The sequence below is a fragment of the Harpia harpyja genome, chromosome 19 (assembly GCF_026419915.1).
Source record: "Harpia harpyja isolate bHarHar1 chromosome 19, bHarHar1 primary haplotype, whole genome shotgun sequence".
Taxonomy (NCBI): domain Eukaryota; kingdom Metazoa; phylum Chordata; class Aves; order Accipitriformes; family Accipitridae; genus Harpia; species Harpia harpyja.
In genome coordinates, this window is record NC_068958.1 from 17,151,968 (window position 1) to 17,222,559 (window position 70,592).

The 70,592-nt window shown below is 47.1% G+C and overlaps 1 protein-coding gene across 1 annotated transcript; it reads right to left on the reverse strand.

The window, feature by feature from the left end:
- Positions 1-4,552: 4,552 nt before the first annotated feature.
- PKP1 (plakophilin 1) lies at positions 4,553-51,539 on the reverse strand. The gene is made up of 14 exons (XM_052815763.1): positions 51,159-51,539; positions 43,834-43,934; positions 33,794-34,218; positions 24,904-25,048; positions 23,105-23,312; positions 22,212-22,389; positions 19,960-20,074; positions 18,607-18,762; positions 18,328-18,504; positions 16,108-16,261; positions 15,417-15,603; positions 10,454-10,538; positions 9,049-9,149; positions 4,553-7,986 (listed from the first exon to the last, which is right to left on the reverse strand). Exons 1-13 carry the CDS (start codon positions 51,358-51,360, stop codon positions 9,078-9,080), a joined length of 2,205 nt encoding a protein of 734 aa, XP_052671723.1. The 5' UTR covers positions 51,361-51,539; the 3' UTR covers positions 4,553-7,986; positions 9,049-9,077.
- Between the last annotated feature and the right edge of the window lie 19,053 nt (positions 51,540-70,592).

Sequence of the window (70,592 nt, forward strand, 5' to 3'; positions counted from 1 at the left end):
AATATTGACCAAAGTGTTAATCAGGACCAGATCTGCTACCTAAAAATTACTGCCAGCAATTCCACCATCCCAATGTAATCCCCTCGTACCCTACGAAGATTCCTGCAATGCTCTTCCTTGTGCTGAAACGCTCTCTTGCTCATCATCAGCTGTTGGGCTGAGGAGGCTGGGAGCACCAAGGATCTAATTTCTGCCACCGAGAGCATTGCATTCAGCACAGAACGAGTGCACAGGAGGGTGGTAGCAGGGAGGTAATTACTCTTTTGTCAAAGCCTTTCCTGCATGAGGTTATCAAGTTGCAGAGGGCTGTAATGGGAGCTGGAGCTAGAAAACAATTGTTGGGGCTCAGTTGGATGGAAGATGCTCAGTGTAAGCATCCAGGAGTGGATGCCACATCCTGACAAACTGCATACAGAATTTCCTTAATCAGGGAAATGTTGCTCTAGATGTCACTACTCCACCCACCCTGATGGAGAAGAAGATGCTATAAAGGCTCAGGTAGAGCTGCAACTTTTTCCTGCATCCCAGCAGCACAAAGGAGAGACCTCCTGATGTTAGATGAGAGAAAAGGACATGGCCCTGTGTTTGGGATGCTTCATGGGAATCCCTCAAAAGGCTTTTCTGAGACAAAGGCAAGCTTAGAAAACACCAAGAAAGTGGCCAAGTGCAATCTTAGATAGGTAACAACTTCCGTGCTCGGCAAGATTAAATCTGCAAGGACACATAACTGTGGGAAAGATACAAATGAGGGTTATATGATAGAGGAGCACAAAGTCATGCATGTTACAGGGAAGGTAGCTAGGGAATGAGTCACTGTGCCTCACACGGGACTTGTGCTTTCTCGTGACCCAGGCCCCCGGCTCCTGCGGTGGAGATGCCCTGGGGTGTGGGTGCACGAGCACTGTGGGGGCTGTGGGTGCCATGCATATGCTGAAGCTCTTCCGCATATGCCTTGCTTTTATGGGGCAGGGCTTTCTGGTATGGGCTGCCACGTGTCCTCCAGCAGCGTGCCGTGTGGGACCATGGCACTCCTAAGGCATCTGACTGTGGGGTCGGGATGCCACAGCAGTGCCTCTGCTTGGGGTGATCTCACCCAGTGTGTGGGAAACTGAGATAGAGAAACTTTGTTGAGCGAGTATGTCCCAGCAGGAGATGTTGGTACTGTGGGGTTGCTGGTGCTGTTGCGGTGTGTGGCTTGGGCTTGGTGTTTCCGAGGCATGCCCTGCGCAGTGCAATGTGGTCTCTGTGCCATGAAATTGGGAACTGCTCTTGGCTGGGAAGTGATGATCCTCTGGGGTGTGGCCTGGGGAAGTTGAGTATTTCTGGGCATGCCTGGGATCTGTGGGGAAGGTATCCCATGGACCTGAAAATGGAGAGTGGGGTCTGCTCTGAAAGCATCATGGGCAGTGATAAAGGACTCAAAAGTTGCACTGTGGGATGGGAGAGGGCGGCTATATTGGGGGCTACTTTGCTGGTGGGATAAGGCTTTTCTGGTGGAGTCCCATGTATTATTTGAGATCCCATGAGCTGTAGGACCTGTAAGGTTTCCGAGAACTTCTTAGTCCTCGCTCTATTTTGGAGGAGGAGTGCTCTGTGGGTACTCTGCATGTTGCAGCATCCATTTTCTTCCCTTGAATCCTGCTGCAATACCAATGCATTTGAGCTAAATCAATGCATCCGTGACTGTCTTCCCCCACAGAATTCTCTGGTCTCTGACCTAGGCTCTAGAGGGGATGCATTTTTCATTGCATCTGAATCACACGAGGAGCGCCTTGGTTGTCTTTTTCTTGCAAACTGCCCTGTGGTCTTTGTGTGTGTCTACAGACTGCCCTGTCCAAAAATGGGCTTTTCTTATATCTTCATACCTAGGATACAGATCCCAAAATAAAAAGACATACTAGTTTCTTGGTATTCATTTTACATGCTGCAAATGGATAGAGGGAGATCCAAGCACGTAGTTGTGTATTGGCTTCGTTGCTGAGCAACTCTTAATTTCCAAATTGGAAGCATGCGCTGAGAGCCACAATAACATGTCCTGCCCTTCTTCAGTGTCCAGAGAACCTGCTCAAGAATATAGAGGTAGGACTCATCTGCATTACTTTTAGACACTCTGCATCTATGCTAGACTCTGTAAAAGACAACTTGCTCTTCTAGCCTATGATTTATATGACCTTTCTTAGATGTGCCTTCAGATGTGATTTGTGCCTGAAGAAGCTGCAGAATGGACATCACCAGTATGAATGTGATATCAACATTTAATCCTTCCAAGGAGTTCTGGATGCACTACTCCTTAATAAGACAATTACTTAGGTACTACATTCAAAACCAATTGCAAATATGCCTGCTGCACTGTGGCCTAGAACCAGCTTAAGTAAGGAATGACAATGGTTGCCAATGCAATTTAAGTTTCGAAGTACTGCTGTATAAGTTCCACCCAAAACTGGTCAAGACACTTGGGTTTGGATGCTTTGCCTTTGTGCTTAATCCTTTAGTGCTTGCCCACCTTTCCAAAATCGCAGGAGAGCAGCAAAGGGTGCTCCTGGAAAGGAGCTCTGAGTAATGTGGCGTGGGGTGACGTCTGTCTCTTTTCCCATGCATGGATTTACAGGCTGTGCCAAGCCTGTCTGATAGGCTGTGAATCCTCTTTTCATACGATACTTCTCAGTGGTAAGGATTATTCCTCAGCCTTGCGTTGAGTAAATGAGCTAAACACACCTTGTACCCGAGATCACATTCCCCTTTGCCAGGTTTGTTCTTTGAAGAACTTTCTTCTGAAGGAGATCAAGAGGATGCTGCTTCCTTATTTCTTTTGTAAGGCTGCTGCCAGTGTTTATACACTACAGTGTTGCCCAGTACTGGAAGTACAAAGTCTTTTGTGCATCCTGCATTTCAGCTATCCCTGTGTAGACTGGGCTTAAGTTACTGCAGGATGTGATGCAGAGGCCAAATTCTTAGATGCTGTCGACAGCAATTTCATGGAGCAGGCTGGGAAGTCCCCAAAGCAGATGCAGCCTTAAATTTGGTCCCGATTAGCATGAAAAGTCTGGCCTCAGATCTTACATTTATAGAGCTGCCCCATACCATCAACATCTGGATCAACAAAAGCCTAAATATCCACAACTGTGTACTCATCTTCCAAAAGGGGAACTTAAAGGATGATGCTTCTTAAGGGAAAATAAAAGGGAGAATTAAACTTTACAGACAATGTGGACTGTGCTTATCATATTGAAGCACAATCCCAGTACATCCCACCAGTTAAGAAAACCTTGAGGAAGGGCAGAAGGGAACTGGCCTGGTTAAGCAGTAGGAGAGGGAGATTATCAGAAGGTGTCTTTCAAATAGCTGAAGACAAAAATAGGAAAGACTTCATAACCTCTGTCAGGTTAAACATAAACCATACTAAAAATGCCAAAAAGGAGTTGAAGGAACAACTAGCTGAAGTCAGAAGAATAAGCCATAAATAGTAAGAGCATCTTCAAATATATGAGGGCCCGTCATGGAGACTGGAGGACCAATAAGTATTAAGGGTGAAAGGAATACTCAGAAAGCAGAAGAGCAGGAAAGATTGTGTATTTACTTTTTCTAATTTGTGATGCCTGTGAGAAATGGGGAAGATTTCTATGACATGCTATACCTGATACAGGGAAACCAACATCATTGCATATCTGAGGACTGAAGGTCATGCCTGTATATAAAGTTTTGGGGAACTATAGACCAACAAGGTAAGGGTGATAAATGACAGACAAACATCAGCATAGAGGAATGTTAAGTGATACACATGGGGTGAAATAATCTTATTTTCACATGTAAATGATGGGCTTGGAGATGACCATGACCAACTTTATGATGTACAGCCCATCCCAGTGACAGCTCAACGCACAACAGAGCTGCAGAAAACAAGGTGAATGTCAGGAATTGTTAGGGAAGAAGAGAACAGAAAGGTGGCTGTGATGTCTCTACATAAATCCATGGCTTACTCACCCTTTGCATACTGCATGCTGTTCTGGTCTCCTCATCTCAGAAAGGAAATAGTTTAATTGGGAAAGGTTCAGAGAAGGTCACTGCATGTGACAAGCTAATGGGTCTGTCTGAGGAACTGGTTTGTGTCCTGGGACTTTCCAGACTGGACCAAAGAGAAACTCGTCACACTTTTTAAATGTAAGACCTAGAAAGCTTCAAACACAGCTCATATGAGCCAGGTTCAGAAGAAACTAAGGTGTGGGTTTTTTCCCCACAACAAGCTTTGAAACCATACAGCAGTGACACAAAAGATGCTATCGATAATTAAATTTTTCATGGATTGAAGTGGTGACTGTAAAAACTCATGGGAGAGAAACTCACTGAGGCTTGCTAAGGATGTAATGGTGGAGGAAACGGGATTTACAGCTTCGTTACTCGTATTGGCATAAGACAGGGTAGTCCAGACTGATCACTGCTGCAGGGTAACAGGCTTTTACGAACATTTCAAACAGATGCTTTATTCTTTCCTAACACTGGCAAGACAACCAAAATAAAACCATCCAAAATTGGAAGCTTGAAGAAATTTCAGCAATTTTTATTGATTTCAGCTTTTCCAGTGAAGCAAATACATACAGTACAGCCAAAACAAAACTCTGATACATTATTCTCACATACCTATATCTTACAGAATACACTGTATAGCTATGGACTGGTAGGCTAAGTTGGTCTCAAACTGGTGTGGGGTCAGAGAGGAATAAAACTGCCTACTGTCTTCTACTCGTCCATGAGGCTTCTGAAATGCTGGGGTGGGTTGGATTGTACATACACAAAACAAACAAAGCATTTATGAGAAAATAGACCAAAAAAAGCTCTGCTAAGTCCAGGACAAACAAGTATGGTATTTATTTACATGGTTGTGTGTCCTGTGCACAAATCAGGCCCCAACTGCTCTTACTTCTGCTGCTGGCAGAGCTAACAGTGCTGCTAGTTATGGTCCTTCCCTCCTCAGTAATTCTCCATCACTATGACCCAGGGCATGTGCTACGTGCTGTAGACCTGCCCTCATCCCTATCGTTGGGGGTATGGCCTACCTTGGCTCTTAAATAAGCAAGAAACAGGAAACCAGCTCATTGAAGAAGATGTCACAGTTAAAAACATGCCTTTAAGAAACAATACCTCCCTAGAATGAAAAAAAATTTTGTTGGAGATGAAAACAGCATCCATTTATGATGGAGGAGACCTCACTGAGTTCCTGAAACTGCTGGTTATGAACAATGCCAGTTACCCTGATAAGTCTGATTTTCCTTTCTCTTCTCACAGTTGGGCATCAGTATCACTTCAGTGACTTGGGTGGAGTCTGTAGTCCAGATTTTAAAAAGAGAGACTGAGAGGAAAATAGAGTTGAGCATCAGAGAATTTCCTGGGGAAGAAATAGCTGCAAAATAGGCCTGGGATGGCAGAGCGGTTACAATTCACACAGCCTGCTGCTCTCTTGAGTTAGCTATTTTTTGAGGTATGAAAGCAGTAACATACAGCATCATAAAAAAAATTAGATTGGAAGGAACCTCTCTGGTCTGCCCAGCTCAAAGCAGGGATAACGTCAAAGCTAGATGAGATTGCTCAGGGCTGTGCCCAGTCATGTTTTGAAGATCTCTGAGGATGGAGACAGATTTTATTTCTATCACTTTATTAGCTTTGGAAAAAACAACTTTGCTGTACTTAATAAAATTTATGTGAATGATGTATCTGTCTCATTGAGTCTAACACTTAATAACGAAATCTCCAGTACTTGTAAATTTAATTGTGAGATGATGATCATATAGCTACAGCTCTTTGTGCCTTATACAGCCATTCAGCAAACTGCATTACCAGTGAAAGCAGCAGCAGTGTTTTAAAATAAAGCCTAAATAACAGTCAATTAGAATGAGTTTCCTCAATATTCCATCATTACATTTTGTAGTTAGGTTTCCCCAATTAATTTTATGGAGAAAAACATTAGCTCCCAGGACTTCTGTCGAACATGTAATTACAGGAACAAATCCGAATGCAAAATTGCATGCAACATACTTTTACACCAAAACTGTAACAATCCTGCCTGTGGATGCTGCAACCATTTTGGACATCCGTAGTCTTGGGTCCTGCTGAAAACATTTTGAACCGTGCATCTGAGAATATACATCCAGCTAGGGAAGAGTTGGAAGGTATGGCAAGGGCATGCCCACGGGCTGGGGCTCCTTTGCTGCTGTTTAAATGCTCCTGAAACTGTCCTACCGGATTCGCCTGGTTCTAGCTCTCCACTTCAAAGGTGCTTTTTTTCTCTCTCATTTGGCTGGGAGCTCGGCACAGAAAGCTCTGGACTGAACGTGGGTGAAGGCAAGCAAATAGTTGCTGCTCATTAAAGTGCACAAGATTAAGCCACCCTTTGTAGTTCAAGAGAAAAACCAGCTGGAAAATGATCTCCCTCTGTGGACATGCACTCCCTATGGTCTAAATGGGGGACAAACAAGCAGACCGCATTTCTTAGCTCTAGAGCTGTGTCAGAGCAAATCTGGACTTCATGGACGGTTCTTTAGCGGGCATAAATCACCCCATTTCTGTGAAGTGAACGGGGACGTGCTAATTTCCACCAATTTAGGAGTCTGACACTTGCAAAAAATGAGACTGTTTTTCCCTTTCCAGGCTCATAATTCATCCTTCCCAAGCACCTCCTGCACCCCTGATATTTGCAAAATGGGATCCTGTGCCCCTGCACTGTTTGACGAAGCAATAACCATGTGTGTGGGACAGCCAGCAAATGCATCCTCAGCTGGTCCTTTCCCTGTGGATCTGAGCTGCAACCCCTCTGGGGACAGGTAGAGGATATTTTTCTTCTGGACAGAGGAAGATCAGCCTCTTTCATCACATGGTTCCTGTCATAAGAAGTGGGTTGCCCTGAAATGAGCTCAGCAGTCCTCTATCACAGCCTTAGCATCACAGGGTGATTCATGTAATTAAAGATCACAAGAAATAAAATATTTCCAAACCTGACTTCACACAAGTGCTTACATTCCTTTGCATATTAATACTATTTCTTTACATTGATCAGTAAAACCAATATGTGATTAAAAAGGCCACATCCCTCACTTTTTTCAGTCCTGTGTGGTGGTCAGTGATCCCAGGGGAAAAACACTTTGCCTGTCTCCAGCTCAGCTTCTCAAATGCCACATTTGTCCAGGTACAGTCACGAGATTGAGTTGTTCTGGCGCTCAAAATGGTTCGGGACCCAGTAATATTCATGCTCTGCAGATGTGTTGCAATTGTCCCCTCACATACAGCTTCTGAGAAGGGTTACTGAGACCCGGCAGAGAGTTTGCAGATGTCAATTTGCTTCTTGAGATAAAGAGTTCACGTGACAGGAAAGAAAATACTAATAACTAGAAGAGCTCATTGGAGAAAAATTCATAAGCAGAAAAGAAGCTTGTGTTTATAAATGTTAGGAATAATCAGCCTTTGTAAAGAAGAGTATTGTTGTGTGTATCTGTTTATAATGGCCATATGCAATGGGGGACCTAAAACTGGCAATTTTTATACTTGTGGGTAAAAATAGGTTGTGACGTTTTTAGTGTGGCAGTATTTGGTGCATGGATCAGGTGGAATTGGACAAAACTCTGCAAGGGGGTTAAACTGCACAACTCACACCGACTTTCGGTGGAAGACAGGGGACTAAGCCTGGAGGGAGATCCTACTCACCATGTGTGCGCATGTATGTTGCCTGCATGCACACATACACAGCGACATGTACATAGTTACACAGACACACTCTTTGCAAAAAAAAATAATTATTGACATCAAGAAAGTATAACCTCAATAGAAGTCCCTTCTCCCCCTAAAAAGAAGAAAATGCTTAAAAATATCAGTATCATCCACATGAAATCCATATGTTTAGTTTGCTTTACAGTTGAGTTAAACTCAGAAACACTCTACATCTTTAACATCCTAAGTAAATGTGAAAGGGTTGTCTTCCTGGACATGAACCAATTCCAAATTCTGAAATGGAGAAAAACAAACAAAAACCAAAAGCCCAGGTAATTAGAGCATTCAAGAAATCTTTTCATTACATTCAAAACCAACTTTTAATCTTTTTCTTGTCCTGTACCCAGTTTCTGTACTCCCCATAGCTTTTCACCCTAGACTTCCATGCTCCTCTGAGTCTCAGTGGAAACATCCCAACAGAGCAAGAAGTGAAATCCGCACCTGGGCAGAGGAAAGCAATGGGCTTTTGCACCATTTCCTCTTACCTGAGGACTGTGCTTAGTTTGATCACAAAGAGCATGTTGGGGAAGGGAGCAAATAATTCATTTTGGATAATCTCAATCCCCATCATAGAGACATCAGATATTTGAAAAATGCTTAAAGCTTTTCCCTTCAGTGGGAATTATGAATCAAAAGTACCTTACAGATTCAATCCTCATTTCACACTGAAGAAAAAACCATAATGATGCCCTGAAAAGTCTGCCCACGATTTCTCTAATCTGGTTTCTCTACTGGGATTTTTCAGATGACAGCATGTAGTTCCAAATTTTGATGTGAGGCTTACAGGCGGATTATTAAGTGCTCAAAAAATCCCTAGGGTTGATGGTTAATGCCATAGCATGTGCTGGAATTAACTGCATGTTACTGACACTATCTGGATAACATTATTCAAAATTCAGGAATGAAAGTACTGTCAGAGAGATTCCTGCGAAAAGCCCCACCTGAGAGGATTTGGCAAAATGCAATTAATCAGTTATTGCTTGGCAAAGTAAGTAAGGAAGACACATGGAGCCTAGTTAAGTCCAGCAGGTTTGTCCTATGGCATCTGTGCTGAGCATGTCTAAAATACACAGCTGCATAATGTGGGCAACATCTGCACTAAACCCAGGAACTGCACAATTTATGACCTTTCATCGAAACAAACACTTTGCAGTTTGGGATGATAAGATTTGGGATTAAAATCTCACAAACCCACTTCAGGGGAGATTAAAAACAGCAAAGAGCTCATGGGGTTCACACACCACTCGTTTGCCCCCAGAACCACCCCTTCCCCATGCATAAGGGCCCCATTCTCACCTGCAGCCTGAACGTGTGTGGAGAGGCTCCTAAAATCTGGAGGAGAGGGTCCTGAATGTTGTTCCAGCTAAAGATCCCATCATGTTCTTATCAAATCCTTGCTGAAAAAGCAGATGTATATGAAGTGCAGTGAGTGCATATCAATTTCAAAACTGATAGCTATCTATTGCTGTGAGAGAGAGCCTCCTGCCCCACTTCAACAGCTATCCTCCACTTAAAAAGTGTGCTTCATTCTCAGACAACCTCCTCTGTCCTCCCTCTGTGTGCCTTCAACACGTCACCCTTATTGATGGACTTCATCTTCTTTGCATTGTTTTCCGTCCACCAAGAGCTGGACTTCTCCAGCTTCACTGGAGGAAACCTTTACTTAATTCTTCACTGAATATTATTTCATCTTATTCCTCATCCTGGAAAAAACAGCAAAGATATATGCATGATGCATATATCCTTGCAGACTCCCATCCTTCTCGTCTGATGTGTACCTATGCAATGAACATCTGTGTGAACACAGGAGTGACTCAGTCACATCAAAATGAGTTGGCACAGGCTCCTGAGCAGAGCCTGGCGCAAAGCTACACAAGCTCCTATGGAGAAAGTAAGTCCCTAACCGTTAATATAAGAACGGTATTTAGGTACTCTCTACCTTCCTGCCCCCAGGGTACTCCCCTTTGTGGATGTTACTCCTTCTCTTTAATTTGGCCCTTTACTCTCTGCAGGTGCTGCTGCTGTTGAGTTGGAAAAACCCAGCTTGTTCAAAGAAAGCCACTGGGAGCTGGAAGCTGGCTCGGTGCCCCGTCTGGCTCTGCACTTTCACAGTTTCTGTTGCAGGGAGAAAACAAATCCTAAATACTCCTCTTCTTGGTTTAAAAGATTACCCTGACTGTAGGGGTGATGTAACCACAGGGTAGGATTATGGACACAGAAGAAAATGGGGGGAAAGAGAGAAGGAACCTTGCCAGGGACCTGTTGGAACACGCTGGATCCTACACGATGGACTGCAATTGAAGGGAATCTCCCAAGCTAGTGCAAAACGACCAGGTCTGTTCTCAGCACAGAGCAATGCCATGCACACAGGACAGCGTCAACTCCAGGAGCATCGTGGAAGAGCCCACCTAAGCTAGCATCCTCCCCAGGGTGCAAGCTGCCTGACACAGACACGCTGCTGTTCACTTGGTCCCTAAAGTCAGTCCCGGCAGCTGCGGTTGTGACTCGCTGCCTCTTGCTTGGATCTTAGGTGGGTGCCCGTGTGCTGAGAGCATCGTGGTCCTCCCAGTGCCCCGGGCTCCTCCCAGCCACTGCCCGTACTCGCTGCTGAATCACGGCCTTTGCAAACTCACCGTCTTCAGCGAGTGAGTCAAGACCAGGGTTGTTCTTGTCAGCCGAAAAGCAGAAGCGTTTTCCTTACCTGCTTGAGCACACTCTGGAGCTCCCTGTTCGACCAAAGATCTGTCAGGAGGAGGCGAGCAGCTTCGGCTGCTTTTGGACAGGAGCTGGGAAGATGAAAGCAGCCCTGGTGAATTATGGCAGGCCACAGAGCAGCAACCCACATGCATTACCGACAGCCTTTAAATAAGCCCATCTCCAGCTGGGAGGCTGGCTAGACTTGACGGAGGACTGTCAATAAAACCTTCCTTGCCCTTTCAGCAATGTTATGTGACAACAACCTCTGGGACCAGAACAGGACAAATGAAAAAGAGGGGAGGATTTGAGTGGAAAAATGAGCATTAAACTGAGCTGAAGGAGTGTTTCTGGAGTGTGAAATTTGGGAGAGTGAAAGACAAGGGAAATGGTGCCAATCCTTGCCTGGAGTCTGTAGGGACAGTGTGGGCGAATCTCTCAGGAGAGCAGCAGAGGAACGGGCTCTGTGCTGCCTGGTGAGGATGAAGGAGATGGGAGCATTTGTAATAACAACATCTGCAACCATAAGTCCTTACTCAGCACAAGTTAATAGATACTTGCTCACGTAACAGCTCCGAAACCATGAGTCATAGCAGTACCTTTTATAATTTTGGAACATTTCATACAACAACCTAGATATAAACCTCCTTGCTGGTTCTTATCACTGCTCCTGATCTCCTGGACCTCGTCCTGTCTGTGGGAGACTCCTGACCTGGGTTCAGTGCAACAGCCCCAGCCTGTCTTGGCCAGGGTGAAGGAGAGGTATGAGACCAGACTCAGGCCCCTCCCTGTATGATACAGCTTCACAACACATTGTGTCCTCAAAACAGTCCTCATCAGGCTACGAGAAATGCGACTGACAGTGGTCATCAAGAATCTGGGACCTGCAAGCACTGTACTCTGAGTGTGAAAGGACAGGAATGTAACTGCATTCAGTGAATTTAGGGGTATTTCTCTAACATAAACAGCAGTTGTTACCAAAGAAATGAGCAAGTTTAACTTGGTCATAAATTCCAAAGGGATTGTGCAGCTCATACACTTTGGTATCGTGTGAAGGAGTGGGGGAGCTGCAGACAATCAGAAATTCTTGAGCAAAGTTTTGGGACAGGAGAACTAGGTTTTATTGCAAAATCACTTCTCTGGTTATAACCATCCTATGCCCTGTCACCAGAATGATGACGTTTAAAAAAAATTTTGTGGCTGAAATGTTGTTTGTGGCTGAAAAGCCATTAAAAAACAATAAACCCAAATGTATCTATGATTAGATGGTCAGTACATGTCCTGGACACTCTTTCAAGGATACGTCGTTTCATGTTGTTTCTCCTAAGCTAGAGTAATTTTCTTTTTTTTTTATAATTTGCTTCTAATGATGCCAAATACATACTTTTTGCCATTATGTCTTCAGAGCACACCTCAAAAGATTTTTTCTTTTCAAACCAAAGTTACTGGCATCTGGTATCTGAGCCATCTACAAATTCAGACAAAAGAATTTCTCCACTCTTAATTTGAAGGATTGATACTGATTCTGTTTCATAGAGCATTTACTGCTAATATTTAGGTATAAAAAGATTAAACATGAAGTGATGGAGCTGTGATAACAATTTCATTATGTAAAGCAGCATATCCCAAACAAAAGTGCTGGGAATAGTGTGACTACAGCAGTGTATAACATGGAGCAGAATATCAAGGACAGATGATTTGGGGAAAAACTTTCTTAAAAACAAGTTGCCAGAAAATCAAATTTGATTTTAAGGACAGCCTGTTTTTTACAAATAGAATTACTTGTAAAAATTTGTTGAAAGACAGCAAGGAAGGTGTCCACTGGTGGCAGTGGTAGCAGTCATCAGAAAAACTATTGACTCAGCGAAACACAAACAAGAACCTGATCAGAAGGAGATGGTGGGGCAGGGAGGTAAGCATGAGGGCAGCAAAAAAGACAAAGATTTTGTACATGCATATCCAATAATGGGGGAAGATAATGTTTCCTCAAAGGACAAAAGTATCAAGAACCTTATGTATGTCACAGGACAATTCCAAGGAAATCCTGGAAGAAGGATTTCTTCAGGATGTCTTAAATTTATAAAATTGATATCAGGGTGCAATCTTTGGAAGAAACATGAAATTGGATATGTGTGGATGAGAAGAACCCTCTTCCACAGAAAAGAATCAATGAAAGACCTGAGTTGCGTGAAAGATGAATTTTGGTAAAATGTTATAGTAAAATTAAACTGCAGAATTAAATTGTACAATAGAAAAGGTGTGAAAAGTGAATGAACAAAGAGAAACTGAAACAAATCAGTGATAAAGGGATTGTGAGATGAACTGCAAATCTGATGCTCTAAAGTACAGAAAGAGATTTTGGAGAAAAGCTTTTAGTGCAGCCAGTAGAATTATTGGGAAAAAATGATAATTTTATTAGTGAAATACTGTCCCTTGAAAATGAGCAGAAGAATATTTTTCAGACAGTTGGAGAGCAAAGATGAAAAGGACATCAGAAATCACAATAAATTAGGAAGAGTAGATTGATTTTCAGACACACCAACAAAAAGAGAAGGTAATATTCAATATTTTGGCAACTTGGATTAAACATAACAAAGAGTGAACGAACACCATCACCACTATGACGCCCGTGTCATAGATGAGGTAATATGCAGGAGATGGAGACAATTATTTAATTGGGATGCTCCAGGAAGGAGAAGAAACCACAGCTATCAGATAAACTGCTGAACCATTTATGCCTTTCACTCAGAATACAGCTACAAGAAACATCAAGAAAAAGAAACCTCAGCTTTGAGGAGTACTGGCTGGCATTTGAGAAGAACACGGGAAAGGAAAATTTCCATAACTTACTTGTCTGTAACCTGGAAGCTCTTACTAAAATATGAATATAAAATTGTTTGAGCATGTTAAACTAATGATTTACAGCTTCAAATGCAATGAGAGACCGGTTCAGAAATATAGGTAAAGATTTGTTGGGTGGCAGAAGAAACATGTGCCAGGGAGGCACTATGCAGACACACCAACCAAACCAACACCAGTGCTGGAGGTGAAGGAGGCATGTCCACAGGGAAACCGAGGCAGATTAACAGAGAAAACTCTGCAAAATACTAACAAGGTGCAACATGGCATGGTGTTCTCCATGGTGATTTGGTCACTACTGAGACCTCGTCTGTTCTCTATTTCTGCTGGCTGTGGTGCTGGGATGGAGGAGGTTGATAGCGTGGGACTCACCACATTCAGCATCAGTGTGGGGAGCATGGGGTCTGCATCCAACCTAGGTAACAGCCCCCAGTAGAGATGTTGGATCTAGTTATTACCATCAGGGAGTGGGTGAGGCTCTTTCTGATGTAGGACTGGACAAATCCCACCCTAAAATTTCTTGTTTATCTTCACAGGCTACACAGGAAAGTGGGAAAAGTTAGATAACGTGTGAACTAGCAAGTGTCCGATTCACTAGAGGGGAGGTCTCTTTCACATGTGCTCCATGGGAACAGCCTGAAATGATATGGCTCGAATAAGTTAAGATTAGTCCTGGGTGTAAATTGTCATTTATTCTTAAAAATTGAGAGCATAAAAACCTTTGGGGACAGAAATGATTAATGGAGGAAAAGGAACAATTCAGGTTTTGGACATTGTAAGAACTGGGGAGTTTCTCAGAAGGAATTTGTGATACAGACAGAAGGAACACACTGAACACATCCCCAGAGTTTAGTAACTCCTCACAGTTTAGTGAGTCATTGCAAACAAAGCTCATCACACAAAGCAGTCAAGACAATTAAGGTACACACAACCCCAGTTGTGCAACACTTTGCTGAAGTAGTAAATTAGCTGACAACTGGTCTGAGGGATCCAAAGCGGGACTATAGGCAGAAGTAAATACCATTCAAAACAATGAAGACTTAGAAGAGGGATGGGTTTCATGTTAATTGGGCTTGTTGTAGAAGTGGAAGCATATAAAAGCAGCAAACTGACCGATGTTCATTGGCTGAGATTCAACCTAAACAAGGAAGACACTTCTAATGACTGAGTCCCTCTGCTGCCATGAAACAAGTGATGGATTGTAAGTGGTTTATCAAAGGATGATGGAAAAGGCATGCAAATGTCTTTTCACAACAGAAAACAATAGGTTACTTGTATAAGGTATTTTAAAACAAGGACATGATAGGAAAGATGAAAGTCTAGGAAGGAGAATACATGGTCAAAGATCATGTAAATTTAACACCAGTTTGGCCAGAAATGAACATACAGGTGGGCAAAGGTTGACAAGCTTTTGCACAGGGCTGTAGGGAGTATGGATAACAAGCAGGACAGAATTACTACCACCAAAACTCAAACCAAGTCCTAAAAGAGAAAGTGGTAAAATACATAGAGATTGCTCAGTTGTTCTAAAATATATGTGAGTAGACCAGGGGAGGTACATATATATATGTATCATCACAGCTGCATCTTTGCCACTTGAGGTGGATGTTTCAACAGAAAGATGAACAAATCTGAACATTAAAGCTAAGCACAACCCCAATGTATCAGCAGTGCTTGAATCTCAGACCTCACCTTCATGATAAGGTTTGCGGGAAGCTGTGAGTGGGAAGCCCAGGTGCTAGGCAGTCAGGCTGCGTACTAATATCTCCTGTTTTGAGGGCTGGGATTTTTAAAACGGTTTAAGATGTTGGTGCTTCAGTTCTTTTTAGGATTTCTTAAAATTCAACCAGCAAATTTCCTGAGGCCCCTTTACAAACCCCACCCTGGATGGCTCATGCCTGTTTCCAAGAAACCAGCGCTGAGGATTTCTATCTACCAACATGCTTGAATTTTTTTGGCTCTCAATTTACAAGCACAGGAAAAGAATAATGCTTTACTATGGCTCTGAAGGGTGTGGAGAAGGCTCTGGGGTTAATCTGGCTTTGCACAGAGTATATGGGCTCAAAAACGTCTATGCATGACACTCTCCGTGCCTTCTGCCCCAAACTCACCCATTTCGGCACAGGCTTACTACATTATTTAGCATGTTGCTTGTCAAGTAAGACTTTCCCAGGTGTGGGTTGGACATGATGAGGTTCCTCAGAGTGTAACAAGCTGATGTCATGATCTCGCCATAGCTGTTGGTATTTCCAGACTGGAATGACAGGAGACGTGATACATCTGGGAGCACCTGGTGAGCTAAAGAGGTGGAATGTTCCAATCAACATTTAAATAAAACCTAGCACAAGTGAATGATACTATTTGTGTTAGCACTATTCAATGCAAGAATGCAGTGTTATCTCTGGAAGGAGACACTAATAATGTTGGACAGTAGTGGCATAATAGCAATCACTTGATTTTCAGAGACAAAATAAGTGCTGCAGGCCTCTGGAAGGGCAATGATGTTGGTCACGGGTAGTCAAGTCCAACTCAGTTCCCAAAACACTATCATCCTTATGATCCTGCAGATTTGTCATTGTCTATAAAGCATATCACATGCTTGTAGAGACTTTGAGATAGGACACATTTTGTTAATTAAGCCTGCAGATATCACCTGTAATCGTCCTTTTGACCACAACAAATGACACTGCTTTGCACCAATTTTGGAGTCCTATTATGGGGTTTACAAAGCAAGATGGGCAGATATTAGAGAGTTGGAAACTAGACATTGTTCTGGAATCCACTGTGGTGGAAATTACTTACCCATGGTTTTGTGGAGAACAGGATGCCGGGACATGTTGCTCAGCAAAGAAGCCCCAGACCGGACAACTTCAGAGCTGTTGGACTGGAGGAGCCGTGCTATGCGAGGCAAACCTTTTTCCTTCAAACCAATCAATTGGCTCATTGCATTGGACATCTAGGAGACAGAACAGAGATGTCTCATGACTTCTGTAGCCAGGAGGATACAACTGGAATGATGCACGGGGCCAGACAAACACGACTACACTATAAAATAAGCATCTGTATAATACCTTCTTCTGCTACCATAGTCCCACTTACTTTGTCATTTTCCCCTCTTCACAGACATTTGCAAAGTCAGCCTCTCATCTTCTGTGATACAACTGGTACTTCTGTCCTCTTTCTGGAGCCTGAGTGGGGACAGATGCTTACCCAACCGATATTCCCAAAAGCTGAAGTTTCACCCCCATGTCCACGTTTCCCTTGCCCTTCACAACACCCTTGCAGCTCCCTGCCATGCTACAAGTAATAGGCTGTGGTGGAATAGGAACAGCTAATGGATACCTTTAAAAAAACAATCTGAAAACCAATATTATTCTTCTTGGATCCTGATCTCATGTTTGCTTATGTAAATATAGAAGATCTCAGGATGTAGCCAATACAGATGAGTGTTCATGGACATTGAAGCACATACCCTTAATAAATTGCCCTCTTATTGATAGAGTTTAAACTGAACTTCTCAGCTACTGCCCCACCAGAAAGGCTGCTGGAGATTGTCGCACCATCAGTGTCCATCAACAGTGACATGGGAATGGAGGGAATGGGCTGGAAGACAACCCTCTTCCAGTGGGATGAGACCCAATTTCCCTCCCATGCTCCAGGAGGCACATGTGCCAGCCATGTTACAGATTCACACCAGCAGGACTGGGATGTGTAAAGTGGAGTCTGAGAAGAGATTTGGAGCCATCCTCTATAAGCTAAAAGATTACAGTAAGCTTTGTAAGCTTGTCCCCTGCTTCCCTTTCCTTCAGGTGACAGCAAACCCAGCAACCCACCACAACTCTAGCTCTGAGATGGAATAAGACCCTTGAAAGGAGAAGCCACTTCTGCACATCCAGGCAAATTCCAACCAGAAGGCTGAAATAAGTTACTTCAACACTGTCAGAGCTGTTTTTTGTTTGTTTGTTTTCTTCCCCCATTCCCAAAAGACATTCTTGTGTAATGATGTTGATTGCTGAAAGGCTTTTTATTTCCATGGAGCACATAACTCCAGCCCCATTTCTCTGATCAGCTCTACCCATACTGTGACAGTCTCTCTCCTCCTTGCTGTTAGTGGCACTGCTTAGTTAAACGGCCAAAAAAAAGTTCCCAAAGTATTTCACGTTGACAGACTCGTAACAAAAGCTCCCAGCAGATCAGAGCTGGCAGGTTAATGCTGTCCTAGCAGCGAAGGCTCCTTTCGTGAGTCACTCCATGTTTCTGGGTGGAACGCTTCGCACACGTGACACGCCTCTCCTACGTATGAAATAATTATCTCTTTATCTCCCTAGCCATCTTATTTAAATTGGAATTGATGAAGTTCGACACAAACAGACAAGTTGAGGTTTGTCCACGTGAACGCAGCCTGCAAGGACATGCCCACAGTAGTGAAACTGGGCACAGCAGAGCTGCTGTCGTGACGTGTCCCTCACCGTGCCCTAGCTCCTGCAATACCCACAGTGTCATGCAGCCCCTGTCACCTCCACACTGCCATACCTATGGGTTAGGACATCTGTCAGAGCTATTTTACAAGCAGCTCTGATGTGAGGACAAGCCACAATCCACAGCACAATCCACCCTGTTATTAGAGCCACCTCCCACTTAAAAAAACACACACAGGTAGTGGTGCATGCACATCCTTTCTCTCTCCTTTAATGACATCTGTCGACATGTGCACATCTGGGCACATCCTCACTGGTGTCCTGGGTGGCGGGTGCCAATACCAGTAGATGCTGGTAGTATGACCATCAGACTGGGGAAACCTGGAAACCAAAGTGTACGGATCTGGGATAGACCCTTGGGATACTGATTATAGCCCCCCATGAGACCCTATTTTTGGCATTAATAAATACCTCGGCTGGAACATCCACTGTGGAAAGACTTGCAATAGTGCCCTGAAGTTTAAGGAGGACATTTTCCTTTCTGATTACTGTAAAGTGGTGACACGTTTGGCTGCGCATATGCAGAAGAGAGAGGAGTGCTTACCAGCCCTCGGCTCGCAGTGAGGTTCTGCAGAGCTCCAGCACAAGCTTCCAGGGTGGCATCCTTCTTGCTCTGATCCATCAGGGACAGATAGGTGCGGATGGCATCGGAGTGGTAGAGCCAGCTGGGTCCTTTGGGTTTAAAATCCTCCTCGGGAAGGGGGACACCGTACTCATCATTCTACAAAGAGGTAAGAAACTGGAAGCTCAAATCCTGCTCTTCGCTTGCAGCCCCTGCCTGGGGCTGAATATCACATTTCCAAGCCTCTGCGGCACATCTTACCTCCATTTTACCACTTCTGCTGTTGAAACAGCCTGTGAGAGTTTTGTCCATATAAACGCTCCTGGCCATGTGGTTCAGTTGGGTGTATTTGTTGGGAACTTCAGCATCCAGGCGGTAGGAAAGGTTGTGCAGGATGCAGATGCAATTCTCCACAGACTGAAATCACCCCCAGAATAAAAATGCAAGCATCACATTAGGCAGAAAAATATGGAACAGCACGTGCTATAGCTATAGAGAGCATATATTCCATGCCATAATTAGCTTTTCAGCAGTTATACAACATAAGCTCCTGACCCTGCTTAAGGTAGCAATGGACGGGAAGGTAGAAGGAGGTAGACTAGACATGAATGAAGGCCACGTAGCCCAAATGCTATATTGTGGATCTCAGTGAGCTGACTCAGTGAACCTTGTTAGGTCCCACTGTCATAGACAAGTTGATAAGCAGGAAAAGAGAGTGCAGAGGGTGGTTATAGCAAACGGCCCACTATGAAATGCCAACTCTTGAAGGTCTTCCTCTTGCCATAGTCCACTTCCAATGACTTTATCCAAGTCACAGGTACAGATTAGGGGACACTTTTTATGAAGAACAAGCTTAAAAGGTCTGACTGGAGGTCAGAGTGCCCAATGTAGAGCAAGGGAGAATTTTCACTAGATACCTGTAACCAACACCAAAACATGTGGTTACATTTCCAAAGAGCTGTGTTCAGTATGTGCTGCTGAAACTGATCTCCTTGCAAAAGCTGTCCCCAAAAGAGGATTTGCTCAATCCTGAGCTCATTTGAAATAAATTTGGTACTTTGCTGGGCATTGAGGACTTTAGGGTGTCTGGCTAGTATCACAGGTGTTGAACTCCCAAAAATGTGGCTATAAACACCGTTTTGTCCAAGGTAAGTGCTGTTTACACATAGCAATCAGAGTCACAGTTAGGGGACTGGCAGCTCCTGGCTTCTTGCTGAATGTGATGCCAATCTGGGGTCTATATACTTGAGTCCTGCTGGATGGAGAGATGTGGTGGTGGGAAGAGCAAGAGATGGAGGTTAAGATGCTGGAAGGATACCAAGGTGGGAGGGGAAGGGAGGAAAGCATATTGGGGGCTCAGGAGCCAAAATACTTTGCTGTGTCTCTGTGTTTGGTAAAGGGAAATTGTAAAACCCACCTCTACTTCAGGCCCAGAGCACAGAGGACTTGCAATCCTACAACAGATCACATGGGATCTGGAAGGAAAAGAGCAGCCACAAAGAGTCCAGTCCCCTCCTGTGTTTGTTTGAAAAGGATTTGGAGATATTCCCAAAGTTGCAATTATTAACTATGTGGCTGAACTCTAGCAAACAGCTCGGGGTGAGCATCTGGTACCTTATCATCGGGTCGGTTAGAAGCCACGCAGTTCTGGGCGTAAGTCATGACTGAATCGATCAAGCCAGGGTAATTCCTCATGGTCTGTCGCCCCATGTCTGCAGAACTCAAGTTTCTGAAGAAAGCCATTGCAGAGCATGTCAGGAGAGAAGGAGGAGAGAGTATTAGTTGGGTTCACTTACTAGTCTCTATGGGCTCTACTCTGGCTACTGCTGCAATTGAATTTAAGGATATTTTTGTAGATTCAGCAAGGCTGGTGTACTGCTCTCATTTTGGAGGACTTTTGTAGGACTGCACTGGTGCATAGCTCTCTTGTTGCTCTTTAGGATTGATTTCATCTAGGAAAATGTCCTGTTAAGGAGATCTGCATAGAAGACATCCTCTTAGTGAAAGTAACTATCAATCAGCACTATTTTGCCTTAGAGGCTATGCATGTGACATTACACAGACTCATTGCCTCCTTGGAGGTGTTTCCAAAGAGTAGACTGAATAAAGACCATCTGGGATTATTGTGAAAATCAGGAAGGTGCATATGGTTGTAAGCATGGAGCTATGCAGGGTCAACAGCAACATTTGCATGGGAAACGGAGGCAGAGATGCTGAAGAGCAGCAATCGCTCTGACCAGAGGGACTGACCAGTTTGTAATGTTGTAATGTATTCCTGAGCACTGATTGCTGCCAGGACAGGGGAGTTTTTCCAGTAACAGGAAATGGTTTTTGTTGTTTTGTTGTGTTTTTTTTTCTTCCCTGTTTTATTGCCTTGTAGCTTGCAAATGAAAAACAAAGAGAGGTTGGCAGTCATTGTGAGATATTCACTCCAGGCGTTCCAGAACTGGATTTGATGTTCACTGTGATTTGCAGCCTCCTCATTAACATGAATTCATCTGCAATCCAGAAATGCTTGAGCAGCAATGGCTCGAGCCCAGGGCAAACCCAAGGCTGTTCTCATCTCTGCATTATGATGTGGCAGGGCAGTGAGTCAGAGCAATCCAGGCTCACCCCTCGGAGCAGGGGCTCTGGACCCAACCGCCCTGCTTTCCTTACTTGGCTCGCTCCCCAGTCCTGCTCCCCCCAGCCGTTTGAGCTCCCTTGCTGACCTGCATCTGGCAGTCTTCACTGGGGTTGTTGGATATTACTGTCACAGACTGCGATAAGTCTCAGGAGACAGAGCCTGCCTTGAGTTAAACTCCACGGAGACCTCCTTTCACAAACTATTATCATACCCTTTCTTTCATTTTAATGGGGTATTTTGTGGCATCGGTGCATTGAGATGGTCTTAAAAATGGAGCACCTCATATGCAACATACACTACACATCCCAATGTGCAAGTGCATGGGGAAGGTGTCTTCCAAGACAGGGAAGGGAGCAGCACGCGCTATCTTTCAGACACCGTTCCCAGCCACAGAAGATGATAGTATCATGTCTCAAAAGGCCCCTACCGTATTCACCCATTTCGTTTCATAAGCAGATACAGCTCCTACTAGCTGCATGTCTGGTAAGGGTGTGGTTGGCGCTGTGCTCCCTCAGGGAGAGCTTCAGTTGATGAAAGTACCTAATTATACAGGGTATTTTTTTTCCCCCACTTGTTCCCAGTGAGACAAGGAGCTTGCATCCAAGTGGAGGAGGGTGGTAGGAGAAACAGCAAGTCAGGGCGAATATCCTCTACAAAAGGTCTTTGGCTTTCCTGTGAAAAAAATAAACTACTCTGGGCTCAATCTGCACCTCCTGTTTTGTAGCTGACCCGTCTGATAGAATGAGCCAGGAAAAGTCCAGGGCAACGGGACTGCTCTGTACTAAAACAGTTATTAAAATCAGTGGGAAAATGCTTGTTTTCCCCATGTAGAGGATTCTGTCTTTTTGTCACCTAAAACCAGTTTGTTTTCAAGCAACCAAAATTTTCTTTGGAAGCCTCAAAAATCTAAGGGTGAAAAGTGTCAAGTTTCCTGGTCTGAGCTGAACACTGTCAGGTTTCAGTATTGCAGCTCTCCTGTGACAAAGCAACTTAGATTTTTTTGAGCAGAGACTTAGCAAGAACAAACTTATTTAAAAAAAAAATAAAAAAGCTACCAAGAAAAATATTTTACATGTAATTTTTTCTGCACTTTCCCTTAGTCAGGAAAACTTTCTCAAGGAGAATTTTTTGTTAATACAATTGCAGTAAGCATGTCTTTAGCTTATTGTAAGAGGATTTAGACAGATTCAGCTTTTGTCAACAGATACAAGCTACAGTAAATCCCTGCTTGATTACTCACCTCAAACACCCTGTAGCATTGAAGAATACTTCTGGGTCAATAATTTCTCTTGTCCTATTGCAGCTGCCATCAGACCAGCCAGAGAAAGGGATGATAACACAGTCTGTCAAGACAGGGAGGGCCTCCTGTATCAACTCTTCTTTTAATTCATCGGTGGAGGAGAGGTTCCAGAGCAGTCCTAAGAAGGAGGTGGGAGACAAGCTCAAGCAGAGGGTCACCATGCATTAGAAACTTTCTTTAGGTCAGAGTGAATTCCAGCCCCAAAGTCCTTCTTCACTCCATCCCTCTTTGAACTAACGGTGAAGAGGCTGCCCTAAACCCTAGTCTCTGTCCATCCCTATGGGAGACAGGCAGGATGGGCACCAGGAGCATGGTATCATGTGGAGGTGGGCATCTAAGCATCCTCCCTCCTCCTAAAATTGGTGTTTATTGCCATTAGGTTGCCGGGGGAAGGCATCTCGTAAAGGCTTGCTCACAAGACCTCAGTCACAGCTGAGGGTGACCTGCACCAACAAACTCACGTCAATCCGTCAAGAAAAGGCGAGACACCAGTGAGATAACCTGCTCAACCATACTGGGATTGCCAGCACCCTTGGCCTTCCCTGGGAACTGCACGGGGGCCAGGGGTACAGAAAGGCATGGGAATGACAGGGTGACCACAGCTGTGGGGGGAAACCTGGGGCAGGTGCTTCCCCAGTGGGCACTTATGACGTGAAGAACCCTTACGGGACATCAAAGGGCCAAGACCTCCTCTGCCTTCTGTTTTAGGTTGCCATTTGGTGTGACAGGAGCATAATATACCCCTTTTGTGGTATGGCAGCACCATGGCTACTGGGCCTTTGTGTGCTGGAGGAGCATGATCCTTGCTGAGGGCTGAGCAGTCTGCTGTGTACCTGTCAGTTGTTTCTGAATTTCAGTGTTCCCTGTCCTCCGTAGGAGGCTCACGCACTCCCTTATCCCATTCTGCCGCCGGGTTTCTATCTTGTTGGTTGGATTCTTGAAGACCAAATTTCGGAGGGCTCCAGCTGCTGCCCGCTGTACATTCTGGTTTGTGCTGCGGAGCAGCTCGACGAGCTTGGCGATTCCCCCCAGCCGATAGACCTGTATCAGGAAATACATGCTGCCATCAGGATGGTGTGCAGAGCATTGCTGGGACAGGGACAACGAGAACTGTCACGGCAATGCAAGGAGTCAACATGACACATACTCAGACCTGGCAGTAAAGGATGGCTAGAGCTTGCAGATGGCATGTCTGGTTCAGGCCATAGGTCATGAGCACAAAGGTGCTGGCCTTGAGGTTGGAGCTTAAACTCTAGATGTGGATGTCTATGAGTAATGGCCATGGACCGAATCCTTTGCTGATGTAAATGTGCTTGCTCCCACAAACTTTCACCTACCTCCATTAGTTTGCATCAGGTGAAAATGTTGCTCTGCCTATCTGTAGAGGACACTTGTAGCAATATAATGACATGATATGGTAATTTATCTGCATCCTGAAATCACAGGCTGAGCTTAGAGGGATAGTCACGGTACAGTGTAAACACCCTTGAGGTCAGCCAGGAGCACTGCTGGGCCATATTCCAGCACTCAACAGGGGCAGCACCAGAGAGGGTGTGAACCCTGACCTGCAGGACACCACACACATGCCAGGGAGGTTTGAAGACAGATTCCTCCAGCTGAGCTCTCCAAAATGATGAGGGTTCCCACTCAGGATGTCCTCTGTACCAGGTCTCCCGGGGACACAACCCCACATGGAGCCCATCCTGGCACAAACCAACCCATCAGCTGGAGATTTGCTGACAATAGAAAATGAATAAGCACCTTTTAGAGAGGAAAGAAAACAAGCGTGTGCTCAGATGACTCACATACCTGCTTTGACACATCTTTCTGGGAAGCAATGGGACAGGCCAGTACTCAGAGAGTGTTTTCAACGGTAACAAAGGGTGTGGCCACCCCACAATTTGTGACTGTAATGTGGGCTGGGGTACCTGCACTCAGTTCAGCCACAGCAAGGGCACAGAGGTACATCCCCACACTGTGCCAGCATGTCCAGCTCCACTATTGTGCCAGGAAATGGAAAACCACCTCTATAGGGATGGCATCTTGATAAACCCATGTTTGCATGGCATGCAAACTTGCCAGGGTGGGGATAAACTTTTTTGACAGCAGATCCATCCTTGAGACTGCCTCCTTTGCTGCACGGTGGCATAAATTTAGTAATTGGAGAGTAAGAGCATAAGAAAAATAAGCTGCACTATAAGAAGGGCTTCTGTTTGATCAAATATTTTTGTACATGAGCATTAATTAGCCCATTGGCTTAGATGGCTGAAATGGCTGAAATGTCACTGAGCAATGCACAGTGAAGATCACAGTGGGATTTAGGGCAATTTTGTGTGGCTCTGACACTGCAGGTCTGAGATAGCAAAAGATTCATGTGGAACCAGGTGCAATTGCATCCAGAAGAAGACACTGCATCTGGATGGTTGCTTCCGTATCACTGTTAAGAGAAAGTGGCCACTAATAGTTGAAAAATCTACTTAATTAATTCCTGAGTGTAACTAATGAGGTATAAGGCTCCATCATGAAAATCAAGGGGAGCTATGGATCCTTGGTACTGAGGAAAACCAGTTTCAGCCATCTCATGTGGCATCACATCCAGTGTGACAGCAGAGCTCTGAAGGAGTTTGCTCACCTCTTGCTTGGCAGACTCATCCTGGAAGCAGGTGTGCTGGAGGTAGTAAGCACCCATGGCCTGGTATTTGTCATCAGAGGAGCACAGAAGTTGTATGGCTTTCTGGATGGTCATTGTACCGCCGTCTATCTCATCACCACATATTCTGTGTTAAAAAGAAATACAGCATTGGTTGAGTGCTTGGCCAAAAGGGCTACGTCAGTACTGGGAATTATTAGGAAGGAATCAATTACAAAATGTAAAATATTATCATATTGCCACATAAACTGCATGGTGCACCCCTAGTGCATTTCTCTGTCTCAAAAAAAGAGATGATACAAGTGGAAAATATACAGTGGAGGACACTAAGGCTAATAAATTATGGATCCAGTCTATCCAGAAACAAAGGAGACAGAAAATAAAAGCTCGGTTGAGGTGCTAGATGTCTAATCATGCCTGAAGTGGAAGGTTTAATGAACAGAGAACCAGTATTCATTTTTCCTCAAATAAAAGAATTAGTGGACAAGAGTGAAACCATCCATCAGGTTATTAGGACAATCTAAATTAGGCAGATGCTTTTCCCACAGCATTTGATCCTTTGATGTGAGATGTGGTGGAAGCAAAAATGTGTGGGCAGTTGATGGTCTTCAGAGGCTAGAGTAGATCCCTTATGAAAAGGTGACAGGCATGTCTGGAGTTATGGGATGGACAAATATTGAGTTTATGAAATACTAATAATAGCACTGAGACATCCTGCTTCCAGGGTATGTTTACATTGGTAGTCTCCAAGCTCTTCATAAAAGTTGGCCACTGTCATCATCCCCTGTTATAGGTAAAGAATGTGCCTACAGACTCCAGAGGAAGGGTATGAATACCTCTGTCTTGAAGCAGTACTGAAACCTTGGGGAAAATACAAACACCTGAAGATTTGTCCACTTGTTTAGAAATATGAAGGTCCTGCTCTCTTTGGCTTGTACTTACTTAGCATCGTCTGTGATGTTTTAACCACATAAAATTAGAAAAGTGTACAAACTTTCAGACTGATGAAGGGGCTCTGAACTGCAAAGCTTGTCTGTGTTTCCAATTGTATCAGTTAGTCTAATAAAAGTTACTATCTCTTCTTAGCATCCTTGCATCTTAGGCCTGCAGCTGGCTGCAGCAGGATCTCTGCTCATGGCAGCAGGGTCCACATTAATTTGCATCAGAGTAAATGACCACGTAAAGTTTAGGACTGAGAAGAATCAAAACCCAAACTCCTGTTTGGTTATTACTATTTCAGCAGTGACGGGATACAAATGGGAAAGGCTTTATAAATGGGAAAGGTTTTGTTAACAGTGGATGAAATCAAAAAGCGTGGGGGCTTTGATAGGACAACTAGGTCATCATCGTGCCTGACTGATGTTATTCCCTGTTCAGGATCCAGTTGTGACTGATGGGGAGTTTTACCTGGAGATCGGAGAGATGAGTTCCTGTTTGAACCACATTAATTTGTATACAAGCTCTTGCTCCATGTCATACTAGTGAGTGACTATGTAGAGGGCCTCATCATCTTCAGACAATCCGATAGACTAACAAAACAGAGTGTTTTTTAATAAGGTCTTTAAATGAACCTATTACATTTGAAGTATTAAAAATTACTACACGGGAGAGGCTTCTTCTAGGCATGAGACATGCAGACTCATTTTGATTGTGCCAAAGAAATGTTATGAATAAAGGTCTAGAAAGGACACTGAAGTGTGGTCACCACTGCCAGCAGCTTACAGTAAGATGAAATATTTTGTCCTTAACCATCCAAAGGTTCACCTCCACACAGCATGGACCAGTGAATAATATCCACAATTCTATTGCAAATTTCATACAAAACATCAAAACCCAACAATTATGTTGTGACACTGAAAGACAGCATGAAAGACTGTTTTGTCTCCCCTACCCTCACTGGTATAAAGTTGCACCCAGTTTAAATTACTCATTTAAGCACCTGTGTAGTCAATGGAGAGAAATAGGTGCTTCCAAAGAACAGCTTGCCTTTGTGTCTTAGACATTTTTCCTAAGACAGGAAGACCTGCCCTCTGGACATGCCTCTGCCTCTGTTGGTATACAGGAATGATAGACAACAGTCTTGGATTAGACCTTAAGTGTTCAATGTCTAAGGTTAGATAAAACTCATTCCACTTTTTTTTTCTACACTAACAATAAAACATCACTTCATCATAAGATTTTTCATCAGTTTGAACCTCTATCAAAACTTGGCTCCAAGAAACTTCCATTATGCTTGCAACAAGGAAACACAAAACTGGAAAGACAAAGTTTAAACTAGAAACTATGGAACCTCAGAAATTTTTGGTTTGGATCCAAGATGCTGTGATTTTCTCTTAGTCTTTTTCATGCTCCTGAGACACACATTAGAGCTGGGACACCAATGGATCCAGCATGAGTAGCACCAGAGGGACTTCTCCTTTAAGAGTTTAGACCTGGGCTGGCAGTGTGGGGAGGGAGGCATATTAATAAAAATACTAGGTCATTGTCATGCAGCATATGTAATCATGGTGAATTTTTTTTTTCTTTTTAATTTACCAAATTGAGAAAACCCCTAAAACAGGTGCACTTTTTATGAGAAAGAAGGATGTCCACTTGGCCCAGCTACTCAAGGAGGCAATTTTCTACACATCCACTCCATAAGAGGGCCAAACCCTCCTTCAGCAGGGAAAAACTAGGTATCCAGATCCAGTTCTGTGTGGGAAAAGATGGGGAAGGTTCCATTTCCCCTCCTAGCTCACCAACAGGAGAAGTTCACAAAGGGTGAGCATGGGCTGTCATGCCACCCGAGAAGAAGCAGCGATTTCTCCTAGCTGAAAATGTAATCACTGTGGCAAAGCCCATGCTAATGGGAGATTGTTCATCAGCCAGTCAGGGATATTCCTAACCAGATCTACACCAGGAGAACAACAGCCTGCTCCAAAACAAATTCTTGGACTGCGGCCATCTCCAACCTGGGCCAATGTGCCTGGTAGGAAGAGCTCCAAAGGTTGTTCTTCTTCCACAAGAAAGAGACAATCAGAATGGGGAGAGACCTCAATTAGAAATGATTCAACAGGAGACAAATTAGATGATCAGATTCAGGTGTGGAAGGGAAACAAATACTTAAGAGGATCAGTATCACAGAAAGGCAAATTCCCTCATTTGATGCTAATGCCTTTCGTTCACTTTCTCTTAGCAGATTGGTTTGTATTAATCAGATCTAAATCTCCATCCTAGTTGTTAGGGCTACAAGTCCCAGGAGAGGAGGAAGTCAGAAAACTCTAACAAATTCCATTGTTCATTAAAAAAATCAGAGTGAAGACATGCAAACCAGAGCGTCTAGCACATCCAAGCCTTCCAGTCAGGCCACGCTGGAGCAAACCCAATAGCCATGCTCCACGCCAAGCAGTCATGTCCACCTCTGGGACATGGCACCAAGGTTTTGATGCCACTGAAAGCTCAGCTGGAGCTCCCCCTTGGGCTTTGCTTGGTGGCTAGGTACCAGGGAAGATGGGCACAGATTGACAATGAACTGGGGAGAAGGAGATCCTCAGCATGTGCAATGATATGAACCCTGCCAGGACAGCATCACACACAGATCCACAGCAATTGCTTTGGGTGCAAATGCACAGTGCAGACAAGTTCACGTCACAAGAAGCCAGCACTGTGAAACAGTAATTTTTAGAGGCAGTTTACCCCAAATAAGAACAAAGCAAAATGAAGGTGCCAATCATCATACTTGGTTCTGCTTTCATTGCGTGGCATAGCTCTGGAGAATTTATGTTTTGATACTGATCACCTTTATTTATCCCCAAAGAGAGGAAAACACTCTCAGTACCTTTTCTGACTCTTTCAATAACTTTTGTGTGTTTTCACTGTTTATAGTATTTCCAGAGAGACTGAGCTCCGGCCTGGGAAGGAATGGTTATGAGACACACATTTACTATCCCTGAACTTTAGCCACAGTTCACAGAGGCTGCTGCAGCTCGGCTGGGGCCAAGTCAGCATCACCATAGAGGAATATGACCATATGGAAAATCCAAAGGGTTGCCCCAGCCTTTACTGCCTTCTCCATAGCTGCCAGCCAGGGTATTCAAGGCCTTTAACAGAGTAGCACTAAGATATTATGTATTTCCAGGTGCCTTGAGAGACACTTGCTTTCACATGATCTCTAATAAGGTGTTTTAGTCTCTTTCTCCTATATACAGAGAACACCAAAGGGAAATGCATCCACATCTTAAAATGATGCCAAAGGTGCATGTGGTATTATGGAAGACAACACATACTGTAGGTGTCCATTAATGGCTCCTGATCCATATCAGCAACCCTCAAGCTGGGGAATGTCTGCAGACACCCCAGCTCACCTCTTCATCTTCACAAATGAGAACCCCCTAAATCCTTCACAAGGGGTGAGATTAACCTGGCCTCTCAGTAATGTCTCCAGCTCAGACACTGGGGTTTCCCCTGAAGTCAACCAAGAGGCACTGACTTTGTTAGGGGGTAACTCACTGACCTACCTCAGATTTCAGCTCCATTGGCCACTGACTGCATCTCTGCAAGGGCAACAGGAGCACCAAGCTTAGATGCAGGCATCTTCTAAAGAAGTGATATGTACTTAACCAGCTGACTTCTGCACAGACTATTGCAGAGCCACAACCACCACGTATCACGATCTAGTCTGGCCCTGGGCTGTCAGTCCCATGTGCATGTGGTATCTGAGGCACTACATGCAATACGTCTGCAAGCAGCACCAATACAATGTCAGCCAGTGGTAGCCACAGTTTTCTTGTACCTCAAGTTCCAGCTGTGGGGGGACAAAGACTCAAAGTTTTCTAGGATGCATTAAACATCACATCCTTTATTACTGCTTCTCATTATCGCTGCCTGATGACCAAGGAGGATGTAGAAACTTTTTTTCCTGACTGGGCTGAATTGCCACATGTTATTTAGCTGAAAGCTGGCTAGCTCAAGATGGCACACCATCACTTGGAGCATGTTGCAAGTACCACCCATCAGAGGAAATGGTTAAAAGCAGGCAAATATGCATAGTCTTCACCAGCTGCTGAAACCACTATTGCTGCCAGTTTCCAGGATGAAAGGCTGCAGATCTGCAGGATGTCATGAGACCCCAAAAAGGAGAAGGATTCCAGGGAGAAGAGGGACTCCTGGACACCCAAAAGACTCCCTCCAGCTCTATCAGGTAGAAGGACTCACTCCAGAGAGCTGTATTGTGGCAAAATGTGAGTGCTGCTCATTGAGAACTGCTTTTGGGCAGGAGCCACCAGAATAACCCATGAAATTCTGAGCCCAGGAGAGATATAGTGAGCTTGGAAATGTTGTTCCAGATATGACATAATGTTTACAAAGGCTTAAGCTCCTGAGTGGTTATAGAGAAGTATGTCTGGAAGGGACATCCAATGAGGCAGGATCATAACGACAGGGGTGGTGGAAGACAATATAGTTCGGGAGGAGGTTTTTCAAAGCAAGTCAGTACTGTTTCACCTCCTGATCTGAACAAACAGTGCAAACCTCAGATTTCATTACCAGAACCAATGCTATGGGGTGAGTAAAACCCTACATCACAGTTTAGTGTATCATAGAATCATAGAATGTTTTTTCAAAAAAAACATTTAGGTGTTAAACTACTCATCAGCTAACTGGAGGAAAGGTGCTTTCATCAACTAGAGTTGCTTCTGTAAGAGGAAGGACTCTTTTGACAGATAGTTATTAAAGAGACAGCTCTTCTAAGTCTTACACAGCCAAAGACAGTTCAATAAATGGAAACAATCACACAATCAAGAATAATTCCAGAAATTAAATAACTTTGTGACCAAATGCAGAAGAACTGTTCAGTACAGACAGTTTGACAGTTCTTGCATTTTGATACTTTCACTACCTGAGAACACACAACGACCCCTTTTTCATCTTACACCATCCAAGGAGATCAGATCTGTAGCACAGGACACCTGAGAAGCACCACTCTTGGACCAATACTGACACTGTCCACAGTCACTGAATTACAGAGCAGTTTTGTATCACAGACAGACCCAGGGGATCATAGGTCCCACCGTAATCACTCTCACAGCAATGGAAATCACCCCACTGGATCAACTCTGAAAGCCTGGAAACTATCTAGCCCTTCCCTTGCTCATAGAGATGGTTTGCTAACCTGCAGACAAGATAGCCACCCACACAGGAGATGTACAGCATGAAAACTGAACACAAAATTATCCTTGTTATAAAGGCAAAAACTCTACCTGAAGAACTACTAGAATAGGAAGAGCAGAGCCCCAAACAGGGAACTACCAGCAGCTATTACCCAGCTAAGCCCTCTTCCTGCATGCAGAGGTTAATAATGGGATGCCTGCAAGCAAACCTCTCCCTGCTCAAAGATGAGGCTACTCAAATGAAGATCAAGCTCTCCAAGCGTGGAATCCTCCAACCAGAAACAGTCCTACACAGCAAAGAGAACCCAGATATGGTCCTAACCCATCTCTGAAAGCCCCTTCCCAACAAAAACACACTACAGACCAAGGCTAACAGTGACCTGCCAGACACTTTATAAGGGCTAAAGGCCTTCCAAATAAGTAATTTTTTCAAAGACAACAACTCCTTAGTATGTTTCCAAAACTTTAAGGACAACTGCTGCCAACCTCATCTCCTCTGAGTCAAGAGCAGAAGCGCTTGTACAAACTGCCCACCAAACTAATCTAGTTTTGCAGTCAGTTTCATGCGAAGCAGGGGAGTGTACCCCAGCCAAATCAGATTTACTCAGGGGACACAGCCCCAGCTGAGCCTACAACTTGAAGCCCGACGTTTCCACATCAGAACCAGTTCTGCCAGATGAGCTATGCCCCAAGTCAGGAGAAGTGTATAAATGGAACCACTCCCTAACCAAAGGGCATCCAGTGCTGGAAAGTATTCCTCTCACAACAGCAGTTCTCCTTCTCTTCAGAAAATGCCATTAATCTTCAAGTGACCTTTCCAAAGAAATGACCAAGTCTATAACTGTGAGCGCTGCGCAGTGCAGAGCAGGGCTTGCTTTGGAGAGAGCCTGCCTGCCTGGGACTAACTTCTCAAAAGCAGTATTTTCCCTAGGCAGAAGCTGGCTGTAGTCCCATATTTAATCATTCTGCCATCCCTCCCACTACACTTTTATGCTCTTTAGTCAGAAATTCCCTAGAACAAGTTACTTCCAGTTTATGTAACTTCTCTGTTTCCTATTCCAGAGGAATTACTAAGCTTCTGAAAGTATCAAGCCACTGGTGCTCCAGGTTGGCCAGGGCTAATTTTGCATGTGTTAAACGTGAAATAACTGGGCACATGGGAAGTTAAGGTTTCATGACAACATGCTAACGGGTGAGTGACGTTTCTTGGCATACACACTCTGGGACATACTTCTACTCAATACAAAATGAGGGAGGCTGAGCAGAGAAATCTGGAAATCAACATTCAGATGTTTAAAAAGGGCATGATTTGGCTCACACTGCTGACTGGGGGTGGGGGGGCACAGTTCTTAATATCTACATCACACCTTGGGTCAACGGCTCAACAATCTCAGGCCTTTGGTGTGAGTTATGACAAAGGCTATGAGCCCTATTAATTAGTATCATGCTTATGCTGCAGCGTGCAAATTCTCTTTTGGACCAGGGACCACCAGGAATGAGCTCGGGAGCTCCTAGGATTTGTGTGACAAGCTGCCACGTCTGTCTGGGAGTTGTGACAACTTCTGCGTTGGTGCAGGGCAGGCTGTATATGACAGTGATGCAGCAACAGTAGTGCAGTAGCCCCTGGGAATGCTTGTGGAAGATGCAGACCCTCCTTCTCCAGCCCAGTAAAACACTGCAACCTTGAACTGCAATGTTTTGGAGTTCAAAACTTGCAAACCATAGTCTTCCAAGACTATAGTTTGTGCAGACCAAATCTCTTCCAAGACTATGGCAGGCTGTGGTTGGTGCTCCAGAGCCAGAGGCAGCGTAGCCATCAGCATCAGGGCAGCTTTTAATCAACATCACTGTAATGCCATCAAAACTCCACTAGGTTTTTTTTTTAGTGAGAGCTCTGCTGCATTGCACAGATATACCAGCTTGGGAGTGTCTGAGCTCACTGGTGTGTTTTACATGCCCTATTGTTGTAGGCAACATTTACAAGAAGGGACCTGATGCTGAGACGTGAAGGACCATCCTCCACCCTTGCATAATTCCTAACCCCATGGATGCTCTGGATAGGAAGGAATTGAACAGCTTCCATTCCCTCCTCTTTTCTGGCTAGGTAAATCATTCCAGTTAGGCTATTTATTTCCATTTCTGACTCAATTTTTTTCTGGAACCCAAATCAGACCTTTGGGTGAATGAAGCAAGGGCTGGGTAGAAAGACAGAGGGGTAAATATGACCACTCAGCAGATTCTCAGCTCTGTTCTGAGTCAGACCCTCAGGAGCCAACTCCTTCAAAGTTAGTTGATTTTTTAGGTTTGTTTTCTGCCAAATCAAACCAGTGCGACAACCGGGAAAAGCACCCAAACTGCACAGCAGGCTTTCTGCTCTTCACCTCCCCACCTCCTTCACCTCCCTCTTGCAAAGGAGCTGTCGGCTAATACCACCACAGAGACTGGGAGATCATCTTGCCCAACGTCACACAGCTACAGCAGAGATATATACACTGAGCCAGTCATATTGGTTTCCCTCCATAGCTCATGAAAAGAAATAAGCCCTTTAAGAGTGTGACTCATCTGACCCACTTTAGTCTCTACTGCAGGATGCGATTAAGCACAGTGTGCACTGGTGAGCAGATCTCCAGTGGCTATAAAACAGCTCAGGTGACTAGCTCTGATGGACAGACCTCCACAGAAGATGTCTACATTTACTCAGATTCAGCCCATTGCAGCAGACTTACTTGGAGCTGGACTGAGCCTGTCCATAAACCACATCCTGCTTGCAGCTCATCATGGGCTGGGCATAGACCACATCGGGCTTGTTGCTTGAGGGGCAGGAGAGGGCCCGTGCCGGCATTTTTTTACTTGTCCTGGTAGTTCCTTGCTGGGTGCTACAGCTGCTGTAGATGCTCTGGCGGTTCAAGGTTGCCTTGTGCTCTGCCCGGCCCCCCACCTGACTCTTCCTCAGCGTGCCCCGGGGTGGTTCGCAGTAGAGGTCGGGCTCGCTCCGGCTGCTCTTGATGTTCTGCACAAAGCAGTAGTCGCTGCCGGCCCTGGTGGGGCTGCAGACAGCCTTGCTGTAGTGCTTGCTGCCCCAGCCCTCCATCTGGCTGTAGGAGCTGTAGCGCCTGTTCTCCACATCCCGCTTCAGGGTCCCATTGTACAGCTGGTCAATGAGAAAACAGGAGACAAAAAAATTAGGAAACGGTTGAGCTGAAGATCGACATTGCCAAGCCCACTCCTGTGTGGGTGTCACGGCTACCAAATTCCTATACCTCTTAGGCATTTTTGTGGCCCTGAATTTATGGGAGGTTAGCCCACCTGCAGCCTTTACAAAGGTACCAAAGCCTCCCTTGAAACTTGGGGACACTTAGTGATCAGGATATGGCATCCAGGAACTTGAAAGCAGAATTGAAAGCTCAAATATGATGCTGGCATTAGAGAAAATGCCTTATTTCCAATACATGGGGTCTAACCCAACCTGTAATTAGAGGAGTTCACATCACATCTCTTGCCATCACAGAGAATGATGCCCCATTCTGACCTTCCAGCACTGCCTGCATTTATTTTTAATTTCCTTATGCTATCTTGTTCCCCTTCTATCTATAAGTTCCTCAGACAGGGAGTAAAGAGAGTGAAAAATGAGTAAGAAGGGATTCTTGAATCTCATTGTGTCAAGAAACAAGTGGAGACAATGAAGATCTGCTTATGAGTTACAAGGTGTGTAGTATCAGCTCATATAATGGGATGTTTTGAGAACAATGGGGGACATGCAATAGAAATTGAGATGACTAAGCCAGGAAGAAAAAAAAAAAAAGAATAAAAGACAGTAAAAAACCCAACTGCAATTGATCAAACGAAAAAATGGCTTTAGCTGGCCTGCTGTCAGTTCAAAATGTCTTCACCATTTCACCAAAAGTCCTCCAGATTTGCCCCAAGTACACCAGGATTGAATCCAATATTCTTTTGCAATATTAAACCTTCTGGATGTCAACGCTGGCACCTGGAAGCCTGCAGAGTTGTATCCAAGTGCGAGACAAGTCACTAAGGTGTGTACTCCAGAAAGGAAAATAAAGCAAGCTATTTTAGTGCTGTTTGCCCCATTATATTGAGTTTTTCCACTGCTTCCCCCTCAGCATGCTGGCAAGCAGATCTCCAAGACTTACAGCAAACAGGCATAAAAAGAACTAAAGAATAAAACTGCCTGCCTCATCCCCCTTTGGTTTATCTTGGGAAAGCTCATCTGTGATCTCTTGTTGGGCAAGGTTTTTTTTCTCACCTAACTTGAAGCAGTGGTACTTTGGATGCCTCTTTCTGCAAAAGCCACGAAAAGATCCCTTGGGCTGGGAGAGAAAAGTCAACCTTATTATTTCCATGGAGGTCCAAGGCACAAGGTGTGAAAAGTCTGTGCCTGGTGCAATAGTTCTTGTCACTGAAAAAAAATCCTAACCTAGAAACACCACGTGACAAAGAAACTGGTATCCTCTGCAGGCTCACCCTGAGTCCCGCTGCTCTGCTCCAACTTCATCCCAGCCCTGAGCACACTCAGCATCATTCCCGTCTCCAAGACTCTGCAAATTGTCATTATGTTAATTAATTAAGCCAAATACTTCCATTAACAAACTGATCTTCAGGAATGCAGTGAATCCTCTCTGCTGCATCCTGGAGAGTTGCACATGTAACGGCTGAAAACTTTTAAAAGGGGTTACCTAGCAGGCATGCCATCTGGATAAGAAAAGCTTTAGTCCAGCCATGCCAATACCTAGATTGCTCTGTCATTTGAGCACCAGTCTGAAGTAGTTTTCATACTTTCATTCTGCAGGTTTGCATCTAAACAGGTGAATTGCTGGAAGGGGAGAAAAGGGGAGCAAATTCTCTTTGCATTTACTCCAGAGGACACAGAAAAAACCTGTTAGTACTGCAGCATGGCAGGTAACTGGTTTGGTGCATACTGCAGGGCTCCCAGGGATTTGGAAGAAAAATTTGCATGCGATAAGAAAAGCAAGGACAAGGCACATGGGTAAGTGCAATAAGTCTCGGGGGCTTCCCTGCCAGTGGGGCAAGCCCACTGAAATTTCCAGGGTGGCCATGCCCAGAAGTTCTCTCCATACTGGTTTTGCTTTGCATGCAGCATGCACGCAGCAACAGCAAAGTGACCTTTCATGAAGTCATGATCTACCCCACTGGGGATGAGTATATCCTTCTACGGGTGATATCATCCTCAATTTTTCTTCATTTTCCTGGATTCAGAAACCCTCAGGACAGTGAAGGATGGGACAGGGCTGTGGCAGGAAGGTGCAGGGTGGACTTTGCTGCTCAGTGGAGTAGGGAACCCACTCCCAGGGCTTGCTGCTGGCAGTGTCTGGCTGGAGGACAGAGCAGCAGCTTGTTAGATCTGAGCCTTGTTGTTTTTCTTTATGAGTCAGTATAAGATGGGATTATTTTGTAGGGCTGTCAGAAGCTTGGCAGAGCCGTGGAGCCCCTGGGCATTTGCTGAAACCAATTCAGCTAACCATGGAAGAGCTAACTTATTATTTATCTAAAGCTATTGTTTGCTCTCCAGTATATGCACATGGGCTCTCTGCCAGCAGAATGGGCGAGGGAAGTTGTGATTATGTCTGTGTTTATAGATATAGAACTATCAATTCTGTATTTCCTGCTGTGTTTTATAGTGGCATATAGCATTGTCCTCTTTCTTGCCAGCCCTGAGACGGGTGAAGCAAAGCGACTGCCTGTTTGGAAAGACACCTTTCTGCAACACAGGGAGCCTGGAGCAGCAAGTCAGTGCAGGTCCTGGCAGGGTGGGGAAGCCTTTTGCAAACTCATGGGAAAATAGTTCCCGTGTGATGTGAAGCTCATTACCAAAGTCAGTGCATGACTTTTATTGCTGATTCTACCAGATGCTTGGCTGAGCCCATTTTAATCTCTTTCAAGTGGCACGGACCTAATTGGTATCTTAGAATTCCTCTTTGCAGCAGGAGCCTGATCCAAAGCCTCCAAATCGATGAGAAGTCTCCTGCCAGCTTCAGCGGATTTCAGACCTGCTTGCCAAATAGTCTCTATGAATCCTTGCACAGACGTAGCTGACCTGATCGCTTCTTGATCTCGGCAAAGTGCCGTGTCTGTGCCTTAAGAGCAGCTTTCTCAGACTAAAACCTACATCCCCATTTCAGATGTTCATCAAGCTAAGTCAGAGACCTTCACTTCTAACACTGGAGCAAACGTGGCCAAGGGAATGGAGTTCCCCATGTTGTTATCTCTTCGCTGGATGCAGTGATCAGTGAGATAGGATGCACAGCAAGGTAGAAGCAAGGCACTCTGCCGTCTGGAGAAGAGATGACATCTCTGAAGGTGAAGGTGATGCTATTACACAGTCTGTGGTTTAAAGAGCCACCTGACAACAATCTCGTAACTTTTGCTGATGCCATTATGTGTGTAGAGTGAGCTCTCCCTATGCAGAACAGCATTAGTGAAAGGAAATAATCAATCTCTTGCCTTCAAACCTCATAAACCACCCAGATTTCCTAACACCCTGAATTGTATCTGCCCACTACTTGTGGGTGTTTGCATGGGGGAGGTGGGCCAGGGCCACACCTCTTTCCTTTAGGAGTGCGGAGATATGCTGGAAAAGACAATGAAGTCCCTCAAAGCAGGGTGGAGACAGAAAACAGTGATTCCCTCTGCACTGCAAGATCTGGAAACCATTTTAGAAGAGCACAGGCTGTCACCAAGACTTCTCCCCATGACACCTGAGAAGTTGGGGCAGCTTGGTAGGTCTCTCCTTTCAGCCAGACACCATCATGCACTAGCAGTCCCCTGCACCCCATCCTCATGCAGGAGGATGTTCATGTGCAGCCAGGCAACGCTGACATCCTGAATTTTAGCCTGAACTTCTCCCTGCTGTGAAATGAGCCTGTAGGTTTGAGGCCAAGCCTTGGGAGCCATTCATTCATATTAAAACAAGGAGGGGAGGTACGGGGAGGAAAGGCAGCAAAGATGAGCACTGATAGCATGCAGGTGCTCTTATCAGACCCAAGGAGTAAGGGCTTTCCTTCACCGGCACAGCAAAGACCTGCCTGAAATTAATGAGCATTTGTGGATCACCAGTTCTCAGCCTGCACTATGGGAGCATTTTAGGAACATCAATTGGAATATCCAACAGTCGCACAAGACAGGTAAATAATTATCTTTAACCTCTTATTTCAACTGGAATAAAAATGGTGCTAAAGTCAAAATGGCATTATCCCAATCATTGACCATGAGTCCTTTTCTGTCTTTTTCTTCCATAAACCCTTTTGTTTAACAGGAGAAGTCCCTCTCCTCCTCCTGCTTTCCAGAGAAGCCGAAGCACAGAGCAAGGCACACCAGCCCCGGGAATCTCACTCCGATCTCAGCGCTGCCTTTCCATGTCGGAGGCCCTCCCAGATAACTGGGTGTTTCTGACTTCTGCATCTAAGGACGCGATCAGTTCATTACCTGGCTCTAATTTTTCCCTTGCAATTTGTTTGTTTCTAGAGCAGCAGACAGAGAGAAGTAAAGGACTCCGTATAAACACGTCAGGAGCAGGTTTCTCCCAGGCTGGAGGGCAAAGCACAGGCAATGCAACATGACAGCGTCCCACCCTAAGTGATGGGTGGGGAAAACTCTTGATGTTACTTGCGAAATGCTTTAGCTGCTGCCTGCTACACACTCCATTGTAGGGAGAAAAATTGCAAAACCAGCAAATATATTATTTATCTATTTCTGAAATGCTATTTCCCACCTCGCCTGGTTGCTGCCTTTTGGTATGCTTTTTCATCTGGTTCGTTATGCAGCTGAGATTTAGGTCTTGACGGTTCAGTTCATTCTAGCCAGGGAAGGTAATGTCCAACTTGCTACTCCAAAGCATAAAACCTCTTGCAAAACCTCACAGGGAGACCAGGGTCTGACTGAGCAATGATGTGCAACAGCTATAAATCTTTGCTTTCTTTGATAAGATTGCCCAAACCACTCTATTTTTAGAGTTTTTTTTAAACTTGAATGTGTCATCACAGCAAGTGACAAATTTTGTCCTGAAATCCTTATGGAACAAAGCTCCACTGGCAATGAGAGATTTTTGTCCACAGAGGCAAAGCCAGCCAGGGATAGCAGTGAGTGTTCCCATCTCGTGGCGAACGCCTTTCATGCAGATAATGCATTTGGGAGAGAAAGCTCTGCAACTTTCTCCCACAGAGAACATTTGTTTAAGAATCTACATACAGTCTCTAGTGCAGAGGGATCACTAAAGTGCATGATTTTCCTTAGTGCCATAACGGACATAATTGCCACAGAAACCAAGCTGGGTGGGCCAGTGCAGCACAGAGCCCGAGACCCCAGCAGTGGTGCCTGAGGAAAGCAGTGGTGAGCGCTAATGGCCTGGTAGCCACTGGTCCCCAGCTGTTATGTGCCAGGATCCAACTCAGTTAACTTCTTTAATCAAAGCAGCAGCAGACACGCCAAATCTTCCTTGGTCTGGGAGCAGGGCTGTTCTCAGAAACGTTACTCACTAAAAGCCCCAGACTGAGGTCAGCTCTGGCGGGGGTGATGATCTGATCACCCTGTTGGAGGCAGAGCACCCTAACGTCTGAGATGCATCTCCTTCCCTACCCAACGCACCAGGGGCTTGTTTGCCCCTCATTCGGGGCAGTGCTGGGGGGGGGAATTGCTGCGTCTTACACCCACATCGTGCTCGTGTATTTCCTTCTTGTGGAAGCAGCAGCACAGGGAGGTCGGGCGTGCTTCTCCACCTTGTCCTGATAACGCATCATCTTGACAGTGCCAAAACAGACATGGGGCCTTGGAACCCCATCAACTCTCTAGCAGGGACGGACCTGCCAACCCAGCAGACCCAAGCAAGAGCAGCATTGCTGCAGGTGGGAATTAAGCCTCAGAGGGTCTTTGCTGATGGCATGCATCCTGGCTCCACATACTGCCTGTGTTCAGGATTTGGCTGTGCATCTCCAAAGCTGTGCCTGCAGTTGGGGTGAGCAGCACACTCCCTGCAACCCACGGGCCACTGGACTGTGACAGTGGCTTTGAGCCCAGTCAGATCCCATTTTTGGGGTGGTATTGAGGTGTCAGACTCAAGGGTGCAGCTCATGCTGAGACTTCTCCTGCCATGACTGCACTGCTCTAGGTGTCTGGTTTAGCTTACTTAAACCTCCCTCAGGTTTGTCTGTGTAAATTGTGGTCACCACTGTACCTTCTGTGGGACCTCAGGCACTACTCAGGCCTTACATCAGGACGGGGCATAGCCAGCTCCGGCAGTCAGATGGCTTTGGGAACTGGTGGCCACTCATAACTCACATATTTTCAGTAGGGTGACAAATGTCTCTAAGGGTCTTCTGGGCTCAACAGCACCTGGATTGAAAGATCACCTAACACAGAGAAGTTTGCAGTCATTAATGCACCCATCACTGCATCCCACCCTGGCCACTGTGCAAATGGGACTGGGGACTTCATCCCTGAAGGCTGAGCCAACCCCTGACACATGAGCCAAGGAAACGCTGCAGCCAAGTGCAAACCTGCTGCCCTCAGAGTGCCTGTTTCTGGAGTGGTCCCACTGATTTCAGTGTAACCTACACTGATAATGAGTAGGTACTCATTGCAACGCTAGTTACCATGATGCTACAAACAAGGCACTCCACAAGAGGAATAAACAGAAAATAGTCTTTAATAATGGGTAAATCAAAGGTTTTAGTCAGAAGTGTTGACTGAGCCAGAGAGAGCTCTTCCTTCAGATCTATCATGTCTTTTGCTCTAATATTTGAACATCAGTATCATAAGGTCGGGAAGAAAACTCAGAACCAAAAAGCTTGAGATTTCCAAGAAGACACAAAACAAGACAGAACGAAGAAGTCAGGAATAATAGTTTTTAAGAGCTGTGGGTGAGACAGGATACCTCCTGTCATTTAGAGTCACCAGCTAAGGCAATCTAAAAGCAGTGCCTAAGTTGCAGGTGCTGTGGAGAAGCAACATGGACATGGATTGCCTGTTACACCTTTTTAACTCCAGAAGTATTAAGAGTAAGTAATTTTCCTGAACACTATACTTGGTCATTTCCCTGAAATACCTGAATTTGCCTGTGCATCTCAAAGGACTTTGTGACTTCTCAGAAACATTCACAGCACCAGCTCCAGCTGGAAAGAAGTCCAGCGATTTTTGTCTTCAAAAATAGATTTGCTTTATATTTGTTTTCATGTCTTACAGCCCAGGAATTACAAATAGGAAACATTTTTTTAGAATGTCTAGAACCTGCACAAACTTCAAACAGGTCCGTAGACAAAAGTTAAAGCTAACCCAAGCTGGAGTCTGGTTGTGTGTAAACCTTTAATACTTTTCTGGAAGAAGCAAAATGGAGGAGGTTCCTTGGTGTGGTTGGGGAATATGATGTCTGTTAAGCTTGTTAAGCAGATTTAGGCTTGAGGTTATACGTTCCAATGTGCCAATGGCACTTGGGACTCATCGCCCCTAACTGCAGTCACCTACCTGTTAGGTGACTGCTCCGATCCAGCTACCAGTGGAAGGAGATAGGCATCCAGAGGGCTGATTCATCCTGACCTGACAGATCTCCAAGATAGAGGAGATGAATCACCTCCTCATACCTCTCTCTTTGTTGGCTATGGGAGGAGTCTAGATGACTTGTTAAGACTAAATGGCTGATTTTCAGATGATAGACAGTTAGGTAAGACAAATTTTACTGTCAATCCTTCACAAGTCCCAGTCCCTTTTACAAACCTAGCCCAGGTCCTGAAGACCTTTACCAAAAATTTCTAGAATGAAAGGCTTGTAAGACACTTAGGTTTGGAGAAAGACCTTCCCTCATCAGTTAATGCAAAAGAGCCCTTCAGAGAAAAGCCATGAGCTGCATAAGTCCATGGTGAACCAGAAGTGACTGAACTGCTGTGTCCACAGTACTCTGTGGTATCTAATGGAGGCCCTGGTCTTTGTAATCATCTTGCAAGCTGTTCACCAGAAGACCACCATTGCTAGACTGAAAACCCCAGCAGCCAGTGTCATTGCTAACTACCCAGCATTTGTCCAGCTGTTGTAATGATTGGGAGGAAGATCAGGAATGAACAAAAATGAAACAATAATCCTCACACCATCAACACTAGCTGCAGTACCACCTTGCCAACATGAGCGTGAGCTGGAGGGGCAACTGCAGAGCTGGGGCTTAGCTTCCTCTCTCTTTAACACAAAAACCAGCTAGAAACTACTGGAATGGCTGGAACAGAGCAGTTTTGCTTAGACAAAACATGACAAACTCCATTCAGGAATCACGACAGACAAACAACAATATATCATTGGAACAAAACTTCACAATCATTTGACTTATGAAGCTCAGAGATTCCATCTCTGGCTCAGGAGGTCCCTCAGTTGCAAATTTCTGGTGGCCACAAAAACACTCTGGGATGCACCACTGACTGCTTACTATGCTTAGACCCTTCTGCAGGGGCCCATCACTGCCTTAATGATGGAGACAGGACACTTAGCTGGATGGACTTCTGCTCTGATCCATCATAGTCACCCTTTTGGTCTTAGACCAGGCAGAAACACCACTGGCTGGGATTTAACCAGCTCAGCAAAGGACATTGAAACAAGTCAACAGACAGTCTGTAAATCAAAATTCCAAAGACATGCCAGTGCTCCCAGTCCTTCCTACTGAACATGCAGTAGGCAGCAAACCCCATGATGCAAACCTAGCAAGTGACATCGCTGCCTTGAAGCAAGCATGCTACACCAAGGCCCTTAAGAAAGTCAACAGATAAATCTTTCTGAAGCTGAGGAATGCTGATGCTATGAACAGGCAGAGGATCTGGCAACTACCAGGAAAAGCTTCAACTTTCTGTCTGTGTGCTTGAAGCCAACATAAGCACCTTTCCTGGTTCAACCCTTTGATGGTTGACAGGGAGCTGTTTTACAGTCCCAGAGTTGTTTAAATGAGCCCTTTCTTTTCCCCATATTCAAATCCCAGATCTGTGAATTACTCCTTTCTACTTTATAGCTCATGAAAACCAAGGAAGAACAGAATACAGGTCTGAGGTGGAGAGGCAATATGAGCACAAGTTGTCCCAGTAGACAATGCAGCGTACCAAGAGTCTGTCACCAAGGACAAGACCAGGACCTCTGTGGGATGTATAAACTCAGCTTGCACAAAGACAAGTACTATCATCTCACCTGTGCTTTTTCTGGCAATCTGTAATATTTTCTCTAATAATCACTATGGGAGAAGTGGACCACCTCTTTTCCAAACTCAGAGAATCTCTGAAAAGGGTCTGCGCTAGCACTGAGATTGGGAATAGCAACACAGTTATAATACAAATCCCCTGATTATCACCACTCAACCACATTAATGTTGTTCACAGAGAAGTTTTGTACATGGAAACAAAAATGGAAACTGTTCCAGGTTAGCAATGGATGTGCTCCAGACTTGAACTGAGTTGTAAGAGTCTGAACCCATGACTGATCCTGCAGACAGCTTCAAATCTCTTGTGCCGTGTGGATATTAATCCTCCAAACCAAACTAAATCTTGTCCACACTAAAATCCCCAACCACATACAACATAGATATAGGGTCCTCAATCATCCTTTTCCATTGCATTGAATTACTTTCTAAGATAGCCATAGCCATGCATAATCTCTCTTGGGCAAGCTTCTGAAGTGCTATGACCTTGCTACATGACTACTCCTGCTAGAGGGTGCTTTCTGCACAGGTTACCTCAAGAGTATGCCACAGTTCCCAGATAAAAGAGTATCTTACCGGATATCCCCAGCTGCTGTTTCCCGTTTGGGTTTTGGCATAATAGCTGCCCCGGGATGTCCCGTAGCCATAACCATCAGCTAAACCATCGTACATGGACCCTGTAAATGGAAAAAGCATGGTCAGCAGGAGAAAGTGGTCCCAGCAGGCACCCTTTCAGAGCATAGCGCTCTTTTTTCCAGTGAGTTTAGTTACCAAAGAATAACAGTTAGAAACATTAACAGGAACATAGGAAAGACAAGCAGTAAGTTGAGCCCTTGCCATTGCAGGCAACTCATCGAAGATGTTCACTTCAGAAGAGCTCTTGGAAACTCCAGCCCTCAGACCACAAGCAACAGCCTAAGGTTTTCAGCACAAAAGACCAAGTGCCATAAAATCTGCAGGGGACAAGAGCAGGCAGGGTCAGACACCGGACCAATGTCTTAGGTATTTGCTATATGAGGGGAACTGGATGATATTTTGTGCTACACATCCCAGAAGGTCTGAACCTGGAACATAATTTCTTTATTCTGACTTGGAGGTAAACAAAATTTGCCTCTTCTCTGATAGCAAAACCCACCCCCGACCCTTTTGTCAGTCTGGCATTCCTGATCTGAATTCTAACAATCACATCAACACAAGCAGCCTGAGCAAGGCTTGCTAAATTCAATAAATAGTAAATAACAAACATGATGGATAAATGATGATCAAGTCTATTTAACACCCAGGGATCTGAAATAGTCAAACACTAAAAAAACCTAATTGCACTGCCTTAAATTTCAATTTCCAGTCTCTAAAAGATCACTCTGTGTATTTGTACTTTCTTTTGCTGAAAATGTATTAAGGTCCATCATTATTTTGGGGACTCTGGGGAGATATGTGAGACTAGGTCTCAGATACATTTTGTAAAGATGCAAATATCTTGGATCGGTAGGAACCCATCAGCCATTTCTACTGTTTCTCAGGGCTTTATTCAGAGTGTTTGGATTTACCTATACCAGCCCTATTAAAAGCTCTTCCAGCTGTCTCTCACCAGTAGCCCTTGGCAGTGCAATCTTTGGATCCCTCCTAAAAGTATTTTACTCAATGCTACATTCATCACTACAAGAAAAAACAAAGCGAGTAATTCTCTTTCCATGCTGGAATTCCCTTAACCCCCTTCAGACGGTCCAAAAAAGTTTAAGGTCATTTAAGTTTCATTTTCAAAAGTGCTCAATAATTGTGGCATCCCAAGTCCCGTTATGAGGAAGTGCAAACTCTACACTCCAATTAACTTACAGGGGAAGCTCTGAATGTCTAACGAACTACAAAATCAGGACTTACCTGTCTTAAGTTATGCACTTAAACTGGTGGGTAATGTCAGAAATATCCTAATCTCTCTGATTGTTTGATAAGACTCATCTCTTAGATAAACTGGATAAGCTCAACCACAAAGGCCCTGAAGCCACTCAGCTCTTCTACAGCCACTGATCCTTGGAATAAATCTAGTTTATTGCCTTGCCTGAGGCATCCAGAACCTGTTATGGTGATTTGGTTTGTGGCTAAAAATTCTTGCATTTTCTCAGGAAGATGATTCCTGTAGATGTGGTATAAATAATAAGATTTGCTTTCTATTGTCAACAAGAGAGGAGCAAGACTGCATGGATGGCAGCATCTGAAGAACATCACTGAATGCAGAATAAGCAACAGCAAAGTAGTTTCACAGACATGCACTTCTGCAGAAAACCACAGGATCTCATTTTCCACTCTAGAGCCTTGGTGGCCATTGTTCCCTATTAATATCTCTCCAGCCCTGTTTGCGTCATATATATTAAGTTGCACAGAACTTTCTGATAAGGCAAGGAAATGGCCATCAACATGCAATGGGAGATACAATTCAGCTGTGCCCTTCACCGTGTGCTTCCCTCTCCACCCTGGCTTTTCCCTGAAACTCCAGATCAGGACATTAGTGTTGGGCTTCAGCAGAAGCATGGCAGGGCTTGAAATGGTAAGTTTGGGCCAGCTCATTCACCAGGGGACAGAGTTAGCTAATAACAACAGTTCTGAGCACAAAGATAAAACAATCCCATGGTAACAGTTTCCTGGGAATTCTTTCTTACAATCAACCTCTTGTTCTGTGCAAACATCATGTAACTGCAGGCAGGAGCACCTAGGAGCATTTTCCTGATACCAAGTGAGTAGTTGGAAGAAAGGGTTTCTGGACATGACTCACAGGTTAATCTGACCAGTCGTCCCTGGGACCATGCTTTTCCTTTCAGGATCCATTCTTGCCATGCACTGCACTAAAGACTTCGGGGTTGAGTGAGGAGACACCAAAAATAAGCCAGTTTAGGCACATCTCTAATTTTCTTGTATAAATTCACCGCTACATGGCCAAATTCAAAAGACCAGGCCGTTTATGCAAGTTTATGTTCTTCAGTCATTGAAGAGTTGCCTTCACCTCCAAGAACTTGTATATAAGAGCTTATAAATATATAATTATATATTACCTCAAATGTTCAAGGCATTTTGAAGCTGCCTTGCTGGTTGGAGAAGGTGCTTCTCCTGCCACCACACAACTGTGATTTATTGCTTGGAGAGCTCAGTCTGAAGGCTAGGAAAAACCTGGGGATTTTCTGATGGAGGTGGCTAAAGCAAGCATCAATTTTGTTTAGTCCTGCAAGTTTAGACACTTCTCTGCCTGGTTCATCTTGAGAGCCAGCTTGGAGGTGTATCACCAGCCCTCAGGGAGAGGAAAGATATTCCTCTTTTCATCCACCTCAAGGGTAAAGACCATACAAGCTGGTCACAGGTCCTGACAATCTGGGATAAAAACAGACTACCTCCTGAAAAAAACATTTTGGCAGGGGGTGGAAATGCTCTTTGGGGAAGACGCCTCCCTGGTGCTTTTTTATAGCTATGTCCATAAGCCTGTGTCCCATTTGTTGTCATTCAAGCAGCTGTTTAGGTCTCTGAAGTGCCCACTTGCACTTGGACAAACAAAGAGCTACTGTATTAGTAGTAGATAACAGATGAGATAGAGACAGAAAAGACATGGATGAGAATCACTGAGATGAAGCACAGCCTCCCAGCAACGGTGGCTGTGGGCAGAAAATACCCCTGAGGGCTCTCAGGTGCTGACTGGGCTGTCGTAGGGACCCCTCTCTCCCACTCCCAAATTGTCATTCCCCCAAGGCATTTCCTTCAAAACCTGGTCAATCTAAAATCTCATTTAACTTCAGTGGACAGTTCACAAGGGTAAAAACTAACTACAACAGGTAAGAATGGCAAGATCTTGCACTTAATCACTGGGAGACCCACTACATGCTCACCTTGCATCCTCCACTCTATATCAGCTGTTATCAATCATTGCAGAGCAAACTAAGACTTCCATCTAACCCAATACACCTGTGCTTAATGAGTTATTTACGTTGTTCAAAGGCAACTTTACACCCCTTGAAGCTAAGAGACTGATGGCAAGGAGAAGAATTGTGTTAAAAGTGCCATTTTTCAAGCACAACAGTGAAAGACTTCAGCCAGACACATAAAGCTAACAGGGACCATTGTGGAAATGGATGTGTGTTAATAAATATTAATCTGTGGAAGGGAAAGGCAAGACAAGAACCAGTCACTGGTAGTGCAGGCTAGACAAGTTAAATAATAAACTATGCATGGCTTTAAAACAAGAAGGATGATTAAACATAGGAAAAACGTAGTAAGAGAAGAGGGCCTGTGGGAGGCACAAAGCAAAGCCTGGATGCCTCCTAGGAGAGAAGTGTTAGTGAAATCCCAGAAGTTGAGATTCTTGCAGGAATGACCAAACTTCATTTCTGCCTTCTGGCCTATGAGCTAAAGAGTTTTGGCATTTTTTCTATACCGATAATCTAAGGTTTGTGGAAGAGTGGATGGCTTTCACTGAATCATCTCATGCTGGGGGAAGGTTACAGAAGTCTTCAAAAGACTTACTATCTCCAAAATCTCCTCTTTCCTTCACATCAGAGTAATGAACCCCATTAGAGCTAGGTGGGATTTCTCCCTTCTCAGCCACAGCCAGCATAGCAAACCTCTAAATCACAGACAGTTGGATACAACACTCCTCAATTGGGTTTCCTCAGATCTTTGCTCCCTGCTATAGCCTGCCAGCCAGTGACGACTGTCTGGCAAAACTTTTCTTTAGCCAGAGGACTTTGCAGACTAGCACTGTTGGCTATGAGGAGCTGGTTCAGTTTGGCCTGGTCTTTTCTCCTGCTATGCCACTGAAATTCATTTTGCCACTGAAATTCATTTTCCCTGGAAATATGCATTACTTGCAAATTCAGAGGGAGCCATCCAGTTAGCTAGTCCCATGGTGAGAAGGGCAGATATGCCCTAGGGCAGACCCCACAGACCCAAAACCCAAGGAGGGCAGACTCCACAGACCCAAAACTCTGCAGCCGTCCTTGGAAATACCCATAGCTGCTGTGCTGAGAAAACGCCCCACTGTGGGTGCAGGATTATGCTGCTAGCAACTGGTTTCTGCTCACTGCCCTACGCTAATGCGCAGCAGTGTGAGCCCAGATGGATCATCTTGCCCTGCTGTGGCTTGTGCACATATTGGGTGACACCAGATCTTCAGAGAGTGGCCACAATGCCTTGATCTGCTGGACACAAAATAACCAACTCATTTTATGTATCCATCAATTAGCAGGACATTGAGGGAACATCTGTCGACCCTCTAAAGAAACTCCAGTTATGGGATACAACAATGCCCATCCCTGCAACTTGCAAGAGGGGTCCATGTTGATGCTCTCCATCCTACATACACAGGCGCATGCGTTGCTGAAGCTGGGGGAAGCTCTGCACTGTGCTTCAGCTCCTGCTCAAACCAGAGATGAAAATGCAACAACAGATGGCTGGACCTGGACCAACACCTAACCAGAAGCACGCAGGAAACTGTCTGGGTGCAGAGGGAACAAAGCATTCAAAAATTTATCAAGGGGCTTTGTGAATTCCCCAGCTTGTGCTGCCTTTGAGAAGCATCTCTGAGAAATCATGGGGGGATGCAGGTAGCTGATGTTGGAGGAGCATTTGAACAGGCAGACATCCACCCCCCACAGACCCATGCAGTCTGTTTGTAGGAAACATTAATGCTTCTCATTAGGTCTGCTTAGCTAACGTTTGGACCTACATCAGTAAAAATCAATATTTGAAATTTTTGCCTGACCCTCTCAGGCTTCAGCCCAGGAGAAAACCCCAAGAACAAATGGCAACTTCTTGCCCTTCTGGGATTCTGTCCAGAAATGCACTGAGACAGCAGCTGCCAGGGTGAATCAGCCATCAGGACCTTCGTGCTGGCCAACCTCCCTGCAGTGGGAACGGGACGGCCTCAGCCCTGTGTTTGGAGGCATCTCCTGGGAGCTGGACGTGACTCAGCTTCCCTGGGACACAGAAACCAGAGCTGCACACTTCCACGCAATTCCCATTCCTAGACATTTCCAAAAGTGTCTGGAGGAGGGGTTTAGCTTCAGCCTGTTGAGCAGAGACGGGCAGCTTGGGAATTTGCTTTTTTTTTTCCTTTCCCAGAGGCTTCACCTGGGCTTCTCTCGAAGTGGAATAATCCCTCTCTGCCTCCCTTTTTTCCTGCCTATGGGAAGCAGTGGGAGATATCTCTCTGCCTCCTTCCCCTTGAAATAGCCCTCCATTGGAAAGGGAGGCTGGCAGTGCCCCAGTCCCTATCCAGAGCCTCTTGTCTCATCCTGGTTTGTATTTTATTTTGTCAGGTCTGGCACCTTAAGCAATAAACCCTCCTGAGGTAGGAGGACATTTGCATCTTCCATTTTGGTGGCAGAAGAAAGCTCTCCTTGCCCCATCCCCCACCCACCCCCTGGAGTCTATGTCCACAAACACACAAAAAAAGAGAAAGCAGAGATTTGTTCCTGGCGGTGCCCATCACAGGTCACTATACACATGGCATCCACCGTGAAGCTGCTCTATTCCCTCCATCGCAGCAATTGCAATGCATACAGCCAGGATGGCGCCTACAGGAGCACCACCTCCACTTTCCACCCAGCAGCCTAGTGCCACCTGGATTCTCTTGGTAAACCAGCCCAAAACGTGTGTCTGGACCATGACACCTCACCAGTGCTGGATTCAGCCTCATGATCCAACTTGGAAAAGCTGCCAGGCAAGCCATAGTCCCTGAAAGAGGTGGCAGAGACCAGCCCAGCTCATCCAGCTTTCCGGCAAACACCCCTCTACATGCTGCTCACTCTGGACGTGGCTGAACAGTTCAGGCCCAGCCCTGGCACCCCCTTCTCCCCAAAAGCCTCGGGCTTTCCTCTTCCCGGTGAACTCAGCCAGGCCAGTGAGCTCGCTGCAGCTGCTGGTAAAAACACCTCTGAGAGCCAGGAGGTTTTGCACTGTGGCTGTTGCAGCCCTCTGGGTTTGCAGCTCCCAGCTGGGGAAAGCTGGGGTTTACCTCCAAATCAGCCTTCTCCAGATGCAAGGACGGTGAAGAAAACCATATGCCAAGCCTTGACCCAAAGAGGAAGATATTCCAGTAGGAAACCTGGCTCCAGGACTCAGCTGATTGCTTGCTTTCTGTAGCACAGACTCAGTGCATGGAGGTGGACCGGCTGCCCAGAACCCTACACCCCTTTCTACCCATCTGCAAAATGGAGGGGGCTGCAAAGCATCCCCACTGAACCAATGCAAGCCACTGTGGTGAGAAAAGGACATCTCTCCTCCTAACTCATCTCCTTCCTACCACTCACAACGGGGTGTCCCGGAGGCTCCCACACTTCTCAGTCTGCAAATGGGAGACGTGTTGGGAGCTTCAGAGGTGAATCCCAAGCTCAGGTTTGCGTCCTGTGTAGGCAGAGCTGCCTGCTCTCCACCTTCCACAATGCTCAGGAGACAGCCGAGCCTCGGCTTGTGGCCAGCTCCCGGCCCCATGGCATGGTGGAAGAGCAATGCTATTAGCTTTGGCCATCCACAGGAGGGCATGGGTCTGGTGGAGGATTCCAACCATAGGGGCACTCGCAGAGGAAGGATTTGCAAAGGTTAGGCAGCTACCCCAGCTTTAGAGCCAGGGAACAAATGGTTAATAGCACCACACTAAAATGTCCAAGTGCCTCAGGGATGTGGAGCAGTACAGCACTCCCAGGAGATCAGCTCCACCAGGGAGGGGGTCGATGCATCCAGCTCCACGTCTTGTCCTAACTCTTCCATCCAGTGCAAGAGACCTCAGCATCCCCTGCCCGGGGTAACCCGCGAAAGATGTGAACTGGTCTGTCCCCCACAAACAAAACCCCACAAAAGCACCCCATAGCATCTGCTCTGTCCCCAGCGGGGACCCCCTTGCTGTCCAGAGCATGGTGGGATTTTACCTCGGTTGGAGTGGCCCACGCTCGACGACACAGACGACTTTTGCTTCTGCCGCTTCACCGTCATCATCACTTGCTCTTGGACACGCTGTTTTCCTGTGCCCTTAGTTTTCAGCTTGTGGTCCGAGGGCAGAGCCAGAGTGGAGCTGGCCTGGTCTTGGAAACACTCATGCGCCAACGCTGTTTTCAGTGGAAAGAGAAGCATGGCTGCAAGCAGACCGTGGGGCTGCGGGGGAGAGGGGGCTGCACTTCACCTGACTGCACACAACACAAGGCGACAGCAAACGCGTCTCGTGCTGGGGTTAATCTCCCGAACCCCTCCTTGCCATACGTCCCCCGGCCGAGGGTGTCTCAGGGCTCCTGCTCCTGTCTCAGCTCCCCGGCGTGTGAGCAGGCACACCCTCTGCCAGACTGGATATACAGCCCTGCCTGCACACACCCACGCGCTCCCCGCCGCGGCTCGCTCGCAGCCCCCACGCCGCCGCTGCAGGGCACGTGGCTCTCTGCTGCCCTTGCCCCAAACCTGCCTCCCCCAGCCTGTGGAGAAACGGGTGGGTCGAGGGGGTGTGTGGGTACTAATGGGGAGCGGGCAAAGCTTGAGGCGTGAAGGTTGGGGATGGACATCACTGTCCCCTTCACTGTGAAGGGCTCATGGGTGAGGCTTTGTGGTCTGGGTAGGAAACGGTGCTCTTCAGCAGCTGGAGGCTGGAGGATCTCACACGCAGCCTCCTCATCTTTTATTTTATTATTCCCCTTAGTCTAAACTGGATCAAAATTGTGTCTCAGTTCCAAGAGCCTGGGGACACCCCTGCTAGCATTGCATACACCATGGGTCAGAGGAGCAACACTGCCCGCAGTGCCCATTCCTACCTGGGTGTCCAGCCATCATCCTGCTGAGATGCTCCTGGGTCAATGTGTCCAGATCCCCATTTGCAAAAACTTCCTCTGCCTGCACAAGTTGCAAAACCACCCTGCTGAGCCCAGGACTGCAGGGTCGCCTGCAGAGCACCTAAAGTAGGGGTCATGGAAGGTCCTGCTGACTGCAGGGTGCTGCTGCGTCCATGGGGGTGAGAACTCTTCTCAAAGGGGGTCCCACTTTTTGCAGGGACAACCCTATGGAGAAATCAGGGCAGCCACCAGGCAAAGAGTTGGGGCAATCTTTGCAAATAACTTGGGGTAACATGGAGAAAAATAAGACTTTTAGAAAGCAGAATAGAAGATAAAATGGCTGTACAAGAAATGACATGCCAGGTTATGAATTTGAGCAAAGAATTTTCTCTCTGCCAAGCCACACTGCAGCAACTCGTTTGCAGAGAACCAAACACCTTGGTGCTGGTGTGACCAGTTTCAGGTCACAGCAAGCACTGACAAAGCTGCCAAGCCACAAGAGGCTGATACAGGAGAAGAGGCACAAACCCCATCAGGTGGGAGGCCAAGAGGAGGGTGCCCAGGGCAGAGGCTTCCTGAGCCCCCCAGGACTGGGTCCTGGGTGCTTGTGTCAGCACACAGCCCGGAGAAGGGCCATGAGGAGCAAGCACCTCCACACTGCTAGATGGAGGGTGCTGTAGTGGAGAGGACTTGTGGGGTTTCTCTCTGGTGGGAATCATATGCGCCCAGGGTCTGGCTGCCCACAGGCCTGGTGCTTTCAGCTCCCAGATGCTTGGTCCCTCCTTGAAAGCAGCAGGAAAGCACTTTATTTCATTCCCATTCATCAGGTTTCGTGTTTCCTCGGTGGCTTGTGAGCATGCAGGTGCCATATTTTGTATTTCGTAGGAATAAGAGCAGTATCAGAAAGCACAGGGCATGCTGCTGGGGAAGATGAATGTTGTGCACCTTCCTCTTCTGGTGCTCCAGGATTCTCCGCCAGTGAAATGCAACAGCAGAAACCCAAGCTTTGTTAAGGAGGCACAGGACTAGAGCAACCAGAGGGTAATTACCTTTGGTCCCCCCTCCTCCACTTCCTGACACCTCACCCAGGGGATGCAGTGGCTTCACTCTGCTCCATCACTCAACCAGCCTGGACATTTAAACCATGCCCAAGTAAGGCCAGCCAGGATGAGGGACGAGTGCTGTCCAAGACCGGGTGGATGATGCCCAGTGAGATGGAGGAGGATTTTCTGTTGCTCCTGTGCATTCACAGAGTGGGGACTTCTAGTCCGGGTAGTGAACAGCAAAGCAATACCTGGGTGTTGTTTTGCTCTGTCCTACTTGTTTCTCCTGAAAGCTTGTTATCGATGCCAAATGATGTTTTCGCAAATCAATGACAGGCTGTCAGCGTCAGATGGCTTCTGCACAACAAAGTGCCCAGCTCTTGCAAACCTGTAATGTCATTTGCCCCGCGGCAAGGAACAGCCCTCACCCTGTCCCCGCATGGGAGAGCCAAGTGTTTATCACATCCCGTCATTTGCTGGCGGATAATACAAATGTTACGCTCTGGCATCTGCCCTGTTTCATAACTTGCCCAAAATGCTGAGCTGGGCTGCGGAGCTGGGGACGGGGAGCTTACAGAGGCTTTCAAGAAACAACAGTTTCTTCAGGCGAGTTTGCATGGTCTAGCCCAAGGGAGGGAATCTCCCGTTTTTTTTGCAACAGGCTCCAAATCCAGCTCTAAACCAGCAGAAGGTAGTTAAATAAAGGAGTTTATTGCACCTCTATGCAAACTGCTGTTTCTGCTCTGAATCACGGGCTCGGGATGCTTACTTAGCAGGGCATGGTGAGTGTCATCCCCAGCAAGCCCGGCATAGCACCGGCGCAGCAGCAGAGCTTGCATCTACCAGCGCCTCAAGCAAATTCCCTGTCTGCCTTTCTGTCTGGAGCTCACAGGCAGCAGCGGGGGAAGGCTGAAGGGGAAACAAAACCAGTGCCGAATTTGGTGTGCAATCAGCAAAAGATTGGAAGCTTAAAAAAAAATGAAAATAAATAGGCAACCGGTGATTTGAGGGAGACGAGGGCCTTCGCTGTGGTCCAACGGCTGCATGTGCGCACAGCAAGCATCGCATGGCGATGCCGTGAATCACCACTCCGCACCCCACACAGGGACACGCCTTGTGCATCTGGCCTCTTCAAAGCATTTTTGTACGAGTTCCTGGGATTCCTGCCAACTCACTGATTGCAATCAAAGGGCTCGCTGGCCCAATACTGCTCCCAGAGCGGTGCAGGGTTTGCTGTTCAAACTTGTCAGGCGCTCCTGAGCTGAAAGTGTCTACGGATCGCTGCAAAATCTGCCAGGGAAAAATAGTTGGTCCCCAAAATTGGTGACAGGGAGTCCTGCTGTGGTTGGATTTTTATCACCTTGGGTTACTACTTCTTCAGGGCAGGTGGTCACCAGGAGGGACAGAGGTAAGAGTGCTGGGAATTTCTTGTATTTCCCAGGATAATGCCATTTTCTGAGCAGTGACTCAGCCTCGCCCCAGCACAACTAAGAGTTCCCAGAGCCTGGCAAGGTTTCTCCAGGAGGAAGCCTGCTCTTCAGATTTGCAAAGCCTTAGTTTTGCTCTGCCTCTCATGAAAGGCTCTCTTTCTTCTGTGGGACCAGAAAGCACCACAGGAACGGGCCAGAGGGAGAGCTCAGATCCAACAGGGTAATCAGGATCCAGCTGAAAGTGAGCATGGAGCTGCCAAGTTGAGGAAAGCCACGCAGAAGCCTGCTGAGACATGTGGACAGGCTGTTCTTGAGCAAAACCTTCCCTCCACTCCTCGCAAATGTGTGGCATTGAGATGTTTTTGGGGTGGTGCTGCGGGAGGATGAGAAGGCAACAGCGCTGGGCAGATCATGGGCTGGCCCTTGGCAAAGCAGGTAGACTTCACCAAGCCCCAGAGATCGCCCATTGTGGATGAGAGCCTAGGTAAGGAAAGTAAGGAAATCCCTGATTTCTTCATGAAAAGGAAGGATGGCTCACGTAGAGCCGCTGCAAGGCTACATGCAGCAAGATGAAAGCCTTGCGTAATGTAGATAAAGTACCTGGGAACAATGTTAATGCATCATTAAGGTGTGCCCTAACAGAAACATGGAATAACTTAGATGGGAAGGGACTGACCCTCTGCCCAAAGCAGGGCCAGCTTTGCTGAACCAGGTCAGGACCCAGTTGCTGCAGACCTTGTCCAGTTGAGGTTTGATGGAGATCCCACAGCCTCTCTGGCCTCTCTCCCAGTATTTGACTGCCCTCATGGTGAATTTTTTTTCCAGGTATCTAAGAGGAATTTCCCATGTTCCAGCTTGTTCCAGTTGCCCCTCTTCCTCTCCCCATGCACCTCAGAAGATCTGGCTCCATCTTCTCTGCATCCTCCAGTTAATTAGCTGCGGAGAGCTGTAAGATCCCTCCAAACTTTCCCTTCTTCAATCTGAACCAACCCAGATCTCCCAGCCTTTCCTTGTGTGTCCTGTGCTCCACTCCTGACCATGTTGGGGCTGAAGAGCAGGCCAAGCCCTTGCCCTTGCCAGCTGGATCTCCATGGGCTCACGTTCCTGGTTCCCTGCCCCTGTTTGTGGCAGATGGCGCATGTAACGCACACAAGGGGACACAAAGCAGGGCAGGAAGTCTGTGGGCTGGAGACCACCCTTAAAGCCCTGTGCAGGAACCTGCAGGTGCGTGACAGCAGGTCCAGACTCAGCACCATCAAGGCTGAGGAAACAGGTTGTCCCCTCTGCCCTTCCCTACACGCAGACATCCCCTGCCAAACAGTCACAACCCAGGTCCTACCTTTGATGAGCAACGACATTGCAACTCAGAACTGCTTACAGTTCAGAGGGCTGTGCAGGCTTGTCAGCAGCTAAAAAGGGACATGTCTTGGTCAGCAGGTCACTCTGGAAACAAGCACCAGGAGTGGCCACGCAGCTGCCAGGGAAGGGCAGGCACCAGAGAGGTGCCCTGGGAGGGGAGGATGGTGATGGAGAAGGAAGGAACGCTGCTTCCCTTCCAGGAGAAGACCATCAAGTTGGCCAGTCCACCCAGTTTTCACCTCCTTGTGTCCCCATCTCATTTGAGGAGCCTCTACAAAATCGGTCAAGGAGCTGCTGAGCTCCTCCCATATCTACCCAGTACTCTCTGCCAGGGCAACATCCAGTTCAGGGTGAGCTCAGCCTGTAGCTGTCTCTTTACGCATCTCTGTGAAGGAGATGCACTGTGGGGAGATGCTTCACACCAAGTCTTACCATGTGGGACCCTGCTGGCAAAGCCCCTCCTTGCTCCTGTCCTTGCCTAGCAGCCCAAGGGCAAAGCTTGCAACAGTGTTTGAGTGAGTCTGGGATAATGAACTCCTTTGCAGACAGAGTCCGAGGAGGCTGCCTGAAGATCCCAGCTCAGGTTCTCTGGGGTTGGCCCTCTCCCAAGGACTTCCCTGGTGCTGCTGCACCTCAGTAGCAGGTTGTTACATCGGCAGGAGCAAACATGTGGGAGGGGATGGGTGCAATGAGGGACTCCTTGTGCTCATGGCATTTAACTTTGGTGGTGTTGCAGCCTGTTCTGGGGGAGCAATTACCTGGGGTTGCTGCAAGAGGCTTCCCTTGAAGGTGGGCAATGCTCTTGAGATGGGAGCTTGGTGTACCTGTCTGTGTCATGCTGCTGCCCACCATGTCCAGCCATGTGCACTTGGGGCTGGGCTCTTGTGGCTGCCTGTGAGGACGTGCCAGCCCTTCAGCAAGGTTGTGTTCCTGCTACAGGCTGCCAAGTGACAGTGAATCCTGCTTGACCATGCCCAGAAGACCTGACAGGCCTCTGTGGTAGACACCTTCTCCCTAGCTTCATCTGCCTGCTCCGTTTCTCTAGGTCTTGAGGACCACCCAAGGACCTGACTAGTGTCTCTTTTGTTTCTAGGTGTTTAATGGGTTGAAGGGTCCCCCTTCTCCATGCCATCCCATGTTCGGCAAGTCCAGAGGAAGCTGGTTGTCAATGGAGGCAGTGCTTGAGAATGGCTGGGGTTGGAATAACCACACTCAGGGGAAAGAAGAGCTCACACTGCCATGAAAAGCCCTAGAGATAACCTAAGTGTGTTTTGGAGGCGCCGTGGGGTGCATGAGCATTACCTGGGTGGTGTCCTGTAAATGCAGTCAAGTCAGGTCCTGCCAGGTGCATCTGGTGCTTCCAGGAGCAGTTGGAGGGAGGGCAGGGGTGTGGGGCACCATCTCCAGAGGTGATGCTGCCAGGCCCAGGGGCATATGAATGCACTGCGCAAAAAGTCAAGGAGAGGACTTGAGCCCAGGCCCACCATAAGTCAAGACACAGTTCAGGGAGGTGACTGCAACCAAAGACATGTGAATGGTCTGCTCCAGCTGGGACCCAGGTGGAGAAGTGTAGCTAGACAGACACCTCCACCAGTGTGGTACCTGGACTCCTCGCCTCCCCGTGCCCATAGCAATCTGGACCAGCTCAGAAACTGCTGCAGGGAAAGGAGAGCTTGTTCCCACCGTGAAAGGTACAGAGGTGACAGGACAAAATTTAGAAAGGGAGTAAGCGTGTAAATGGCATGAGGATGCCCTCGATTCCACGGCGTTGTGAAATCCCCCGCATGGCTGGTGGGGGAGGAAACCTCATGGACCAGCTTATGTAATGATTTAGCAACACATCCTAGTGTGACCCGACTCGTAAAAGCAGCCTCTGGTGAGAGGAGTGGGGAGAGGGACATGGTCACGCCATAGTCCCCTGGGACAGATGGGGAACATGGGGTGTGACCAGGAGCGGAGGAGGGCTGTGAGCGCCGCGTGGCCCGCGAACCATGCCATGGCAAACGCCAGGCGCTCCACTGGGTTACGCATGGCCTCGTGCCCGCACCCCGTCTGGCAGCATCATCGCTCCATCATCGTGTGCTCTGCAGGGAGGTGCAGATGCTCCTGGCATCAGCAGAGCCTTTTCCCTTCCCTCCAGAGCATCCTTCCAGTGCAGGGCTTTGGGACAGGGTTTTATTTCTCCCCACACCCTGCGATAGGGAGTCCCATCAGATTGTCATCCTAGCTTAAGCACAAACATACTGCTTGACATTGGCATGGCTGCCCTCTCACGGGGAGGATCAGAGCAGCCGGGGACCATTCGGATCATCAGTTTGTGGTGATGCCATCTCACTACTGGTCCTCCAGGCCTGGCCTCTTGCCTACCCAAACTCCAAGAGGGTTTGTGTGCAACTGCCAATGTAGGTGAGTCCTCTCCAGATTAAAACATTGGGCTGACCCCATGCACGCAGTGTCCTGCAGCATTAATCCCATCGGTATCTGACACCAGCACCACTGCCCACTGGGATCTGTGGTGGGTAACGATGTCCTTCATCAGTCACATTGAAGCCGTTCTCATCCCCTCCTTTGGAAAAGCAGCTGCTGGAGGACTTTGTCTCCCCATGCTCCTTGCTGTTTTGCATTTGGGAAGGCTCTGATGCTTGCACAGCACCTAATTCCTCCCTGGTATGAGATGCCCCGGGCCTTGCTGATGGAGACCTTCCTCCACCTACATGCAGGGTAGTGGAATCCCCCCTGCCATCCTTTGAGGAGCCTCAGTTGCCACGAGGAGCCCTGGCCAAGGAGGAAAAGAGAAGATGATTGAGAAGAGGACTCAGACTCCCAAGTTACTCCCAAGACCAAGAGAGTGGCACCAGGCTTCCATCAGGAAAGGCTCTGGGATGCCATGCACTGTGGTAGCACATCTCTGCTCCATGCTGGGGATGCTTACCGAGTGGGAGACACGTGGAGCAGGGCTGACCCATGGGGACTCGTCCTCCATCCCACCCCATCCCAAGGGCCCAGAGGTCCTGTGGTGTCAGGGTCAAGCACAAGGAGACAAAGTGGCATGGGAGGATGAAGAGGGTACATGGACATCCAGCGTGGGGCAGAGGCAGTCCTCTCAGGACATTATTTACTTATCTGGCATCCACTGTGAGGTGTGGGGAGGGACTTTGATGATAATAATAATCCCAGTCATAAAGGATGAACCAGATTACCTAGAAGCTCATTCTCTTTTCTAAATAAATTATGAAACACTGTTAAAAACTACTATGAAACAATCAATAGGTTTACGTGAGTCATGCTACTAACATTATTTCTGAAGGATATTGTTTATTTTAATAGTGAAATCTAACACTAGCGAGTAGGGATAATATTTTAGGCTAATCTGCATGTCATACAGGGGTTATCTGTTTCACTCGTGTCTGCTTTCCAGAAAGAGTCCATCCTGAGTTGGATTTTCAAGATGGACAAGTATTCACATGTTCGCCTTCAGACTAAACAGGGAAAAACAGATTTTCAAAGCTGATTTATGGCTGGGAACATGAACCATCTTCAGGTAACAGTGCTCGAGATGAGGCAAAGAGCTTCCCTAACATCCAAGAGGATGTTCAACCATCCAAGTCATACCTGCACACTCAGTGCTGATCCTTGCATGGCCTCCGAGTCCCTTTTGCCAGGGCTCCTTGCAAAATCCCCTCTCCATTGGAATTATGCTGAAGCGCCAGGCTAAATTTTTGCAGTCCTATCTATATGTGTAGGGGGGAAGCTGGTCTGCTCCAGGAAGCATGGCGTTGCCTGCCCAGCCCCTCTCCCTGTGGCACCATCCGCTGGGGAGCAAGCACGGCTACCCCTCCGCCGGGACAGCCTGACCCGGCTCCGACACCCAGCTCAAAGAGCTCAGAGCAGAGGAGGTGTGCACCTCCCCTCGGCCTTGGTTTAAGGATGCAATTTATTCCGCCTCCTGGCTAGTTGGCTGGGCTCCTGCTCTGCAGCCTGGCAGCCCCAGGCACCATGGAGGGACTTGGCGACACCGGCTGGCAAGTCCAAAGTGAAGTTGGGGGCAGAAACGGCGCTTGGCCCTCAGCTGGGTTCTGATGTCTTGACCATGACAAAATCAAGGAGGACAACAGGAGGCTCATCCTCCAGAGTGCATCCCTCACCTCCTGCCATGCTGCTGGAGGACAGCACACGCCCACCCCTGTTTTATAATGGAAACGACTAACCAAGTCATCTGTGCAGGAATGTCCTACACATGACATGCCCTGGTGCAGAGAAAGCAGGCTGTGGTTTTTGCACCAGTTCCTCCTACCATTTTCTAAGCTGCCAAAGCCCGAGTGACATACGTCATTGTCAAGGGCCATCTCCCTTTTTCAAGTCTTCTGTAGGATGCAATAAGCTACCACATGTGTGTATGTGTCACTGCCCTGAAAAGCATAGAAAGGTTTCGGTTGGAAGGGACTTTGAAAGGTCCCGAGTCCAACATCATGTTCAAAGTAGGGCTCACTGCAAAGGCAGCTTAGGGTGCTCCAGTCCTTGCCCAGTTTTGTTTTGAATATCCTCAATAAAATATCCCATTCAAGGGCTGCATGTCTCTCATGGGAAAAAGCTTTTTCCTTATGCACAGTTGAAATTGTCCCTGTTGCAGCTTCTGCACGGTGTCACTTGTCCTTTCTCAGTGCACCTTGGAGAAGGACCTGGCCCTTCCTCCCGTGGTGGAGGAATGCTGCTGGGTAACCTCTGCTTCTCCTGGCTGAAGGCACCACCTCCTTCAGCCTCCCCGTACGTGGTGTGCTCTGGCCCCACTGTCTTCCCTGACAAGGGAAAAACGGGTTTTTAAGCAAGTTGACCAGCAACTTCACGGACTTGTTTCAGTGCACAGACTAGGGATGATCACTGTGCAACCAAACTGGCCAAATATAGTCATTTTTAACTACAAAGTCATTCATAACGTCTGGGGGACTGCAAACATCCCTTTGAAAAGCTAGGAATGAGTAGTCTGGCAGCTAAACCGTGGCTAACACTGGGTCTACCAAGTTTGTTTGCCATTTCTGCAAAACTCAAGGCTAATGATTTACAGTGAGAAGGTGCCATGGTTGCAAAGTAGGTTCACTACTTCTGTGACAACAGAAAGCAATTTCTGTTTTCTTTAAAGACACAGTAACTGCTGAGGTTGAAATGCATATATAATTTCATTAAAATTAAATCATTAAGGACTGCTCTACTGCTTAGGAATGACTGAAAAAAAAAAAAATCTTACCTTGCTTCTGTAGATCAAAGTGCCTCGTCTTCCTCTTGTAATAAAAACAGTCTGACATTTTGTACAAATGTTTGATCTAGAAAACCAGAAAGGATGTTTCACTAGTTATTAAGTAGCAGCTGCCCCAAACAATTTTTAATCTCTGATTTAAGTTGATTTGACAAAATACAATAAAATTAAGAGCCTTCTGTGCAGAAATGTGTTTTAACACAAATTTTCTAGACAGCTCTACTCCATATTCTATTTGAGGCCTCATGTCCTGGAAATATTCTGCCCTCATGGGCAACTGAATGGGAGAGGAAAGGGTACCTTGCAGGAGCTTTTGAAGGAGGGGGACCTCCTTGGGAAGGGAAACTCCTTGTCCTTGGCACAGCACATGGCATTTAAACTGGCTGTGGGAAGGAAAAGAGGACAAATCTGCAGCTAGGACACTTTTTCGGCTTTGGGCAGTACAAAAAGTCCTGTCCCAATGGCTAGGACACAGAGGTATGTGTGGATTCCCAGCCACCCCATGGATGCCCTGAAGGTCTTCCCTGCTTAGCAACGTTGGTGGTGTCATCACAACTAATTCAAGAGGGATAGAGACTAATCCCCAGAGACAGGCTCCTGGCCACCCTGCTTTGGGACGTCCCTTTTCAGAGCAGGCTGCATGTACAGATCACGCTCTTCGGACCACATGGTGTCCTACAACGTAATTATTATTCTCGGGGGGGGGGGTTCTGTCTGGCTCAAATGTCAGAAATAATTGGAGGGCAGTGGTGGGGTAGGGTTTTTATAGCATGAAACCCAGGCTTTGTCCTGGAGAGAGCTGGGTAGAATAACTCAAAACAAAGCTGAAGAGTGAGCTGACAATGGAGGAACTTGGGTCAGGACTGGAGCTGCTCCCTGGATCCCCCTCCTTGGCAGCACACGTATACCTAGGCAGATAGGTCACTGTGTCTCCATGTCGGGACACAAACACATATGAGACACCAGCAGAAGATCCATGTGTGGTCCAGATTTCTCTAAGGCCCCCAGCAACCCAAAAAGCTCAATAACCCCAACACAGCTGTTGAAACAGCTTCTGCAGCATCACAGCATCTTTCCTCAGTGCCTGGTCCTTCCCACGCAGGAAACACAAGTGTCCTAAAGGTTCAGCATTGTCCCGGGGTTTCACAGCTGACGTTACTCCAGGGGACAGGAGGCTGCACCCAAACTCTCACCTATCCTGGCTGCTGGGGGCAGTTAATGGGGAGGGTAGCTGCTGGAGTCTTCCTACCAGCAGACTGAAAAAGGGGTCTTGAGGGGAAAAAAAGCAGCTGCTAGTGATCTGGGGCAAGTGCCTTGTACCCCACTAACGCATGGAGCCTACAGCACTGGAAGTCTTTAAGGAGAAAACAGATACCCTTTTTGAGCAAGGGTCATTTGCACTGTCCTGCACTGGAGCAGGGGAAGGACCAGGAGACTTTTTGAGCTTCCTTCCCACCCTGCAACATTAAAATCCTGCCCTTCCTCAAGCACCATGAGACTCCCTCCACCGCAGAGGGCCAGCAGCCAGGACAGCGGCATCTCACAGCAGAGACAAGCAGTGGCAGGGATGCTCTGGGCATCTGCCATATGACCAGCTTGGAAGAGGCAAGCTGTGCTCCCAGGGTGTGTGGTCCACGCCGGCACACACTCCTCGCATGCTGCCCAGGGCTCTGCACTGGACCTGCAGCAGCACACAGCTTGCTCAGCAGAAGAGGGCTGCTGCAGCAGCTGGTCATTGCTGTCTGCCTGATTGAGCGAAGGCTGCCACATGTCCGACCCATGGCCAGGCTTTCCTGGTGGCTGGAGGTAACTGTGCAGTTAGCACGCATCCCTGCAGGGTGTGCCGGCACCGAATTCCGTCTGCCCAGAGATTTCAGGGTCATCGGCATGCAGCTTACTCACATATTTGATTGTATTAAAGGCAATGAGCTCCTTTCTGGGCCAGTTTTCTAGAAGGGTGGAAAGGAGAGGTGGTGCAGCCTTGTTTAGGTATGTGCACAGGCACTCTCCTGCAGCCTTGCTGCACTTTGGACCGAGGCTCCTGAAGCTGTGATTTGCCTTGCTGGACAAGTTTTCAAAAGCCAACTATCAGCTCCTTGCTCCCAAACACGTGTCCCTGTAATAGAGGCAGTTTATCCTCTGCTAGAATTGAGCAACTCAACCCTCCTCTTGCATTACTGAGCCTTTCAAGCATCATTTGATAAGCAGTATGAGCGCAGCTCCTCAGGCATTGCTACATCTTTTGGCGTGCTTTGCCCTGCCAAAACTGTGTTTCAAGCTAGCTATAAATTATGCTTCACGGTCGGCTTTCATCTGCTCGCCATGCAACGGGTGAGAACAAAGGCCACTACGTGCCACACCAAGGCAGAAGAGCCAAGAGCCGGGTGTAGGCAGAGGCAAGGCAGGCGGCAGTCTGCTGGAGGAAGCAAAACAACCTCAGCCCGCTGCCAGCCTTACATCAGAGATGTGGAAAGCCGGGGTGGCTGCTGCTGCCAGCAAAGGAGCTGGGGTATGGTGGGTGAGGGAGAGGAGGGAAAGAGGGCAGAGAAATCTGGTTTTGCCTGCACAGTGCTAAGCAGTTACAGCAGCAAAAGCAGCAGCAGGCAAGGGGGGAAGCAGCCATCGTCCCATCAAAGGGACCGCACAGAGGGCAGGCAGCTGTACATGGACAAGGTGGGGGAGAAAGGCAGAGCTGTAGACAAAAAGAGCTGCACAAGCCAGCACCTCTGGAAACTCCAGCTACTCCGAGGCCACCCTAGAGGGAATGGCATTGCCCAGACCAGAGGTTCGGACCAGATCAGAGAGTGGCTTCACTTGCACAGGAGCGAGCAAATAAGAGGAAATGTCATTTGCAGGATAACAGAACTTCATAGGTCAGTGCCTCTGGGTCTGTCATGCAAATCTGCATCTGCTGGAGAAGGTCGTGCCTGCCGAGGGTGAGGAGGAGCTGGTGTCACCGGGGAGGCTAAGAGAAACAAGCGTCAGCCAGTACAAGCACATTATGGTTTGCTACTCTGGTGATGTTACTCAAGTTTCATTTCAGCATGATCCTTTTTTGGTTGAGCTTTCAGATAGCTCTGACTCCTTGGAGAACCACAGCCCGTGGGGCAGACAACCAGTCCTTCTGGCGGTGCCAGGGCTGGGCAGACAGAAAGGAGTGAAGCTGAAGGCCTCGAAAGTCCCTTTTTAGAACAAGAATAGCAGATGAGCTGCAAGGATGTTCCAATGATTTCCTTATCTTTGCGCAAACACCCCAGCTCCTTGTGGCTTAACGGGATCTTTTCCATGAATCAAGGTGCCTCCTGAGGCTGCTGTCAGAATAACCGAGTGCACACAGCATCACTTTTTACTGAACTGGTGATGCCTGCTGCATCCTGGCTTAAAATAAAACTCTTTGAACAACAGTGAGCTCCATCAGATACCGCAGCGCTTAGTTTAATCACACGCCTATGGCCCATAGACCACGTTCAGTGGTAACACAGATGGAGATCCAGTCCACACTGTATTCACCTCACCTGACTTTAGCAGTGAATGGCTAACATCATCCTTGCTGCAGTGTTTTTGTTTTGTCTTTCATGCTACCAGGCCCAGAAGTAAGATTAGGCAGGAAATTATGGACTGTTCAACACCTCCATCCAGCTTTGCACTGCCAGCATTACTAACACGTCCATTTGTGTTGAGACAGAGCTTGAGAAGCTTGTACATCTTGACATGCTACCCTGTAGGAAATGTGCTTTGGATGACCATCACTGTAAGCATGGCAGGGAAGTGCCCTGTGAGCTGCAGCTTTGCACCAACTGCCTAAATCACACGAGAGGTTCAGCTGAGATGGGCAGCTGCCGGACTCCCATCAGATGCTGAATCACTGCTGAGACATGCTGCAGAGGGTTTAGAAATACTCCAGAGTTGTCCAGTTTTACTTCTTTGCATTGCCAATTGCAGCAGAGTTTCAGCCAGGCATCCCAGAGCATTTGAGGGTGACTAACCCAGACAATATTAGCTTTCAGTGCCTGCACCCCTCTAAAGTCACGAACAGACAGCCTGTGCTAATGCAGAAAAGAGATTACAGCTTAAATGGTACTGACAGGGCACACAAGGGACCTCCAGAGCCAGAGAGACATGGTCAAGGCACCCACACACCCATGGCATCCCAAACCTGCAAGGACAAAAGGTAAGGACTTGGAACCTGGCAGAAGTAAGAGCTTTCCCGCCACACCCTTGGGAGCATTACCCCTGCACATAGATTATCCCAGTACTCCAGGGAGGGAAGTTGCAACCAGTGCAGAACCAGGACCAACAGAGTCAGAAAGTGGGTCCATCTTGTCTTCCATCTAGCCCTGTGTCTGTGCTTCCCCAGACACACATGATGGATGAAGACATCTGGTGCCTTTTATTTCCCTTGAACAAATCAAGCAAAGCTGACCCTGCAGAGTAGGTCCTACATACCCCTGCCTCCAGCAAGCCATGGAACAACCCAATATCCCATTGGATTCCCATTCACCCGCCCCAGGAGGGCCACTACCCAAACCAGCATCCTCCAGCACAAAGCATCTTTCCCTGGCCAGACTGTCCTGATATAGGTGTCACAGAATGCTCTGGAGTTGGGACTACCTCCTTAAAAAAATGGGCAGTGCTATGATCAGCATCAAATTCATCCCTCTCACGTGGGCTAGCTGCTCTCCCAAGACTTCCTGCGCAAATGCACAGACTAGGATAGGCAGGCTGGGGATGGCTAACATCAGTCCTTTCACACTCCACTCTGCTTCCCAATTCGTAGCACACTCGCTGCCTGGCTGACCAGCTTCCACGAGGAACAGGAGACAGTACAAAAGAAAAAAAAGTCTTACCTGAGATATTGTGAAAAGGAAGGGAGCCATGGGAGACTGAAAGCAGACCAGAACAGTTCAACTTTTAGTTCTTCTACCTCGAGCAGGACACCGAGCTGGACCTAGGTGAAACCACAGCTTCCATCCTGCCCCACCGCATAACCTGCCCTGGGCTGGTGACCACAGGGCCTGGTTCATGCAAACCAGAGCAGCTTGCATGCATTCATGTTCTGCTCCCAGATCTCTCCATCTCCATCCACACAACCAGAGCTGAACATGGCCCAGAGGGAATGCAGCAGGACACATGACAGGGTATCATGGCTGTGCCCTCCCATACAGACTGAATTCCTGCCTCAGTGCAGCCTGCAGACCCCTCTGTGTGGGGTGTATGTGCCTTTTCTCACCTCCCTCTGGGAGCTCCAGCAGCAGCCACCTCCTGGTCTGCATCTCCAGACCAGCTGCACTGACTCTACTCAGGAGTGAAGGGAGAGACAGGCTTTGGAAGCAGAGATGATGATGTTTGGAGCTAAGCTACACAAGCCTACAGAAGATCATCATCCTCAAAGATCTGTGGGAGAGACTGCCAGGGCACCCTTGAGTGTACAGCTACTCCTGCTCTAATCTCATCATCCAGGAAGAAATTGTTCAGCCCTCTAGCTAGAGGTAAGACACACCAATGGCAGCTCTTAAATGAAGTCTCATGGAGGATGTTGGGGCTCTAAAGTGTCTGAAGCCTCTGAAGGAGCTGGAATTGCAGAGCCTCCTAGGCTGGAAAACCCTCTCCGCATCGTCCCTGGGGAGACCTGGAGGGCTCTGCAGTCCTATAGCACCACTCTCTGGAGATGAAGGGATGGGACCGGCTGTGCAGCCAGGGAGGAGCACGGACAGAGGCTGCCTCTCCTTGCTGAGCACTGCCATCGCCAGAGGCAACCAGGTCCCCTCCTGCAGCAGCCAGATGCAGGAGATAGGTGCAAAAGCTGGCAGTCATTGCTCCAGGCACTTCCCAGGGTCAATTCACCACCATCTTGCCCTGCCAGGAGGATGGGCTGTGAACCCCTGTAGCTAGAAAAGAGTTATCCTTCCCAAAGAGGAAAGGACCCTGAATTCAACCTCTTGGGGTGCTCACGGACTCACACCAACACAGCCAGACCCCGCTGTGTGGAAGGATGATGCTCTGCCAGATGCATCAATGCTCTTTGTGTTGAAAGGCTTCCCAAGGACAGCAGCATAAGTCCCCACTCCACCTCCTGCCTACCAGCTGAACAAGACCAACATTCAAACAGCCTTTAAACTCTTGGGTGCACACAGAGGCAGGACTCCAGCAGCATCTTCTTCTAGAGAGCTTTAACCAGAAAGCTGAGGCCTGTAGCCCTGACCAGCACTATCCTGGAAAGAGGGGAGCTAGGACATACAACCGTACAGGGCAAACATATGGACACGGACATCCACAGCGCACAGCAGACTGGGAACATGCAGAAGAAGACACAGGGTCCTTCTGCCCCTTAGAGCCTTGGTCACTGACTGCAATGGATGGAAAAAAGCCTTTGCTAAGTAGGGCCTAAGAAGGGAAAATCAATGAGGAAGGAAAGAAGGTCCAGAGAGTCCCTAGGGCTGACATCAGTGCTCAGAAAATAGCATGGAAAAGCACTGCTGATTTATAAGCAGACCTGATCTTGTTCTCCAAGTAACCAAAGATCACAGAAGTTGGAGTCCTAACAAGAGAAACTTTTTTTGCTGCAAATCAGGTGAATGCACCAAGCACACCTACTGCCAAGGAAGGTTCCGGTGTGAGGACCTGCTTTCTGCCCTAACAGGATCCATCATCGCATACTCAGGGGCTAAGGAGGGGATTTTGCTCTTATGCTGTTGAAACCTGCCCTCCAGTTTGTTTATCCCAAGCTGGCAGAGCTGCTCACTCTCAGCTGTGATATATATATCAAAATTAGCCAGGCCCAGCCCTTCCTGTGAAGAGAGGGGAAAAAAATCCAAGCACTGGCAGAGGCATAGCTTAGCATATTCACCAACACGCCCTGCGTCCTCCACCTGGGGCGGGAGTTAGCAGAAGAGCTCATCTGTCCCTCCCAGCTCAGGAGCATTGCTCTCCTTGGTGCTCATAACCTGATTTTAGAGACAAACTCCACGAATCTGGTATTGCTGCTCCCTCGTCGGATGGGAATCTGGGGGGAGCGGCTCCGAGGGACTGCAAGGCAAGTGGCAGCAGAAGCTGAGCGGTGCAGAGGCAGGCTGCAGCAGTGCCACACAGCAGCAGCCTACTGCGCCCTTGGTGACAAGAAGCCATAGGCTCGGGTACCCGGACGATATCCTTTGATTGTTACAAGCAGTTGCTGGAAGGAAGAGCCATCAGACTTACCCCAGCTCCCCAGTTACCATCTTTCAAAGAAGTCAAATAGCAACTGCAGAGAGTGATAGCAAACCATGAAAAAGGGGTGCAGAGCAGGTTATAGGCAATAATTTCTCTAAATGCTGCCAAGCTGGAGTATGAGTTCAGCCACCCCCAGGGTGCCGGGAGTGGTTGGCCTGCCCACAGCGAGCATGGCATGAGATCCGCTTGCCAAGCCAGCAGCAAATGAGCAGCACCAGGGATGCAAGAGGGGTTTATCAGCGCTGCCTGAGCAGCTCGATTCCTCCTTCTTGGCTGTGCCAGCAACTGGGTGATTGCTGCCAGTGCCAGCATCCAGAGAGCTGGTTTGGGACCACCTAGATGAGAAGATTTCCGCTGCAAGAAATGAGGGAAATTGAGCTCAGGACATCTTTGAAGATCCCAAGGCTTTTGTAGCCTGCTTTCCTGTTTGTGACTCTGGGCAGGCTGCTCACTTTCAGACCAGGAAAGTTTGACTGGCAGCTCTCTCCTGCCCCTGCTGCAGCTCCCTCCAGGCCATACTCTCTCCCTTTGGCCTCCACATCCAGCAACATCCGCTCTTCTATTTTGGAGGGCGATTCGTGGGCGGGGGATCACCACTTTGCTGTAATCAAAGTGGACAGGATAAACAAGCAGCACTGCTGACTCCGAAACACTCACCCACCTGCCCCTCATGCTGACTGGCCATTTCTAGTGCACTGGTCTTACCTGTGCACACCATCTCTTCCTTGTTGAATTACTGACACTGCTAGTCAGGCTCTCGGTCTTGCTGCCCTGCATGACATGTCTGGCTCAGCCCTGCTCCCCAGGTGTTAAGTAGCACCACTTTAAGCATATGGGGCTGGAATATCAAATATTCAAGAGAACAGCAGCAGAGGACTAGCTTGAATTAATGCTGACATCAGTGCACAGGGATAAGTCTGCAAGTCTCAGCAAGGCTTGCAAGAATCCCCCATTCCTGGTGTGCCAGATCCTTCCAGAGATCACTCAGGCTTCAAACTCAAATGTTCCGGCCCTTCCAACTGCCTTGGCCCTTATGCTTATCAGTCAAGGAGAAAATAGCAAATGTAACCCTACTGTTGCACATTTGCTACACAGAAATTACCACACACTCCTATAGTATCTCAGCAGTGTAAGTCAGTCAATCTGAAGCTAGTGAAAACTTGGTGTTTGTCACTCAGCCTTGCAAGAAAGCATCTCTCTCCTCTTAGCACAAACAGCAGCACATGCATCTCCAGGTATGAAGCTAATTCAAGGCTGCTGGGATCCATAAACATGCAGATTACAGGGAAGACTGTCAGGTGATTGCCAATAGGGAAGCAAAAGCTGAGATGGTCCTCCTCCAAGGGAAGGGAGGAGCATGACCTGCTCCTTGCAGGAATTAATTTTCCCCCTTTGCATGGAGCAACAGGCCACCTCAAAAGAAACTTCTAAATCCCAGTGGAGCCTCCTCCAGGTGGAGCACTGCAGTTCCCAGTTGAGCATGAAGGAGTCCTTCAGCAGTAGCAACAGGCATTTGCTTTCTTGACCATGATCCCATACTTCTGGCTCTGCACATACACCCATTTCACCCACCGAACCATGGCAGATGGCTCAGTGGGCACTTACTGTCTACGCCCAGTCTCCATGCTCTTTCAAAGGATGGACAAGTAGCACATCAAGGGACATGACTGACCTGGCTACCAAAACTGCTCAAGAAGTCAGCATATCAGGGACAAGTGGCCTCAGCATGGCAAAGAGCACAGGCCAGGCACCAGCACTGCCCTACCCATTTTTTTTAGGACAGCACATGCTGCAGGCTGGAACCCGGCTGGTCCATGCTGGCAGTCCAACTCTCCTAGGAAAGGGTTTCTGTAACAAGATTTGAGGTGTTTTGGCAGCCGATAGGCTGGGAGCACTAACCAGAGGTGCCCACATGTGTGGGGAAAGGGAATAATAGACAGCTGTGCCCCTGATGGAAGACGACACTTAGAGGGGAGTAGCCCTGTATTTCTCTTGCACATAACAGGTGGAATGTACACAGGCTGCATCTGGTGGATCAAGGAGGGCCTGAGACAGGGGTCACAATACAGTGACGGTTATCGTGGTATAAAGCAAGCGATCCTTGCTTAAGATTAGCATGCAACATAAATGTTCCCAGTAGCAGCTTGTACCAATAGCTTCAAGGAAGGAGGTGTGAGATCACTTGCCATGGGTACATCCTGACCAATAAGTGGCTGGCTTATGCTGCCATGCACATTATTATATTTTTTGAACCTAA

Excerpts from the sequence above, each read along its gene's own strand:
- PKP1 (XM_052815763.1), bottom strand. The coding sequence starts at position 51,360 with ATGCTTCTCTTTCCACTGAAAACAGCGTTGGCGCATGAGTGTTTCCAA. Across the intron at positions 10,539-15,416 it reads GTAAGCCTGTGCCGAAATGG|CTCCTGTCCAAAAGCAGCCG; the intron begins GTGAGTTTGGGG and ends TCATCTTCCCAG. Across the intron at positions 9,150-10,453 it reads TCCAGAGTGTGCTCAAGCAG|CAAGGATTTGATAAGAACAT; the intron begins GTAAGGAAAACG and ends CTGCTTTTTCAG.